Below are 72089 nucleotides of genomic sequence, written 5' to 3'. Positions count from 1 at the left end.
AATTGAACCAAATTTCACCGAAGCAATACATACCATCGCCGCGATTGTTCGTCCGGGCGAGCTTGAAGCTGACATAGCCGGCGTCCCCCAGCTGCTTCTCATACATATTGACGAGCTCGTCGTTCCCCAACCAAACCTCCTAAACCAATTCACGCCAACCCGGTCAGATTCACAAAATCCCTCGTCGAACAATTGATTCTGTTCTTAAATTGAACGGCATTGATCTCACCTGAAGGCAAATGATAGAGGAACGATCGCCCAATAGCCTGTCGATTATACTTTTGTTCCGGCTCAACCAATACGCTCTGTATTGACTTTCCCTGCAACTCTGATCCTGTCACCCACAATCACTCAGAAAACCCCAAGGGACAGAGATCGCACGCCCGAAAGAAATTCCCAAGCCGAGGCATCCCATCTCACCTCCTCACTGATCCGCTTATAGATGGGCGCAAGAATGTTGAAGGTGGTGCAGGTGACGCAGCGGTCCGAGCGCACCGTCGAGCTGTGCCCCATTCCTCTCCTCTTCTTCTTGATGCTGCTCGTCCTGTTCGCCCACCGGCCCCGCTTGCGCTTGTTGCCGCTGCCGGACTCATAGTTCCGTTCTTTCCTGCTCTGCATTCGATTCCAAACGCAACAACACTGATCAAGCAATCTATCAGAAGGAGATGGAAGAGCGATTCGATTCTTCGCACCATGTTAGACTTAGACCGAGGCGAAGGAGTTGGAGAGCGAGAGAGGCAAAACAAGAAGACGACTGTAACGGAATAAGACAACGGAACGGAAATAACAGTGGGGAACGCGATGGCGTTAACGATTCTTGACGTGATATATATCAAAAAATGGAACGATAGAGAGAGAGGAGGCGATTATATATACCACTGCCCTTTCGCAAGACGGACAAGCAATAGGAGGGTGACGTCCGTGAGCTCTGTGAGCCGATCGTTCCAGATCCAACGGCCGTAATTTTCTTAAATTATATAAACAAGTTTTACACGTGGCGCTGAAGTACTGGCGTTTCATTCGGCGACTACAGCTCGGTAGCCAACCCGGGCTTGTTAGTGAACGGCGCTGGGGTCCACGACGTGGAGATTATCCATCGACAGCCACGTGTTGAACGTGAAGGGGTCAGGTTGTCGTCATCGGGGTATCACATGACGGTGGGATATGCGCGTGGGGCCCTGGCGGTCGACGATGATGGGAGGATGATCGACGCGGGCATGACGCAGATCTGACGGACGAGAACTCGTGGGGAGAGTGTCCGTGGGACGTGTAGCGAGCGGTTCAACGATGACACGGATGGCGAATATAACGCTGAGCCAACACGAACACGGACGAGGATACCTCGCTCCAGTCTCATACCCAGTAAATAATTTTATCGTCTTATATGCAAATTACTGTCGATATATATATATATATATATATAATTTATTAGAAAATTATTTTAGTAATAAATATTTTACCATATGATACCCTCCGATTTAGTTTTTAATAGACAACATCCTTTTTAACTAAAATCCTAATAATGGTTTGAATCGGTTAGATGGATCTACAAATTGATTCGATCCGGATCTTGATTCAGATAGATTGATTTAATCGAATTTATCGATTTAAATGATAAAGAGGATTACACTCGTGAGTTACATTGAACGAGTGTAACCATGGTATAGCTGGCAATGAACTCCTATACTCTCCGATGATTTATACTCAATAATAATTTTATCGATAATGATTTTTGCAAGCACTAGCAACGTGTCGTGGAAGGCAAGTGTTCCCTTCCTCAACGAGTTCTATCCACAATCAACACCTTCAACCATTACCGAGCCCTCAAAGGTAAACTAAAACCTTCCACCTTTCCTTGCTCTACGAGGGCTATCTCTTGTCTCTCGTAACCCTCGACAACTATCACTGTATATAGTGTAGGTTTTAATATGTATACCAAATAAATATATTTATCAAATATAATTTAATTAATTTATTCATGCGTGTGCAATTCCTAATAGGATTAGATCACATATCCAAACATATTCTTTGCACTATGTTTTGTTATAAGAGTAAGGTTTTATCATCTCAATAGAAATTTAGATATCCATCACAATAGACATTTAGATATCAATATCAATACGTTAGCTTCCTAACTTTATCTGATTGAAAGCATATTAGACATTTTATGGATTAGATTTATGAATTACCTGAACGAAACATATCAGAATTGCTAACGCTGCCTTTGACTTCATCGAAGAAAAGGAACTTCTCAAGTCTATTGGATCAACTTCGTGATATGTCACATATACTTCATCCTAATGAGATGGAACAATTTCAAGAACAATCCTTGTATTATGTATTATGGATAAATGGATAGTGCTTTTCAAAGATCATTTTTCTTGTATTATGTCATGTTATCTCTAGGACAAATGGATAAGTTTTGGTTTTAATTTGTTCTCGAGAAAGCTTCAAGTTTAATTCCTTTAGCATTTTGCTTGATTAGAATGTAAGGATTATGAAGTCACATGTTTCAAGTAGTAATATGTATATTTTGAATTTCTCTTTTTTTTCCCTAAATATTGGATATAATGTCTCATATTTATAATGTTTACTTTTGTATATAAATAGAATAGCATTATTATATATATTTCTTAATATATTGCATTTCTTAATTATTTATAATAATCATTATTAAGTTATATATAGCTAATTAATTATTTTTATAGATGTGAAGTAGATGATGCCTATGTCACCCCCTCCTTCACCACCCCATACTTCATCAGCCATGATATCACCCTCTCCACATTATATAGTTAATAATCGTAGTTACATTGATCATTTTACATATATATATATATATATATATATATATATATATATATATATATATATATAACCAAGTGCTAGGAATTAAGGTCACATGATTCTCATTTCTCTTAGATAGTATCATGTATATGTGCTTGTTGGACATACAACACATATTTCTAACATTCATAAATATCGATATGTCATTTATAGTATTTTGAAACATTGGACTAAGGGATGCACTTTCAAGTTTGGTGGCGTCCCATTTGAGTTTAGCCCGACTAATATTATTTTAATTTTGAGGGTTCCAAACTATGAATAAGTGATGGATGTTGAAGCAATAACTTTGGATTATATGTTTAAAAAATACTTTAGAGATTAACTACTGAATAGACAAAATATAAAAGATATGATGTGTAAACTAGCTTCAAGTAATAATAGTGTCACATCATCAACTTTTGTCCATTGTATATTTTATATATTTATGTTTATATTTTATTTTATCAAATAAATTATATTTTACCTCTTATGTCATTAACCTTTATCAATAATTTGGATTGATTGACAAATTACAACTGGGCAATGATTGTTCATTCTTGCCTCACCTTTAATATTTCAACTATTGGTGCTTAGATAAAAAAAATTGAAGCTACATCATGATTGGATATCTCAAAAATATTGATTATAAGTTAAATCTCATTTTAACATATATATATATATATATATATATATATATATATATATAATAAGCCTAATATAAATTACTTTTAATCTTATGTTTACTAATATTTTGCCAGTTATGGCTATGCGAGCATATCGAATAAGAATGCACCAAGCATATAAAAAATATGAGAATGAAATCAAAAGATTACATAAGATACTTAAAGATTATGAATTTGACTATCTCGTGACCCTAGGCCTCAAGGAAGTTGATATCTTAAACGATGATCCATTGCCTTTCGCGTTTTGCTATACCTAACATTTGAAAGGATTGATGAAGGTTACTCTATCAAATGTTCATATGATGTATAGGATTAAAATATATCGAACCTTAAAACATAACAATATTTCTTTAGGAAGAGAAAGTTACCTAAAGGAATATATAACATTAGAGATAAGTAAAAGAAAGTTGAGGCATCTAATAATAAGGTAGAGAGTCGATTAGCCCTATAGTAGGTTGAAAGAGAAAAATAACAAAGGTGAAGACACTAATTGTATTTATAATATAATTACTTTGATTATATATACTAATATTTTTATTTTATAGATTTATAAGAAGATAGACAACAATGAAGAAGAGGCTACCAATTTAGCTTCAAAACTCAAGAATTTATAGTAAATTTTTTAGATAATTTGATTGTTGAATTAGATGTTCTATAACTGATTGAATTATCATTTGTTATTTGTAGAGTAAGTTGTTTAGCATTTTGGAAAGATGGCACATTTATGTGTAAATTTGGTCATTATTGAATGTGGGTGAGTATACTGACTAAGAGGTTCTAGATGCAACAAAAATTTTGGCCATCATTATTTTTGTGTAGTGGTTTTAAGGAAAGCGAATGTATATTTATATGTTAACCATTAATTTCTTTTAATTTTTGATGGATTGATTAATATTTTATTAATTTTCAATTATAATGTGCATATTGTTCATTTGGGATGAAGAATTACAATATCAGTTATAAAATGATCCTCAATGGCTCGATACAATATATTTTGTCCTACCTTTTAGCGACAACCATTTGCATCTGATGGTGATAGGCCTTTAGGAGAATATGTATTTTTATTATAACTCTTTCTCACAAAAATCACATTCCAATATATTTAGATTAATGGTAAGTATTCTAATATGATTAGTTATCTAATAATATATATTTTTTATATTAATTATTTATTTATTTTCAAACAAGTGTAGAATTTTAAGAAAATGTTTGTTATTGATTTTGTTGAATCTTAGATTTTGATGATGAAATCAATTGATGAGTTTATGATCCAATGAGTATTCGAGAAAAGTAATATAGGACTAACTTCGATCAAGAAAAAGGTAAATTAATTGAAGTAGGAGAATCAAACATTGGAACGAAGTGGATCGTGTCAAAAATCGAGTATCAAGCCAGAAGGATCGAGTATTGTGCCAACATCGGATGTTATGGAGGTCAGCATGCCGATGGATCAGGTAATACATTGAAGGAAAGGATGACGTACTGGAAGTTCGGATGAACTATCGGATAAACCAATACTATATTGAACAACATAGGATTAATGATTGTAATTGTTTATATCTTGATCGAAGTTGTTTAGAGTTTAATTGAGTTGGTTTTGAGTGTAACCATATCAACTTGATTAAGGGTCCATTGGGCCTAAGTAGGACTAAATTGAGCTTATTGGAAGGCCAATTCAGTGACCTAAAGTTGGATCAGGTGGTAGAACCACTTGTGAGCTGAAAAGTACTGAGTGTACATTTTCGAAAAACCCGACAGTGGTACTGCTAGTGTCAGGCGGTGATACCACTAGTGTCAGTACTAGCGATAGTACTATCAAAACATAGTCTTCTAGATTGTGTTAGGTGATGGTACCACCCAAGCATGTAGTGGTACCACTAGAGCCCGGTCTCCTAGGCTTTGTTAGGTGGAGATATCGCTAGTATCCAAAAAACTTGAGGGTAAGACGTTTTTGCTTCATTTTTGAAGCTATTTGTGGCATATAAATATCTCACTTATTCTTGCTTGAGATTGCAAGAAAATAGTGATTCTAAGTATATAAACTCTATTGAAAGTATTGAGTTCCTCTTCCTTAAGCTTATAAGTTCTAAGGGAGGTGTGAGGATTACTTATAAAAAAGAGTTATAAAGGTTCTCTCTTAAGCTTGTGAAAAGGAGAAAAGAGTTATAACAAGGTATTGATCTCCATCCATTGAAAAGAAGATTATTAGTGAAAGTCGATGGCCTCTTTTGAATCATAGATTTTGATGATAAAATCAATTGATGAGTTTATGATCTAATTAACGTTTGAGAAAAGTGATGTAAGACTAACTTCGATCCTGGGAAATCAAAACGATTGAAGTAGAAGAATCAGACGTTGAGCTGGACTTAGAGATAGGGCATCGAGCCAGAAGAATTGGATATTGCCCTAAGATTAGATGTTGTAAGAGTCAATATGCCAATGGATCAGGCAATACACCGAAGGAAAGCACAATGTGTCAGGAGTTTGGATGAACTAATGATATATCGGACAACGTAAGATTTATGTCTTGATCATCATAGTTTAGGTCTTAATTGAGTTAGTTTTAGGTGTAACCATGCTAGCTCAATTAGGGGCCCATTGGGCTTGAATCAGGGCTGATTTAGGCTAATTGGAAGGCTCATTCAATGACCCACAGTTGGGTCAGGTGGTGGCACTACTAGAATAGGTGATAAAACCGCTTATGAGTTAGAACGTACGAAGTGTACATTCCGAAAGACCTGACCATGGTACCGCTAATGTCAAGCGATGGTACCACCCAAACTAGCGATAATACCGCTAGTACATGGTCTTCTAGAGTGTCATACAGTAGTACTACCCAAATTAGGTGATGGTACCGCTAGTGCTTAGTGCTGCAGGTGATGGTATCGCCCAGCATTGGCGGTAGTACCGCCAGGACCCTGAAAACCCAAGGATGAAATTTTTTTGGCTCCATTTTTTGAAGTCATTTAAGGCCTATAAATACCTCGAAAACTTTAAATGACTCGACCAATTACGTTAAGCCCGTAAAGATAGGAAACTCTTGTCAATCACAACTCCTTGTGATTCTTGTCTTATTCGACCTTTGAACTACTATGGCCTCGAGTGACTCAACCAACCATGGTGTTTGGTTAAGTCATCACCATCGTTACAAAGTATGATTTGATAATATGCCCTTGAGTGATTCGACCAAACATACCATGTCCTCAAGTTACTAGTGATGTCTCTATGTCATATGCAAGATAGCAAATCGTGATATAGATGAGTCTCAAGTGACTCGAACAACTTAATATATATCGAGAATCAGTCCCTACCTATAACAATGGAGGGCCACGCTAGTCAATCTAATTGCCCTCATATTTACCGACTTAATATTATCGAAAGAGATGAATTTTGATTTGGTCTCCTAATGTGATGTATCTATCACACACACACACACACACACACACACACACACACATATATATATATAGTAGGTGTACAAGCAATCACAGCAATCTAACCAGATAATCATGGATCACATCCTAATGTGATCAGGCACGAGGAAGTGAGCTTAGTCACTCACATCAAAATATAGCGACACATCTCCATGCTCTGTGATCGTCCATCTCATCCTCGTCGGTTTCGTCTGCATCTCGGTGCATCTCCATGCATTGCGATCATTTGTCTCGGCCTCGTGAATCCCGCTATTGCCTCCATGCTCTCTTTGTGCATCCTTGTGTAATTATAACTTAATCACAAGCACACAAGTATGATAATAAATGATAAATAAAGTGGAGGCCCGTTGACCCCAATAATAATAATAATCACATCATATGGACACACATTACATGGTCCATGATCATCTGTCTACATCATACATCACATGTACACATCATTATATATGACTACTAGATAAATAATAATAGTTAATTAAAACTTTTAATTAACTAATATTTTTTAAAATTCAAGACATATAGGAATTTTTTTTAATTATGAGGGGTATTTTTGGTAATTTGGTTAGAAAGGACAAACTTTAAAATTTTTAAAATTCCGAGGGGCAAAATTATCTTTTGCCCAAAAAACCTAGTTCCCCTCCCTACCTTTCCTGTGCTATGGCCACTGCCACCCTACCAACGCGACCACTATGGGGGGTGGGGGCGTCGCGTTTGCCCGCGAGCGGGTGCCCATACGAGCACCAATATAGGCGATGGTCGCTCCTACGGGCGGTGTTCCCTTTTGCAAGCACTATGCCGCTTGCAAGCGGGCGTAGCACCTACGTGCATGCAGCCTGCTTATGGGCGGGCACAGCCCCTACGTGCAAGCAACTTGCATATAGGTGCCCTACCCACAAGCGCCACTACTGGGGCAGGTTGTCGGCTGCCTACATGCATATGGTAGCCAAGCTGCCATCAATAAGGGTAGCAATAGTTGCTGCATTTTCTCGCTTTCGTGTCAACAATTTTGACATATAAAGCTTTTCTAAAATACAACACACATAATTTAAACTAATCTTTCGCACGAACAACTTGGCTTTGATGGGTAACATCACATGCGCAATGGAAGAACAGAAAATAAAAACCTCAAGTTTTTCAAAAAGGTATTCGACGACATGTGAAGAATAGTGTACAAAAATCCATAAAATTTAAATCCACATGTGAGATAGTATTTTTTACCTAGGGAGATAATATATCCTTGAATTCTTGTAGATGTGTGAGATTGGATGAATGAGTTCAGGTGCCCTCCTCTCTAACGGTGATCCACACAACAAGGTTACGACGATGCTCCTCAAATCACTGCCCAAATCTCCATAGCTACTATCTAAAGAGAAGAAGAAGAGAGGAAAATAGGAGGTGGCAATCATGAAGCCCCAACTTATGAGCATTTGGTTCCCTCCTACTTATAGAGGCCTTCAATTAACGTAACCCTAATGGATCTTACCCTATTGGGTACTATATCTCCATCAAATTAGCCAAGTCTCTTAGATTAGCTCTTATCTATGGGATCCAATAATTTAGGGACTTATTGGATATCCAATAAGATAAAGACTCCGGCAGATATCTCATATCCGAGCCTCTACTCATCGCAATGCCTACCATATATGTATAACCCTCTAGGCCTAATATCGAGCTAGTTATGAGTCATACCTATCAGAACTCCTTATGACTTAGTGAATTATTATCTTCATAATAATTCACTTAATTTATCGACTACGGATGTACTAGGCCACTACGTCGCAGTCCCTAGATGATATAGAGGAATTCAATCCTTTGGACCTATATGTCCTTAGTTATCATATACCTATAGTCTCTTATCCATCTAATATCTCAAAGACTCTATACCCGGCATGGTGCTATCAAGCCCATACGATTTCTCCTCGAGTTTCACTCTAATCGGATTCTCCCGAAAAACTCTCTCTCTCAATCCGAATAACCTTGGCCAAGGATTTGTTTGAGCAAGAACACATAGGATATTTCTCTCATGATATCGAGAGCGGATGATCCTCTATCGATACTCAATAGCCCTCGTAAGGTTGGTTGTCACTCTCAATGACCAATTGTACTAGATTTAAAACTTCTAAATCTATAAGTCTGGTATCAAAGAGTGGAGTACTCATACAGGTCATCCTTGGTGTCTCAAGTCTAAGGACTAGGTACACTACTAGGATGAAGAAATCATTGTATGACAATAAAGTATCATCAATCATCCAACATTTTGTAAGCAGATTAATTAGTGAACTCATTTTCTAATGAGTACCTGCACTATATCCTAGTGTCCCCACACAAGCAGCTATGAGACTAGCCGCCTCCATCATATGGATAGGTATACAGTGCACTAGTTTGTCTGGTTATCTCAATGTCTCTCTCGAGTAACCTATGATCAGGATTATTTAAGGTCTATGTTTAAAGGTGAATTGGTCTCATTATCATGATCTCATCATGATCAAATTCACATTGCACAGATCTATGGATATTACAATATATATATATGCAACAAGAGATATAAAGTGAGAGAATGCCATAATAATAATAAGCAAAAAAATTGTATGTCATGTCACATATGTCATCACTCACGTGATTGGCTTATAGAGCACCAATGACTAGCAATATAATCTTGTAGTGTAATATCAAATCCTTCCAATATAATGGCTGAACCTAGAGCATAAAGTTCGATCACCAGTGCTAGTCATATGTGTCCTGTAAGCCAATCACGTGAATGATAACACATGTTACATGCTACACAATCTTTTTGCTTATTATTATTATTGGTATTTTCTCACATTATATTGTATGTTGCATATATTATGATGTTTATGGATCTGTGCAATGGAAATCGGATTGTGATGAGATCATGATAATGAGACCAATTCGTCTTTAAACACAAACCCTAAATAATTTCAGTCATAAGTTACTCGAGAGGGACATCGAGATAACTGAATAGATTGGTGTGTTGTATACACATCCATATGATGAAGGTGGCTGGTCTCATAGTTACTTGTGTGGGGATACCAGGGATACAATGCAAGTACTTATTAGAGAATGAGTTTACTGATTGATCAACTTATAGAATGCTGGATGGTTAATGATACCTTATTATTAGACAATAATTCTATTGTCCCAATTATGTATCTGGTCTTTAGACTTGAGATACCGATGATGTCCTATATGCGTGCTCCAGTCTTTAATACCAGATTCATAAGTTTGAAAGTTTCAGATCTAGTACAGTCGGTCATCGAGAGTGATAGCCAACCTTCATAGGGCAATTTAGTGTCGATAGATAATCATATGCTCTCGATGTCATGAGAGAAATATCCTATGTATTCTTACTCAGGCAAATCCCTAGTCAATGTCATTCAAATTGAGAGAGAAAGAGTTCTCTGAGAGAATCTGATTAGAGCGAGACTCAAGTAGATTTCGTTTGAGCCTGATAGCACCATGCCCAACATACAGTCTTTGGAATATTAGATGGATGAGATACTATAAATACATAATAATTAATAACATACATATCTAATGGACGAAATTTCTCTATATCGTATAGGGACTATGGCATAGTGTTCTAGTATATCCGTAGTCAATGAATCGAGTGAATTATTATGGAGATAATAATTCATTGAGTTAGGATGAGTTTTGATAAGTATGACTCACGACTAGCTCGATATTAGGCTTAGAAAATCACATACATATGATAGGTGTTACGACGAGTAGAGGTTCGGATATAAGATGTCCACCAGAACCCTTATCTTATTGTATATCTAATAAGCTCATGAATTATTTGATCATGTGAATGAGAGTCAATAAGAGCCAATAAAAGATTATTGGATAGAGATCCACTAATCCAAGATGCTTGGATAATTGGATAAATATCCAATACCCAATAGAGCAGGATCCATTATGATTAAGTGACAGGAACCTCTGTAAATAAGGGTGGCTAAAAGGTGGCATAGGCTAGTCTCCTCTTAGTTGCCCCTCCTATTCTCCTACCTCTCCTCTCATTTTCAGTCAAGAGCCCTAGTTTGGGACATGTGGACAGTAAGAAGGGTCGACCCCTTCTTGATCACAATGCAGTCTTCGTGGTGCGCGTGGAGAGGAAAATCATACCATGATTTGAGGAGAATCGTTGCCCCATCAGCCATGTGAATCATCACGAGAGAGGAGGACAATTGACTTCCTTCATCCTCTCCTATAGATCTAAGATTTTTCAGGGATATAAGATCTCCCTAGGTAACACAACTCATATAATATATATAGTTTTTTAAGTTTTACATTTTTACGTGCACCAATCGTTGCATGATGACAAGATATTTCTAGGAAACTTGGGATTTTATTTTTCTATTCTTCTATTGTGCATGTGATGCTTTGCCCAGATTTTTTAATAATCGACACCTTGATCAATCCTCCAGCTCGATGTTTAATTTTTAACGTAATAATTTTTTCGATACAACGTTCAACTCTCTTGCTTCGATAGTTGGACCTTCAATAGTTTGAGTCCATGATTGAGGTATTTTCTATATCAATTATCTCAAACTCATATTAGTCTAATAAACTCATTAATTTATTTCATGATCAAAAATCCAAAATTCAATAGGTTAGCCCCCAAGCGTTGTGATTAAGCAATGTTGTTCCTCTCGGCTCCCAAGATATGGCTCATGCTATCTTGAGAGCTCTTAGTCAATTGGGAGGGAGAGAGGGCATCCACACCCCTTTGACACAGGCTTGGTGGTAGTAGTGTAGGGTGTTTGCTAAGTTGTGCTGCAACTATCGTTGACTAGTCTCTATTATTGGTCATAGCATGGGTTGACACTCAAACTTTGGGGGGTCAAGGGGGACTCATCATTTCTTTTCCCCTTTGTTGTGGCCTCGATGTGTCGGGTCAGAGTTGGTCGACGAACCATGTAATTGCACTCATGACGCTAGGGTGCTTTAGTCACCTTAATGGCTTGAAAGACATTTGCATAAAGATCCATCTCTACAAAAAAGGTAAGGTTAGATTAGATTCAAGAAAAATGAAAGACAAAAAGATCATATTTGAATACCAACCCCGGGGTGCGAGATTGATCCCTACTTCCACAAGCTAGGTTTTGCTCATCTACAAAATCATTGTGGTCTTGAAAATAGCATTGGCCAATCAATAATGTTGTTCCCACTCCGACCCACTCAATCTTCGAACAGTATTCTAATACATTCGGGTGGACCATGTCAAGTTAACAGGCTACTCCCTCCATAAAGAAATAAAATAATACTGCTTCTTCTACCCTTTGTTGGAAGAAGGGGACCTTGATACTTTGCAACTAGGACATGCCTTAATGAAGTAGGTCGAATCTCTATAGCTCACATTAAAAAAAGCCTAAAGTAAGGTCGGTGATGGGGAAATGCTAAGCCTTCGGCATTTCCTGATAAAGGATGCCGAGTAATGCTAAGAGTTTGGTGCTACTCGGGTCGGAGTAATTTTTAAAGAATTCAAAGTTTCAATAAAGAAGGTATAGAGGGGGAATCTGAGTCCCATCTCTAAAGCATCAAGGAAAGTATAAAAGAAGCAATATGACATATAAGTTTGATCACTAGGCCAAGGAGTGATAAACACAAACTCGATCAGAATATTTAAAGTCTCCCTTATATGTTCAACGTCAACGGAGGAAATCTGAGAGTTGAAGCTATAGGATCTTGATATGATTTAGTGAGACCCCACTATGTATGAGACTTGCCTCTAAGGGATAGCCTCTCTCGACACAATGACTCTAGCCCCTTCACTAGAGGAGGAAGCTTCTTTTATTAACACTAAAAGCGAATATGGGATTGACAAACTATGTGACTCCCAATCAAAGAAGGGGGGGATCTAAATGAGGACATTTGAAACCTTTCTAAGTATTCTAAGTTGCCAAAGAGCCAAGGGCTCTAAAGATATAAATGCTTTGAATGCCCCAAAGAGTTTTGAAAGTGTGACAGAAATGGTGACAAATGGGTCTTTATAGCAACCAAGCAACCCTTCCACTAACCACCTCGTCGTCCATCGATTTGACAGGTTACGTGATAACACACCATTGCACGAAGTCGAACAAAGTAATAATTATGATCTTTCGAATCATTAATGGTTAAGAGAATCTATATGTGGACACATAGACGATAGACACATTAGCATTGTGATAAGCCATCATTATGAAAATCTAGAAGATCAAATCTCACTATATTTGATGGGCGTTGGAATCGATGTGGTCATCGGGGAATGGAGTGAAAGTGACATACATATGTAGACATGGTTGAGGTCTAGGAGGTGACATGATAACTTCCCTATAGTCGAAAGGTTTAATGTGCACATCAACGAGGCAAAAGGTCAAATGTGCATATCAATGATGTGTAGCCAAAAGGTCAAATGTGCATATCAATGATATGTAGCCAAAAGGCCAAATGCACATATCAATGATTCACAATTGAATGGGCAAACATGCATATCGACAATGAATAGCTAAAAGGCCAAATGTGCATATCGATGATGCACAACCGAAATGCCAAACGTATATATTGATGATACAATCGAAAAGCCAAATGTGTATATCAATAATGTGTAATCAAAAGGCCAAACATGTATGTCCACGATGCTCCGACCAAATACCAACTATCTCCAGTATATTACCCATAGTCTCAATCAAGGTTGCTTCTCAGCTCAATAACACTATACTCAGATGAGCCAAATGAGGGGGCTAGTTACAAGTGGCAAATGATATAGTTGACACTTCACCATCACATTATTGCACATAGTTAACACATTGACCGCTCAAAGTCACATCTATCATAAGTCACCGACAAGGTGATAGACAATTCAAGCACATACCACATGGCTATTGGAAAACCTTAGGTAGCATCACATATACAATGAAAGAACAAAAAATAAAATAAGTTCTCAAAAATTTAATATCGGATCGTCGTGCGAACATCGTAGCGTGAAAAATCGTAAAATCAAAAATCGGGTAATACGTATGAAATAATTTACCTAGGAGAGATCGTATATCCTTAAAATCATATATCTAAATCTGTAGATGAATGAGATCAAATGTCCTCCTCTCTAGTAGTGATCCACATAGCAAATGATGTGATGATGCTCCTCTTTCGTAGCCTGATTTTTTCTCTCCTTTATGCATTGTAAGATTGTGCCAAGATCAAGAAGAGGCCAACTCTTCTTGTTATTCATATGCCTCAAATACGACTATCGACTGAGGAGAGAGAGAGAGAAGAATATGAGGTGGTAACAAAAAAATGTCTAACATATGCTCCTTTAGTTTCCTTATATTTATAGAGGTCCCGATCAATTTAACCCTAATAGATCATTCTCTATTGGGTATTGAATCTTTATTCAACTACCTAAATTTTTTGGATTAATGGATCTCTATCCGATAATTACTATTTACTCTTATTGGATATAGATCCAATAATACATTAAAATTTTTCTCAAAAGAATTGTTTGATTAGTCCAACTAGGTCGAATCCAAAACTAACTTAACTATTAAAGAAATATTTATTGAAAATATCTCTGACTTAGTTTTACATATTCTCCCTTTTTAAGTGGTAACTTAGACTAAGATTGATACAGAAAGGATCTCGGTTGAATCTGAAATTATCTCTAGCTTGGACAACCACAATCCATAATAATGGTCATCTTACTTTCCATCATAGGATTTTGTATGTTTTCATTATTCTAGATCTCTTCTTTGCATTAACAATGAGTAGTTCAGAACTTTATGCAATGATTTGAACCTAATACGAGGCGTCAAGGCAAAGCTTCATGCTTCATTCATGGTTTGTATGGATATATGATGAAAAGAATAGGGCTATAAGGAGATTAAGCTTTCTTTTTTCAGAATACTTGAGCCAGAAGCAAATACAACTACTAGATTAAGCCAACTTCTTCTAATCATGGATGTCAATGAGATCTCATTCCCAAAGATCCAAATAAAAGAGCTTCCAAAATAACAAAATATGAATAGAAATAATATTAAATTAACTGTTTATGAAAACATTGTCATGGATTACTTTTGGTGGATTCATTTCGGTTCATCGGACTTGGTCAGATTTAGCCCATTGTTAGGGGAGAGGAAATGGTTTTGGCCATGTGGCAAGTCGTGGGATCAGAAGGGTTTAACATAAATAAAATCATAATTTTGGATTAATTATATATTATCTTCTGTAATTAGTTATCTTAGTCTTTACACTTTCATAAGTTACATTGGGATCCCTATACTTACAAAAGTGAAATATTTAATCATGTTTTCCTCACATCGTTGACTGCTAACGGAAATACTGCACATACTCATCAGTAAATCAAAGTGAGACAGAGTCGTTTTCCTCATATCGTTGACTGTTAACGGAAATACTACACATAGTCATTAGTAAATCAAAGTGAGACAGAGTCCGTATGTGCTTAGTGGTAAATCCTGTGATATTTTTATCAACAGAATAAACGATATGAGGAAAAATAGGATTAAATATTTCACTTTCACAAGTATAGTATAGGGATCTCAATATAACTTTTAAAGTATAAGGACTGAAATACTAAAGATAACTAATTATAAAAGGTAATATATAATTAGCCCCTTACGAAAGAAACACAAAGGAAGAAAAAGGTCATAAATTGAAGCTCACTGGAGTTTCACCCTTAATTTACTTTTTAGGCTGATTGGAGTGATTATTTTTGAAGCTAACAAGTATATTGATGATATTTGATATCGTATAAAATATCTAAAGAGATATATATATATATATATATATATATATATATATATATTATCATTGATTCTAATTAGTAGAAGAATATTAGTGATGTTTAGTTCTTCCTAATATAACTTTTTAAAATATAAGGATAGAAATAAATTGAAACTTACTGGTGTTTCCAGTTAATTTACTTTTTAGGCTAATTGGAGTGATTATTTTTTAAGCTAAGAATTATATTAATGATATTCTATATCCTATAAAATATCTAAAGAGAGCTATATATGATATCATTAATTCTAATTAGTAGAAGAATATTACTGATCTTTCGTCCTTCCCTACGTACTTACGGTTCTTTGTGTAAATATATTGTCTTATCACTTTGTTACTGTTTGAATAGATACAATTTCTTACAGCTTTACATTTGGTATTAATATTTATTCTGTTTGATTTAGACACACAGAGAACAGTCAATGCTTCGGCAGTGGTATCTGATTGGATCATAAAGCATAAACAGTTTGAGCTTAGGGTTGCGTGTCCACTTCATCAGCATGACTCCATAAAACTTTTCCAGTAATTTCATGCATGGGTTGTGTAAGAAAATTATCATGTACCTGCCACCCTCATTTCTTTCCTAACTAAAAGTTTGATGTTACACAATGCACAGTTGCATGCATTAAGGGTCATCTGTCCTATGTTTGCAGCCTTTTGCTACAAAGTTGGATTCCCCTATCTTCTTCACTTGTCAGCCATGTGAATCCCATGAAACCTCTCACACAGCCACGAAGTGCATCGACAACTAAAAGATCCAAGGACACATAAATAGCGTTTTCATATGGTGTCATCTCCTAATTCGAGTACCTTCAGCAGTTGCAAATAGCACATTAATTAGCATTCATAAGAGCATGCATCTTTACAGAATACGGTTCTTTTGTACAGCCTGCTCTAAGCCAACCAGCACTCGTGGGATGCACTCTACATCAGTAATGGATGATGATGGTTCATGGAGAGCAGCTCAGAGTATGCAACAGGCATTAGGGTTCTCATCGCTAAAGATTTGAGGTGGTGGAAGTGGCTGTTGGATCACGTAGACCGGCACCCAGTGCACCATTCTCTTGGCCATGTCTTCCCCACCGATGATGCCACCGTTCCAGTACATCATCATCCTCTTCATCATGTCTTCTTCGCTAATTATGCTTTTGCTTCCTCCGTCTTCTTCCTTGTTTGCCTCCTCACCACCTCCCTTCTCTTCCTTGCCACCACCAATATCACCACCTTCCTTGTTGCCCTCGGGCTTCTCTTCTTCTGAGGTTGCTTTCTGTTCTTCCTTCTTCTCCCTGCTCTCTTCTTTCTTCTCTTCGGCTGGCTTCTCCTCGGCCTTCTTCTCGTCCTCTTGCTTCTTCTCTTCCTCTTTGGGTGGCTGAGAGACGATGCTTGCGAACTTTAAAGTGCGTCGGTGAATGTGTTCCACCAGCGTTTCTGCTTTCATCGTCCCGGTCACTGTGATCTTTCCGGCGCCGAAATCGGTTTCTACGGTTTGCACCCCTGCATGAATGGCCTCCCACTGATCAAATTGTATTTATTTCCATAGAGGCAGATGGCGAGGTGGCCATTAGGAACATATCAATTGCACTTCCAAACCAGCATAAAGAGAGGAGGAAGAAGCGGAGATACATACCTCTCATCTTTAGTATCTTTCTCCTAAGCTGCTGTGCACAGGCCTCGCAGTGCATGTTCACAAGCAGCTCGACTGTTGTCATCTCACTCACCTATTTGAAGAAGACAACATAAATGGCACTCACAGACTTCAGAAAGTTACAGACATTGCTTTGTAATTCTCGGATACAACAACGAACCAAGCATGTACATAAATGTAGATATAGGGTGTGATACCTGCGGCGGAACAGCATCTGGTTTGTAGTCCCCTTCAGCTGGGGGAAGTGGAGCGAGAACCTTGGCTCTTCTGAGAGTTCTCTTCTGGATTCTGGAGCACACCACTTGAGGGTCCACTACGCCTTTGACTGTCACCTGGTTTTGCACCATGTCCATCTCAACCCCTTCAACACCTGATGTGGAGATGCACTAAGAGAAAAGGTTAACACGATCAAGTTCCCCAAGGTGTGAGTGAGTGAGCGAGTGAGTGACACCTCTGCATTTAAGTATGAGCTTCTCAATCTTCCTTGCACATCCAACGCAATGCAAGTCTAGAGACAACACGATGGGGGAAGGAGGGGAGGGCTTTGCCTCAGCTGCTTTCTTCTCGTCCACTTCTTCTTTCTTGATCCCTTCTTGCTTCTCTTTCTTATCTTCTTTCTTGTGGTCCACTTCTGGCTTGGGATCCGCTTTAGCTTCTTCCTGAAAATTTAGGATCGCAGTTCCTAAAAATGATGGCAAAACTCGTTTACAAACCTTCCTCTTCTGATCGAATGAGATTTACCTGCTGAGCCTCACCCATTCAGACCAGCAGCTGCATGCAATCACCTCTTCTTCAGACAGACGGGGACTCAGGAGGAAGAGAGAAGAGCTAAACTAAGCAACACAACTTACCGAAATCCCGCACAAAAGGAGGAACTGAGACTAGAAGATGATATGGTTTTCAGTAGAGAAGTTTATAGTAGTACCATTGAATGATTACTAGCATATGCATTCAAAGCCTTTTGATCAAGGTAGGTATGTGAAAGAATATTGGGGTCCTGCAGGTAAATGGAGAAGTGAAGGGTGCAAGGAGAGGAGCAGGAGATATATAGTGTGGTGCAAAGGAAAATTTTGGTAACAGGTACTGGTAGAATACCTAGAAAACAGAGTCTGATGATCAAAAGAGTCCAAATGTAATTCATGCTATAACTTTTATCTTCTCCTCGTCTTTTCATGTTCTCAAAGTTTTGGTGGAAAGGTGTAAGTGAGTAGAATTTAATGCCCAGGGTACATGCAATAAGAAGAAAAGGCAGGTCACATGGGTGGGGTTGGTGTGACTTTAGAGAGAGAGAGAGAGAGAGATTGCTTCATCTCCACTTTCTATCGTGGTGGAGTGTTACTTCTTACGGGGTTATATCAAAAGCTGAAGAAGAAATCTAGCTTTGGATCACTACTTGTTGGGATACTTGGACAAAATGGAGCAACCAAATTGTCACCTACCGAAGGATGCAGAAGGATTATTGCAGAAACCATTTGTTCTTCATCCATAGATGATGGAGAAATGTGTTGTCCAAGTTTTTGGATTTCCATGATCTTTCTGGGTACTTGGCTGAAAATTTTGGAGTCCATTACAGTGCAGTTGTTGATCCTAATATGGATGGAATATGTGTCTAGGAGTCAACTCTACCATCAATTTGCATAGTCTTTTAGCTGGGGCTCACAAGAAACATGGGCAAGTTTGATGCAAGCAAATTAAGCTCTCACCATTTCTGCTGAATTGGATTTCTCTTTACATCTAGCCTTTTTTTTTTATTATTACTATAATATTAAAGCACATTTTGATTGTCCATGGAGAATATTAGTTTGGAGTCATCTGAGACCAAGAGTTTGGTGTTGGACGAGGAATATATAAGACTGAGTCATACTGAACTCTGCTAAGCTCTACAAAATTAATTATGCCAAGGGTGTCCTAGACAAAAGCTCCTCTAAAATTTAAGTTGGTCTTTTAATTCGATAGATTCAAGTACCATAGGTACCGAGTCTATAAAACTAAAGTAATTTAATATCGAAAATAATAGACAGTCTAGTATGGAGAATGAGGATTTTTTTTTTTATAGTGAGATATATGATCATTATACTTAAGCTTATGATTTAATATCGAAAATAATTACATACATTCATCTATGATGGATAATATTGTGCAGTGTGATACATAATGTTCATAGAGTAATGATATGTCAGATGAGATATCCAAGACTATCATGTAGCGATAGAATATCAATCACATAGAGATAAAATATTGATAATCTTCCTCACATCATTATATCCATATCAGTTGATTTATCTGACCACTTAAATCATGTTTGGATACTCTGGACTGGAATTTACGATAAGTTCAAATATATATATTAAGTATCCGAGTGCTATTCAGGGTTGAAGTTTACCTATCATTGGTTACTATTATGGAAAATCCGATCCGTTTAACAATGTGGCACAGATGAAGGTCCATCTTTGCCTTCGACATGCCATGTCGTTGACCCCATGGACCATACTCTCACCGATACCTCATTGCACCTGTGCGCATTGTTCTTATATAGTATCTTTTTCTGGACAGTACACACTAGTCTCACCATCTTTCAGTGCTACATGCCAACATTTCGATAACTGTTTCCTTGAATGCCATTTGAACAGATCCGTGTGTATATATATATATATATATATATATATATATATATATACTTTTGACGGGTCGAGCATCCCTAGAATTTGACATGTTTTGCACCTCAAAGAAATACCATCCTTCGGTACATAACTTTTTCGACAGTTGAAATAAAAACTTGTAAAGATATTTTTGAAAAAATATTATTCATATAAAAAATATTTACATCATGTTTTGTACCTCAAAAAATACCATTCTTCGTTGTATAACTTTTTTACTAATTGAAATAAAAACTTGTAAAGATATTTTTAAAAAAATTATTCATAAAAAATATTTAGATTATCTTTCATAGTTCTTACATTCCAAAATTAACTTCCGGACTACAAAAGAAAAAAAAAAGATAAAATGAATAAGTTAACCTAATTACCATTCTAAGATTTTAACCATATAGATTAGATTTGGTGGACTTCTCTATTTTAAAAGGAAAAAGATAAAAAGATAAAAAGATAAAAAGATAAAAGAACAAGCTCCCTAAGTTACCCTTCTAAAATTTTAATAATATTATCCTCGAGGATTGAGTCTAGTGATCAGGGATGATCTCAATGATACTCAATTAGACCGACCAACCCTATTGAAGGGTCTTTTGAAGCCTCAAAGTTATATTTAGCCAAACAAAGCCTATATTATAATAATTCACTTATCTTAATATAAGTTCTACTATGACCAAGATTAAGATAAGTCTCACCCAAATAGAGATAGTCTTACAAAGAAAGTACTAGTTGTGTATGTCCTACAATGAAAGTCCTTAAACACTAACGACCTAGGGCACCCCTCACCCTATAATACAGGGGATGGTCCCAATCTAAAGGAAACCAAAGAAGTCCCCAACAAGAGCTCGGTCAACCTTATCTATTTTTAGCTCTAGAATAGAGAAGAGAAGAAAGAAAAAGAGAAAAGGAGATAATTCTATACGATGCATCCATCCTACAGTAGTCTACTTCCTCGAGTTCTCAAAGCTCTACATGAAAGCTTTATCTAGCTATTGTGAGAAGTCCTTAAAACCTGCTATCTAAACCTCAAGAGAATGTTCCAATACTGAGAGAGGAGACCAAAACCGGTAATGATACAAAGATTGTCCAAAGATAACATACAATGTTAAACATCTATAAGCATTCTATTATGCTTTTATCCCATTATTTCAAGTCTTGTAGTTAGTACTTTGACTTTACAAATAGTATAGATTGTTTTCTTTCAATTTTATGCTTAGTCTTTTTGTAAAAGTTCTCTCCTCCACCAAAACTTTCATCCAAAAGGTGGAATCGAGTCAATCGATCATCAAACTCGTACCCTATATGGATCGAGTGTTATCATAGCAACAATCCTTCGTTATGAATGGTAACCATGAGACAAGGATACAAAGAGTCTAGCAAAGACATGCAAGAGTTGGATTCTAAGTCATGCTCACTTAAAGGAAGAAACATCAATAGGATGATGGTTAACAACCCAACAAATGGAGATCGCGATGAGTTAGATGTAAGCCAAAACTAATCCTACAACAAAAGATGATCGAGCAAAGAATGTTACGATAAAGGAGAGAGAGAATCATTTTATGAGATGCACAACCGTGAAGAAGACGATATTAAACAAAATATCACATTGAGACTTATATCATCATATAATGATGAGGTATTATACTCGTGGATAAATTAACTTGATACTTATTTTGATCTATATGACTACAACTATAAGGATAGGGTGATGCTTATTTGACTTAAGTTGATTGGACATATGCTCTCATGATAGAAGATCTATCTTCGAACCAATAATGGTGATAATATGTTACGGACATATTTCAAAAGGCTTATACAAGATGAGTTCTACCCTATGAAATACCTCAATGAAAGATGGAAGAAGTGACACTATCTACACTAAGAGACCAATCCATGTAAGAGTACACTATCAAGTTTCAATGACAAGTAGTGGCACTTAAAATCTCACTCGATGATCACTCGATAATGATGAAATACACCTCAGGCCTCTATAAATATATTCATATATAATTGAGTCTCTTCAGAATATATTATATTTTAACCAATAGCAACATAGTGATGATAATCGAGAGAAAGAATCACACCGATAGTGAGAAGCCCATGAAGAAGGCTCAAGAGAATATTAGGAATGGTAAAACTTCTTCCTCAAAACAAAGTGATATTTTCTATAAATATTATAAAATTACATATCACTCTAGAGAGAAGTTTTAGAAAGATCACTCGGAACTCTTCCCAAAGAAGTGGTTAAAGAATAATCAAAGTTGGTAAACTATCGCCATAACTATGGGTGATGACTCAATCAAACTTTCATCGGTCTCACACCTCGCTCAAAGTCTATCATTGATGGATATGCCAAAGGTTATAGATTCAAATCTAACTCGTAGTCTAGAAAAGAGCTCTTTACCATAAAGGTCTAAGTGAAGCAAGAATTGTTGGTGCAATCTTCAACACCGAGAGCTAAAATAACCTCATCTCAATGAACTTAGTCAAGAAGCTTGGCCTAGAGATGACACCGCATCCACACTCATATCCACTTGGATGGCTTCATGATGATGTGGAGATGAATATTGACTAGCAATGCAAGATATGCTTTACCATCATAAAGAAATTTATCGATGAGGTAACCTACGATGTGCTTCCGCTTGATAAATGCCAAGTTATCAGATTGAGATGTTGTTTACTTTTGCTAATCCCAAAAAGTATTAACTTCAAAAGGATGCAAGAAATTCTTGTCACTAAAGATCCAATTAGTTTGATGGAACACTTGATATCTATTGGCTAAGCAGAGATGATAGTGAATGCATACCGAAAGGTCATGGCCCTCACTTCAACATATAAAAAACCAAAGCATTCATCCAACATGATGAAAGAGGAGGCAAATCAAAAAGGGTAGCAACAACCTCGAAGTTCCAAGAAGTTCATCAAACCCCTCAAGTCAACAATGATCAACAATGAGGAGAACCGAATCAAAACAATACGCATAGATGGCATAGTCGAGCATGACAATATCGACCATATCAACAAACCAAAATAAAACCTCCAATGTACAGATGGAGAGAGAAGAACCATCAAAACAAGATTCAACAAAATATGAATTGCCTAATTGGGAGAGCTGTGATCATAGATGATCTCAACAGCACTCAACTAGACTGGCTAACTCCTATTGAAGGGTTGCTTGATACCTTAAATCCTTATTTGGCCAAGCAAAGCTCATATCACAATAGTCCACCTACCTCAATCAAGTCCTACTAAGATTAAAATTAGGACAAGCCTTACCCAAATAAGAGAAACCTTACAAGGAATGTACTAACTATGCATGTCGTATAAGGAAAGTCCATAAATCTTAAGGATTTGGGGCATCCCTCACTCTATAAAATAAAAGGTGCATCCCCATCTAAAGAAAACAAAAGAATTCTTAGCAAAAGTTTAACTAACCTTAGCTATTCCAATCTTAGAATAGAGAAGACTTTTGCATGGTGCAACACATCCTTACCATCGTAGCCTTCTTCCTCGAGCTCCAACGGCTAAAGTTCCAAATCAAAGCTTCATCCAACTACTACAAGAAATCCCCAAAGCCTATTATATGCTATCCAAACATGAGGTTCTAATAATGAGAGAGGAGGAGATCGAAACTGGCAACAATACAAAACCTGCTGAAAGCACCCAAATGTTATCTAAAGACAACCTATGTTCTTACACATCTATAAGATTTCTATCATGGTTTTATTTCATTATTTCATATCTTATAGTTAGTACTTTAATTTTATAAATAATATAAGTTATTTTCTTTTGATTTTACTCTTTCTATAATGGTTCTCTCCGTCAAAACTTTCATTTGAAAAGTAATATCAAGTTGATAGATTATCAAGCCTGAACCCCATATGGATCATGTGGAGCCAAAGTCTCAACTAGCTAGATGGACTCCTCAATAATCAATGCTATGGCAATTATGATATCACCTCCTCCACTTTGAATGAAGCCCCTTCTATAGACTCCCTAACAACTGGTGCCCCCTTAACTTCATCATTGACCTCGACTATGCTATCCTTAGTGTAGATGGATGTCTCACTTCAATCATCAATGTTTCAATCATAATGACCTTGTTGTGGTGGGGCATGCGATAGTAGAGTTATTAAGGAAGAACTAAGGTGGAATGGTCATACCTATCTCGAGAGATCGTGAGTTCATAATCAATAAAAAAGGAGTTGTCTCCTAACCTAGTTAATCACTTCTTGAACCCCCAAGAGGCCTTGTACTTGGCCACCCTACATGATTTTAGCATAACTTTGCACTCCTTAACCTCATTCTATTATCGAATCAATATCTTATTGGCACATCATACTGGTTATAGGTGTCCTGTAAGCCAATTATATGAGTGATAGCACGTGTGACACGTTATACAATCTTTTTTTTTTATTATGATATTTTATTACTTTATATTAGATGTTGTATTCATATTGTGATGCCCTTGGATATGTGCAATATGAATTAGATCATAATAAGGTTATGATAATGAGACTAATTCGCTTATAAACGTAAACCCTAAATATTTCTAATCATAGGTTACTCGAGAGGGACATCAAGATAATCGGAAACACCGGTGTATTATATACACATCCATATAATGGAGGCAACTGGTCTTAAAGCTGATTGTGTAGGGATACTAAGGATATAGTGCAAGTGCTCATTAGAGAATGAGTTCACTGAATGATCCGCTTACGGAATATTGGTTGGTTAATGACACCTCATAATTAGACAATGATTTCGTAATCCTAATTATATTTCTAGTCCTCAGACTTAAGATATTAAAAATATCTTGTTTGAGTACTTCATTCTTTGATATTGGACTTATAGGTCTGAAAGTTCTAAATCTAGCACAACCGGTAATGAGGAGTACTAGCCAACCTTATAAAGACAATTGAGTGTCAATAAAGGATCATCTACTCTTAGTATCATTAAAGAAATATCTTGTGTATTCATACTTTGAAAAATTCCTAACTATGGTAGATCAGATCGTGATGAATCTGAAAAGCATGAGAATCAGATTAAGAAAAAAGGAGTTCTCTTGGAGAATCTAATTAGAGTGAGACTTGAATAGATATCGTATAGGCCTAATAGTATCATATTCGATATATAATTTTTGGGATATTAGATTAATGAGGGACTATAGGTATACAGTAACTAAAGGCAAATAAGTCCAATAGATTAGACCCCCTATATCGTTTGGGGACTATGGCATAGTATATACATAGTCGATGAATTGAGTGAATTATTATGGGGATAATAATTTATTGAGTTAGAAGGAGTTCTAACAAGTGTAACTTATGGCCAACTCAATATTAAGCCTAGAGAGTCACACACATATTGTGGACAACATGATGAATAGAAGATCAGATATAGGATATCCGATAAGTTACTATTTTAATATATTCTTAGATGAGACCTAATATAGCTTAGAGTGGTTATTGGATAGAGATCTAATACCCATTAAGATAGGATCTATTATGGTAAGCAAAAGAGCTCGCTATATATAGGAGTTGGGGCTTAAAGGATTATAGGCAAGACCTCTACTATCGCCACCTCCTATATATCCTCCCTGTCTCTTCCTCCAACCAAGTGCCCCCTCTCTTATGTGAGAGGACAACAAGAGGGATCGATCCCTCCTCGGTTGCTGTAGTGTGGTGGTGCGCGAATATGAGGAAAGAACGTGCTACATAAGAAGGTGCCTCATTGCCACGTCTACTATGTGGATCACCGCTAGAGAGGAATTTGTAAGAGCTTCTTCATCCATATACTGAGATCTATATATTAGGGGATATATAATCTCCCCTAGGTGAGAATGTTTCAACTACTATATACAATTACGTAGTTTTTATCACTTTTGAATTTTTCTCTCTCAATCTTTGCATGACAATGGGATAAATCTATTTTTAGTTAACCAACTTCTATTTATATTTTTTGCTGCACATGTGATGCTCTCTATGGTTTCCCAACATGTTGGAGGTTTCCAACCTCCATCTTCAGGGCTGATCCCTCTGTCTTAAGGTAATTGGTGTTGGCTTTAGCTTCCAAGTTCCTTTAGTACTTCTTCTCCCTTTCTATCTTTTCCACTTTAATCAATTGCCTCAAGGAGTCAAATTGCCTTTATAGCACATTGACCCCTAGCCTCTTTAGTCAACTCCTTTTCAACCAAAGCCATATGCTCCAATTTAAAGGAACCAACTTCTTTTTAGTTGAAGCCTTGCACTCCAACTCATTGATCTGAGCTTGGAGCTGGCATGACTTGTCCTTCTACCAAGATCTCTTAGCTACCATATTATTTCACTCCTTTTTTAGAGCTTTAACTTCTTAGAGAAGATTACTAAGGGTAGCCAAGGAATCTCAAGCTCAATCAAGGATCAACACCATAAGCTACTAGAGGGAGAGAAAATTGTTGGGAAACCTGGGAGAGTATCATATGTGTAGCGAAAAAGTAAAATAGAAGTCAATTTTCTAAAATTAGATTTATATCGAATCACATGTGACGATTGAGAGCAAAAAACTCATGAAATCAAAAATTACATCAGACGTGAGATAATCTCACCTAAGGGAACTCGTATATCCCTGATCTATATATTCCTATCTATGGATAAAGGAGGTCTCATGTTCTCCTCTCTAGTGGTGATTCATACAACATATGAAGTAGCGATGCACCTCCTCTCACTACACATTCTTTCCTTAGTTTTGCGCACCACCACCATGTAGTAGGGGTAGTCCTTCTTGCTACCTTCTCACACCAGAGAGGGGCAATCAGTTGAGGAAGAAGCAAGGAGAGAATGATATGTTACAGCGGCTAAGGGATCAAGCCTTATAACCCTTTTAATTGCACATCCCTTTTATAGAGAGTCCTCTTTGCTAACCTTAATGGATCCTGCTCTCTTAGGTATTAGATCTTCATCCAATTATCATAGCATATTAGATACTGGATCTCTATCTAATTATCCACTCTAATCTCTTATTGGATCTCACCTAATGGATCCAATAAAATAGGGGCTTATTAGATATCATATATCCAATCATCTATTCATCGCGTCATTCATCATATATATGTGACCCTCTAAGCCCAATATTGAGATAGTCATGAGTTACACTTATCAGAACTCCTTCTAACTCAGTGAATTATTATCCCGTAATAATTTACTTAACTTATCGATTATCGACGTACTATGCCACTATGTCATAGTCCCTAGATGATACAAGGGGATCTAATTCATTGGACTTGTCTATCCTAAGTTATCATATATCTATAGTCCCTCATCCATCTAATATCCCAAAAACTATATACTGGGCATGGTACTGTGAGGCCCATACAAAATCTTTTCGAGTATCATTTTAATCGGATTTTCCTAAAGAACTCCTCTCTCAATATGAATGACACTAGCCAGGAATTTGCTTGAGTAAGAACACACATGAGATTCCTCTCATGACACTGAGAACATATGATCATCTATTGACACTCAATTGTCCTCGTAAGGTTGGCTACCACTCTTGATAACTGACTATGCTAGATTTGAAACTTCCAGACCTATAAGTCTAGTATTAAAGAGTAGAGTACTCATACAAGGTATCCTTAGTGTCTTAAGTCTAAAGACCAAATACACAATTGGGACTACAAAATCATTATCTAACGATGAGGTATCATTAATCATCTAACATTCTATGGATAGATTATTTAGTGAACTAATTCTTTAATAAGCACATGTACTATATCCCTAGTGTCCTCACACAAGTAGTTACGAGACCAGCTACCTCCATCATATAGATGAGTATATACTATAATGATCTCTCTAGCTATCTCGATGTCTTTCTCGAGTAACCTATAATCGGGAATATTTAAGGTTTGTGTTTACAAGTCAATTGGTCTCATTATTATGATCTAATTCTCATTGCATAGTTTTATGAACATCACAATATATCAATCAGACAATATAAATTAAAACAATACCATAATAATAAAACTAAAAAGATTATGTAGCATGTCACACGTTTCATCACTTACATGATTGACTTATAGAGCACTTGTAACCAGCAGAAATATGTTCACCTAAACCATCATTTGTTACTATGTTAGGACTAGATGGCTACGTCTAGTAGGCACTAGTTGGAAAGTAGTTATAGTTGATCTTTGTACCCCTATTATTATGCGGAGTGCATAATAAGCAGGTGTAATGGTTTTGGTGGGTAGGTGTAACTGCTTAGTACTAGTGGATGATGGTTATGATGAGTTCCATGCTCTCATTACTATCGTAATGAACAAGCTTAATGGTCTTAAACACCCACTATAAAAGAGGGCATATAAGTACATTTCTACATATAAGATAATTTTAGTCCAATTTGACCAACTAGATTACTAACTTAACATCATATGAACCTTATTGGGAATGCCTCTAACGTAGTTTTGTAGAATTTGAACGTCTTGAAGAGTTTCACTTTAAAACCAGCTCAGACAAAAACAATGTTGAATCGGAGTCAACTTCCAACTTGGACAATCAAAATCTTGTCTAATCGTATCATTATTCTTGGATAATCAAAGCTAAATTTGTAGAGGCTAATCAGTATCATATCATATAAAAAGACTAAAAAACTCACTAGACATATTACGTCAGTATAGTACCAAAGAAAAATATTCTTTTATTAAATTAATATTAATAATATTTATATTATATAAGACAATCTCTCTATGTATGTATTCATTCTGGATTTTTCAAACTAAAATTGAGTTCTTAAACCGTTTAAAGGCAACAATCACCTACAACCAACAAACCAAAATTGACTTAGCCTTTAGATGAATTTTGCCAGATATAGTATGATCTTTAATTGGAACAAACTTAAACAAGATGTAATATACGAGAAATAAATTTATTTCTTCCAAAAAAAAAATCCCCTTATCCTAATGTATCTCCTTTGGGTCAATTTTATAACGTCAGATTGACCAGTAAAATTGACTTGATCAATATAATTCTTTGAAAAGATAATATAATATTATAAATCAAGGTGATAGAATATATTCAAATGTGTATTAATTTCTCGTATGCCAGTTGAGTTAATCTTCGTATCAGTTATTACTTCGCTGAAGGGTAAGAGAGACGGGCAAGCAATAATCGGGTAGGAGCGATTCCTCCCATCACATATATAGTGTTGGAAATATTAAGCTAAATCTTGTGTAAAATGTTTCTCTTGTTGTGAAACTTTTGTAAGTTGGTACGTGTTTTAGTAAAGTTGATATATAATATGTATATGTATGTATATGTATGTATGTATGTGTATGTATGTGTATGTATGTGTATGTATGTGTATGTATGTGTGTGTATGTGTGTGTATGTATGTATGTGTATGTATGTATACGTATGTATAATATATATATATATATGTATAATACGTATATGTATGTATGTATGTGTATGTATGTGTATGTATGTATACGTATGTATGTATACGTATGTATGTATATATATGTATATATATATATATATATATATATATATATATATATATATAACACGGGTCCGATGTGGGATAGACTACTACACGTGAGACGGGCCAAACAACATCTAGAATCGAGCTGCCCAAGTGTTTGTTTATATTTGTTTGCTGTTGCTCTCTTTGACATATTTGTGGCCTGCATGAAGTTGGCACTCAAAGATTAGCATCTGATATCCTTTCTTTAAACTTCGAGTTGCTTGACTTTGAACCACCATGGATGATGTTGATGATAATAATAGGTTGCTTTCGCTCTTCTTCTATAAATGTGGAATCCTCGTTACGTCGATAGGGATGTGTAGTGACGCTGCAAGTGTACCTTCCGTTAATGAAGCTAATCGAAGTCCATAAGCATCCGTCTCTGCCATTTTAGCACCCTGGAGATCTGTTTGAGCTTGGTGCCAGAAGAAGAAGAAGAAGAAGAAGAAGGCAAACTGTGAAGTTGTGGCCACGTCGATGTGAGTCGGCAGTGGGGGCAAAAGGAGAGTAGCCCAACCCCTACTGTCTTGGGTGCGACAACCAACATCACATCGAAAAACCATAAAGGGTAAGATTTCTCCTCCTTTATACTGTGTCATCGATTCGATGTCGGAAAACTCAGTAGCAACATGAAGACAACTCACTGTGATTTCCACTCCAGTGGGCGGTGGAGGTTGGACTCGGTTTGGGAGAGCAAAAGAGGCCTTCAAAGTATCTCGTCTTGTTCAGCTACCCATGAGAAGATTGACGTCGTCGTTGTCGTCGTCGTCAAACCTGTTACTAGCTGTGCCGGCAGTAGTTGCAGCTGCTAGGGTGAGATGTTGGGCCTCAACCATGGTACCAATTGTGTGTAGATGGTCCGGTCCACTAACTTAATTAGTAGGATTCGAGATCGTTACTCTTCTCGGAGAATGGTGGACAACTAACTTTTAAAAATATTAAAAGTTATATATGATATAAATATATAGCTTAAAAATAAAAAGTTTTGTAAATAATTATTGGGAAATATTTGTCATGCCAGAAGAAGATGGATCTATTGGGAAATATTCATGCGTAAGCTATAGATTGAAAGAGAAAAATAGTCCGACAGCAAGAAAGATTAGAAGAATAGGTATTGATAAAGTATATATTATTGATCAATTATCATTTGACATATGACTATGACAATCAAATTAGTATATGGGGACAAGACCTACCCCTTAGTCTATCTGCATGACTATAAGCCAAAAGTAGACGAGTGATTCTCCTTTTTCACCATCTAGGTAGACAAGGTTCAAAAAGAACGGTTAGAGACTGTTAGGAATTGTCCTCTTATGTAATATTCTTTAAAATGTTCTATTTTCTTTTTATTCGATATAAAAATCTATCTCAATCGAGGTCAAATCTTTTTTTTTTACCATTTTCACCTCGTTTTAAAACTTAGACGTCGAAAAGATTAAATCAAGAAACGCACTCTTAGCTTAGATCTTTATGCATGCAGTTGTTGGAGCACCTAAGTGCACGTCATACCAACTTCAACGATACCTCCAAAGTCACCTTAGTGACACCTCATCGTTTCTACACGTGTAGACAAATCACGTCGACCAACGATAATAATATTTTCCACTAATAATAAACAATATATGTAGGATTTGGCTTAAAACTTAATAAGTTAAAACTTTTAGATTGAATTAACAAGAACTCATAGAAATATGAAATATTATAATAAAATACTTTAAGAGTTTTAACTAAATATGATTTTATAAATAAATTTAATAGGGATAATATTAGTACCCTCACTCCCTTGGCCACATGGACTAAAAGATAATAAAGGCATGAAAACAAGTAACCTTGTCACCCTTGATTGATATCTCATTAATACCTCTCCATTAATGACTGACAGTAAGTCATCCTCATTAATGCCTCTATTATTTAGAATATAAGTAGTCTAAATTAAACGAATGTTTGGATCGCTAAGAGCCCAAGTATAAAAACCACGCTCCTAGTTAAGCACCAAAGGGGGCTACATAGGTAATAGCCTCTCTACTCTCTCGTTTACACTGCTCATACTGATGTCCTTCTCCCCCTCCACCATATACTGACTTAAGTATCGGAGGGGTCAAACCGAAAAGCTCTAGGCGCAAACCTATTGTGCAAAACTATCGACAGTTAGGAGACAATCCCGTAACCAGAAGATGATCCCACAGTAAGGGAGACCCGCATTCCTTTACTTGGCCTCTCTATTCCAAGGCCAGATTACCCCCGATAAATCATCCCCCATCGGACCTCCCTCGTCGGTCTACCACGTTAGCACCCCAAATCAACGAGGAGAAGACAAGAATGATGACCTTGTATCTTTGAATCAACCGGACCGATTAACAGTTGGCGGTATTCATGACACTATCAGAATTAAAATCCTACCAATACTATTTTGAATAATTCAAACCTCAGATATCTAGATCACAAAAATTAACTTTATACTTGCAAATACGATCTTATGTAATGGTAGGCCATATGATATCTTCTTTCTTCTTCCATTAATAATATATTCATTTCTATAAAAAAAAAAAACCTTCCTTTCTGTCTCTTTCATATCCTACTATGAGGTTCAATTTGTGCTTGCTTGATCCAAATATGTCAAGATAACATGAGTATGTAAGACTTAATCCATCAAGTTCTGAGGTCGGGTATGGATCTTAAATTCATACATACGAAATCGAAATCAACCCCAGTGGTTGTCAGATATGAGCTTGTGATTGGATCCGGTTCCTATACTTACAAATTTAAGGTTAAGATATAACTTTCTTAGGTTTGTAGATTGCAGGAGTGAGAAGTTAACTTATTATTCACTTTCTTTAAATCCTATGATTCGTCCTAACTTATTGTGAAGTGGATAAGTAAGCCGATTGGTGTTGGTCCCTCTACCAAAAATAATTAAGAACCCCACGAGTCAACTACGTTAAGGACCATACAAATCTTGGTGTCTTGCTTGAGTTGGCCAATGTCGTGTTCTTCTTATATTGTTCCTCTTAGACAAATGCAAGCCCAAACACAGATCAACAAGTGAAGAGGCCCATCAATACGCAACACCATGCAACTATATATGCAGTCAGGTACTCACAGCTCACAGTGGTGTCAGGCATCCACCCCATTCCATCGAAGAGTTTTCACAGCATTAATGTTACGTGACTTCTCTGGCTGAATCCCTGTATAAATAAATGATTATTATAATCACTGGTTAGCTGGTCTCCTTTAACTCCTTTTTACGTCGTTGTTTTATGAGTCCGTACGTGTGAAGGCACACTGCCCTAGCTAATGGCAGTCATGATCATTGGTCACACGTAGTATCACTAATCTGAGAGGAATAGGAAAGAATTTATTCTGTCTTGTCTTACTTCACTTTACCTTGAGACAGGCACATACAGCGTTATCAACCTTCGTACGAGGCAGGCATTTGGCTGATCCCGTCGAGTAGTAGCCTTACATTAAGTGACGCCCATTGGCATCGGCTTGGAGACAGCTGGTGTTCTCAGTACTCCTTTTCCAGGTAGCAAGCAGCAGCAGATGTCGCAGGACCAGCTGGTGCAGCTTTCTGCGACTTCCCTTCCACTGCATGCCTAACAAGACACATGAGATGATGTGATCCACGCACAGAATAGACTCTCCATCGGCCTTTCTCTCTGTCTCTCTCTCTATATCTCTCTCTCCCCTCTCTGAGAGCATATATGGGGTGATTGATCTCATCTGATGAGGTCAGAAAGCGACCTAACAGCGAAGGCTCAACGGTATTACGCAGGGCTGCAGACCCATCTGGGATTCTTCATACGGGAAGGAATCTTTTGGGGTTCTCCACCGGCCAGCTTTCCTTCTTCCTCCGCACACGCGCCCATGCCTTCGTATTGTTCCTGCACGGTGGATCCTTTTGCTTCTGATCGATGTTGTTCATTCCGATCTGCATATCTAGGCGTGGCAGTGCCGAATGAGTCATGCAGACTTCGGCACAGTCATTTCACATGGAGGCAGCTACAAACGTGACTTCGTCTGTAGGTGAAAGCGAAGGGTCATTCCATTGTCAGCGTGCAAGCAGAAGCAAAGGCTATACATCGCAGTGGTGTCGTGAAGACAATAGGATAACCAGAACGCATGGTTTCCTTGAGGAGCATCATCTTGAGGCTATCTACTGTTCTACGATTGGATTAAATGGACAAGATAACACAACTTAGTACGCAGGCATACACCGACTTTGCTACACACAAGACCGGTCTTCTCTTCTGAATAAATGTTGGTAGAGGGATGGAGAAAAGGGAGGAGGGACTGAACTAACTTGAGAGGTCCCCCATGAGCTACCCTTTGTCTTCTTGAGGCCATTGCCCACCAGTCCATAGGACCACTGCAGAAGAAAATGTTGCTTCTTTCGCAAGGATAACATGAAGCTTGTGGAGGTAAGACAAGACGACTGTTTGGGAGTCCACATCTTGTGCAGGTGAGACGCCCACATGATACTCCTTAAAAGTGGCATTTCCCAGCTAGTTTGATGTGGAAGATTTAGACTCTAGCTATAATTGGTGGTCCAAACTTTAAAGTCTTTGCCATATGACCACATATTCGTGTACTCGATCCACATAGGACATGTACAATATATCAGTAGAGTAACAGTGAGCGATGGTTTTAGATGACAAGGTTTGCACTACCATTTGTCACATTCCCAAAGGGTCCCCTCCATTAATTACTTGGTAGCTCTTATGAAACGTATGGAGGGCTTTATATATACCTATGGAAAACATCACGAGGATCTCAAAAACAAAGAAGATAAAAAGGTATATATTGTCCACTAAAATTTGGAAGAATATTTTACCTTTTATTTTGTTGATTAAATTTAATATTAGTGGAGTGTTAATGAACAAATATAAATTTTGTCATTGTCAAAATGACTATTCATTGCAAGTACATTCAAGATTTTTATGAGGGATGTGAGAGAATCAGTGGTGATTCTGTATAAAATAGTTAAAACATTTATGAATCTAAAGTTCTGTCTAATGCATATTAATTCTTTTTTTTTAAGATCAGTTTTTACAACACTAATAATCCATATGATGGAAATTGCTGTTACAATAAAAAATCTAATTTATACTGAATCCAAATATCAAGTAACATTTTATATTGGTTTGAAATTTAACAAAAATCAAGCCAATCGTGTTAACTAATAAAAACATTATAATTGTAAATAAATAGAAAAAATGCAATGAACATAATCTAACCTAATATCAAAATCAAATTCAGTAACTCATTCACAGAAGTTGTGTCTTTATCTCTAATTTGTGGTATGGTTTAAAGTAAGAGATCTGTGTGCGCGCGAGACTTTAGGAGTATCAGATTGGTAGTTCAAGGAGATACAAGTTAAGAAAAACTAGGAGATATATTTAAGATAAAAAAGAACAAAAACTATCTACAAATATAATTAGGAAATTAGAGGTTCTATATATCCTATTATATCAGCTTTGAATTGTCCGACTGCTGTTCCCATTTTAAGAGTCTGCTTCCTTCATTAAGGACAACATGTAACTATCTCTCTCCACTACGAGATGCGCATAAGCGTCTCAGGATCTCTGCCGTAATATGTTATTTGTATTCTTGTCGATGCTGTTCATCATCCGTATAGTATTTATTATCCTATTTGAAATGGTGAAATGGTGATTGATACAATCAAAACATTCTCATCCTGGCTAGATGAAATCGATTTGACCTGATCGTGACTGAATAATATAGACTTTGGATAATAAAGTCAGTATATGTTTTTCATACAAGTATAAAAATCTCATCAATATTTCAATATTCATTTAACAAGTTCGAAATGAATAAAAACCAATAGGGGTCTGTAATCACCGATTTGACTAGGTAATATTCTTTTTAGGTGTGATATAACATAACCAATATGATCTTTTAGGTGTTGATTGGACTCATATGTTGAGTCCTGATTGATGAAAAATAATATTATATATGTATGTATGTATGTATATATACGATAGCTTGTTCTCGTAAGCTTGGCAAAGAGAGAAGTCTCTGGCTTTACAAAACCCAAAATAGTGATCGACGGCAGCAAGATGTGAATTTGGTTCCCTACAACATCACTGCACTTTCGCAATTTTGATTCTTTCATGTAGGCGTCTAATTTGATCTGTGAAATAGCATAGTATTTCTTAGTTGTCAGGAATCTTAAAATCTGATTAAATTTTTTTTTAAAAATTTAATTTACTTGTGATCCTTCATCACCAATATAGTATCAGTATAAAACTTCTAATGACCTTAGTACATTTTGAATCTAAAAGTATTTTCCTAGTTACATATGGCTCATACATATACATATATATACATTCATGAAAATTTCTAGAAAAATGCTTAATGTTACATCCTTTTGTGACCTATAGTCATCTAATCTTCCTGAATTTTTTTTGCTCTCATATCATTAAACAGATATGTGGCATGTTTCCTATTGGTTTTAATTTGGAATTACATACACTAATATTAAGGGTAAAAGTTAGTTTTCTTGAGTTCTATAAATGATAGAATCTTGTTATGTTAATATTAGAGATGAGAAATCCATGAAGAAGGTATTTGGTACTATTATCACTAAAATAATTTGAAGAGTTCTTCATCAAGAAAAAAAAAATGTTTATCAACATTCTCCATACCATTTCCTTCTTTCTATCTCTCAGCATCAAGAATTAAATTTAAGAGATCAATGAGTGTTTCTAAAAAAAAAAAGAATAAAATATTTCCTCACTTTTTTAGGTGAAGGTTGAGTGATTTAGCAATCAATTTATTATAATATAATAGAACAATACAATAAGAAAAAAAACATGAAAATTGAAATTAAAGTACACAGTATGACAATTAAAGAACCACTTTTCTTATCCATTTTATGTAGCACACACAATCTTAAAATAGTCATAATTGGTTGGATGGTATATGAAAGGAAGTTTATCCATATCAATGACATTATGTTCAGAAAAAAAAGAAAAAAAGAAAGAACACAATTGAAAGAATGGTCTTTTGACCAGATCTTTGAAAAAGTGGGAACAAAAAATTTGTAGCATTCTGATCAGAACATTACAAATTTGTGGGAACTTTTGATATTAAAATAGTTTTTACACTGGAGAAGAGAAAATGAAGGGGTCATCTCCAAGCTTAGAACATTTTGAGCCATGCTGCTACTTTTCTCTAAAGTTTACCAGAGTTATATATTGATCATTTGACGTTGCTTTATAATTCATCAACCACACATCATGTGTACATTCTGTACAAACTATATTATCTATGTGAGTGATATGATGATGATAGTCATATGCTGCTTTGATCTCATTCTCTTGAATGAGGAGAAAGAGAGATATGGGCGACACATGTGTACTTTCTTAATGGCCAAAGCTGGTCTTTCCTTCTGCCAATTTCCATTGATCAGATCATTGGCCATTGTTACACACTCAAACCCATCGTTCTGGTGACAGCTAACAATGACAGTAGATCAAAAACTCAAGACAAAGATGCACATTAATTGACCACAAGGAAACTAATGACACGTCCCTTAATACTAATCGAGTCTTAGAAAACCATCTTTGCTTGCAATAAGAGAAATGTAGCAACTAACCGATCATGCCTCTTTGGAAACCCTAATAGGTCAGCAGTAGAATCTAGCTTCCTTGGAATGCGACCTATACTTGTGCGATCAAACTACTGTCCCAATTCTATATTGATACCGCAAAAGTTTAACCTATATGTATATTGTTGAAACATCGATCTAATCCTCATGTCACACAGCTGGCATCACGTTCGTTGAATGAGTCAAATTGTCATTAAATATTCTCTAGTAGTTAGAAATGCATGCAAAAGGGTGGTCACTTCTTGTCCGTCTTTAAACTATATGCAAGCTTCACATCTGAGATCTTTAGCTTGGAAAATTACTACCTGGTTCATGTTTGAGGGAAACTGAAACTTGAAGCAGTAAAAGAGCTCAGAATATTAGCTCTCCCTAAACCACTACATATTTTGATGTTCGAAAACCTTTGTGTCCTTTGTCTGTACTCATGGATTAATTCTTATGTTATCACCATCCAATAGCTCATGTCTCTCGTGAAACATCAGCACAGACGCTCACATCTTTCCTCTTAAAGCAAAAGCAGTAACTCAAAGCCAATAAATTTGCAGACAACAAGGAGCAATATTGATTGTATGTGCAACAAGGTACAAATAATTTTGCAGCACTTTTAGGGAGGCGTGAGACAAGCGGTGGACATGATGAAGCCACAGACAGCTTCGTTTCATGTATTAAACGCTATATGATATCATCTGGTCTCCTAAACTAATCCCACTTCTCCAGCCTTTTGATCTGTTCCATAAACCTAACGTAAGGCCTCTTCGGGCAGCTGACGTCCTTTTTCTGGGTATTGGCTAATGTGGATACCTTTGTTTATGGTGGATTCATCCAATGAGGGCAAGAACTTCTCCCTTCCTCAGAATAAACAAATGTGACAAGACTTTGATCAGTTCCATGAATCCAATCGTTTGAACAGGAGAGATGTATCTGGGGTTCTCCTCAGGAGGGTAATATAATGCCATAGAGAGAAGAGAGGTGATAGAATAATGAGTTCAGACTGATGGAGGTCAGTGGGCACTGATGTGGCTCATTCTGGGATGCAAGTTCCAATGGCAGACGTGCACAGACGCTGCATATTGGAACGGGGGTTAGCAACTGTATATGTAACCCTAGGGAATAGTTTTGTGATGGGAACTTAGGTCTTCTGTACATGTGTTTGTGACCGAGTCCAGATAAACAAATGGAGAGAGCTTGCAATCGCGGCATCTCATCGATGGGTGTCCCCATATATGTTCTCTTGGACTGGACTCGGTCAGCGTCAGCCAACACTTGATTCCAGGTTGCCGTCGGATCAGACATGGCTGAGAACAACAGTGAAAGTGCTGGTTTATCCGCAGAAAAGATCTGCGTCGCGAGGAGAAAGTTTTAACTGAGAAGAATCCAAGAAGATGTCGGAGGTCATCACTGCTGTGATGGAAACTGCTCATCTAACGAATGGTGATTGTACTTGGTCACCACGTGATAATTATTCTGAGAGGTTGACAGATTGAAGAATGCTTCTTGTCATCCAAAGTTTGCCATGTCACAACGTCTCATCAACCATGTGTCTTGTGTTTACTAGTGTTTGTCTTAAAGCTGGTGCTTCATCTGCTGTGAAGGAAGAGTGCAGCATCGGTGAAGGGAATTGCTTCACAAGTGCGGTGTTCTGTGGCCAAAGGCAGTGAAAGCACCATGAGCAGCCATAGGCACATGAAGCCGGATGCTGGACAAGGAAACAAGAAGGGATTCCTCGCTATGGAGAACCTTATATTTCTTTTACTTGGCTTCCGCACCTGATACTGAGACTTCAGAAGATGTAGCTGTGGTACGTAAGGGACCACAGAGCACTCCCTATTGTGAGATCTCATCTCAAACCATGCGGTGAGATTTGATCCGACCACATCGGAAATGCTTAATTTAGGTGCCTCAGATGATCAAGCCTTCATTCATGCTGATCGGGTTAGAGATTGATCCCAAGGATATGTGGCGATTTGAGATCATCCACTGATTTCTGCTCACAAGTTTCCTGATTAAAACATGTCAACATTGCTTTTGGTTGAGTGCTCTTATCCCGTGAATCATAATCAGTGGATATCCAACACAAGTAAAGACGAGACACACAAGGGATATGATGAGGTTGTTTCTAACACGAACCCTTGACGCTCAAGTTACGTTAAGTGGCAATTCAGAAGATTGAAACGTCTCGTTCTCTGATAACAGAGTCAACCTTCATACCCTATAGAGTTTCGTATATACAACGGAGTCTGTTTAACCCTAGAGGAGTTGGTTGACCAATTCTTGAAAGAACCACTTCCGCATGGTTCGAAGATCGTCCATCATAGATCGACGACATGTCAACCCATGTATATCAAACCTATGACTGGTTTTAGATGACAACATTCATGTAGATAATGAACCGTTCACTCAAAATAACCAATTTAAACAGATTGCTAGTGTGTCTACGTAAAAAGTAAGTTTTCATTTTAAAGAATAAGAAATTAATATATTACAAAAAAAAAATAGAGTATAAATTATTCTTTTAAAGGAAAACTAGTTTTATTGGTATTATATAAGTTTGAAAAAGGCATAATAATTTTTTTTTCCTATCCTTAATGAGGTCTTAGAGTTATCGGGATCATCTTCATTGCCATCATCAACATTAACTTTCATCATCATCATCATCATCATCATCATCATCATTATTATTATGGTGATAGTTGTCATAATATTATTACTATTTTTAATCAATATCAAATTATGTTATAACCTTTATGATTGTTAATTATTTCGTTATTATCATTGCTTTTCCGATAATCTATGTGATCATTAGAATCATTATTATCGACATGACCATCATTTTATTATCGCTTACACCGTTATGTTATAGTGTTGGTACACTATTCTTATCATTAGTGTTATTATCATTATTACTATTACTATCATCATAATTATTATATAAATTATTATCATTATCAACATTATAAATTAATAACATATTATTTTATCAAAATAAACCTAATTTTCTCACTTGTATGAAGAAATAAATTGAAGGACAAATATAAAATAAAAGAGATGCAAAGTAAACATGCCTTGTAAACTATCATTTGACAAACAAATACATGTTAGCATGATCTAAGCATGAACTGAAGTTATTACATCATCTTATTTGATGCAATTACTTCATACATGAGATTTTATTTAATCTTCCATCCCCCGAATTGCATAATGATAACCCCAAATATGATATAAAATATTAACGCTTTTATAATCCCAAATAGAAAGGAAAACGAATAGAAATACTTGAATAGTGCCCATTTTTTAGGAATATTTGGTCACAGTTGTCTCGATTAACTGCTCAGTCAGTAAAAGAAGAGAATGATTGGGAAATGGTATTTTTTAATACAAAATAAATAATTAAAAAGGAACATTTAATTCTATAGTTATTAGTCTCGTCTGACATCATTGATGACAGGAACAACCAATGTAGAAGAAACAAAAAGGAGATAGACTTTGGTGGTGGTATTGTCCAATCCAAATGTGATCACAAACAAAGGATGGAGATGGAGGTACGCACACATGGGTGTTTAACACTCTGTTCTCCCTTTCACTAAAGATCATTGTCAAAAGCCTGCAAATCTTGGTGACACCTTAAAGCTCACATCCTCAGATTACATCACAACTTTGCACGCAAATCCCATCATCTTCCATGGTTTTTATGACGGTAGAGAAGAAGGAAGTCGTGTGGATACGAGAGATACGACTGCTGTAATGCTGTTGTTGTCCCCATTAGTACCAGGAAGTCAAATCTTGCTAGCTCAGACCAAGCCAAGTCTTCTTCTTCTTCTTCTTCTTCTTCCTCACAACCAGTATTCTACCGGCTCAAATGTTATCAAACAGTAATGTCCAAATCAATGGATAAACAAACGATGAAGATGTGATATCAAATACATAAAGTGTATAAGATATGATACATGTGTGATTTATTTATGGTACACATTGGAAGATCAGGCTCGGCCATTCTGTTGTTTACAGCAACTTGCTCCGGTGGTGCTCATCACAAGTCATATCTCTGGTGCATGGATCCCCCCGTGTGATGAAAGGGACAAGACCACATGAATCCAGCCAGATAATTCATGCCTCCCACCCTCGCCTTTATAGACCTAGTGTTACTGTTCTATGTTTACTGCTGTGCTTCTCTCTTAAATGACAGCAGATAAAATACCTCCACCCTCCTTCTGGGAACCTTCCGAGGCAGTCGTTTGGAAGGACAAAGAAGAAGCCAAGACACCTAGGCTGATGTACTACTGCACAACCAAAATCTCACCCTCTTTCTGCAAGGGGTCGATGGGATCCCTCCTAATCGTCATCCCTTCCTTCTCTAGCTAAAACTGAAGCCATCTCCCTTCCACCCCTTGTATTCATTCTTTAGATTGCACAGGATAAGAGAAGAACAGAAGGAAAGCATACATTACGTGCTGCTGGTTTTTCAGTTTGGGTATCTTAAGGGAATCTTAGGGACTTGAAGATGGCGTTCGCCCATGGAAGAGATATGTTTGACTTTACGGAGCAAGAAGAGGCCTGGAAGCATGCTCCTTTTTTGCTTTCCTCCTCTTCCACCTCGTCCCCGTCGTCGTCCTCTGCTCCTTTCAGGTGGAACGACGGCTCGTCGAGCAGTAGCCGCCGTGGCGATGATTCCTTTATCGAAAAGGAGCACATGTTCGACAAGGTGGTAACACCGAGCGACGTCGGCAAGCTCAACCGACTGGTGATCCCGAAGCAGCACGCCGAGAAGTACTTCCCGCTGGATGCGGAGGCCCACGGGAAAGGGCTGCTGCTCAGCTTCGAGGACCGCAACGGCGAGTCGTGGCGCTTCCGGTATTCATACTGGAGCAGCAGCCAGAGCTACGTGATGACCAAGGGATGGAGCCGCTTCGTCAAGGAGAAGCGGCTCGTCTCCGGGGACACCGTCTCCTTCGGTCGTGGCGTCGGCGAGTCCGGTCGCGACCTCCTTTACATCGACTGGAAGCGGAGGCCTGAGAACCATGGCGCAACCCGGGCGTCTCGGATCTCTTTCCATGGAGCATCCTTTGCGCAATCTGCAGGACTGTGGGGTGGTCACCTCTTCATGCCTCGTCCTCCTCCTCCTCCTCCGGCGACGGTATACGACCACCACCGCCTGGGGTATGGATACAATGTTGTGAGTGCGAGTGCTCTTGGGGGGCAGTATCTTTTCTACCAATCTCCGGTGACGGGGCCATCACCGGTCCAGTTGCAACCTGGTGGCGGTGGTGGCTCGCCCATGGCTCATGATTCGGTGTCCGTCGTCGACAGCCAGGCTACGGCCAAGAACGTAAGGCTGTTTGGAGTAAACCTCGTCTGCACCGGAACGGAAAGCAAAGCCAATGGCAGTAACCAAGGCGCATCATTTAGTTGTCTAAGGTCGCAAGAGGCATCTGCTCTCCCTCTCCTCCAATTTCAGCATAGCAGCGCCGAATCCTCGCTGGTTTCGTCTTCGTCGACGAGCAAGGAGCAGCATTCATCGTTGGATCTTGACCTATGAAGAAGACGAAAGCAAAAAAGCGAGGACATTGCCATCTTCTTCCGGATCATTTGGGACGGACGCTGAACAAAACTGGCGAAAGCTTTGGAGGTTCTTTCTGTAATTTTCTGCTTCTTTCATTCGTCTTCATAATCTTCTCTTCAAGTTGTAAATACATGGAAAGATATGAAGGTTCGTAATATGAATTCTAATATGAATGAACCTTTCTCTGGCCCAATGTTCTCCTTGCTTAAATTAATCTCTTCTAATTAATCCATGTTATCTCAGAATAATCTTTCTCAGATAGTTCCAAAGTAGTCAACTCGACATTCCTTAAAATGGAGGACAGACATACAGTTCTGAAGCAATAGAGGTCAGATCTGAACCCCGCCCTCCATAAGTCTTTTTATCTTGCATTTATCTGGATCTCATTTTTGTCTGCTATGCCAGTGTTGGTATGTTATCATCCATGCATAATGTGTAAGCATGTCAAAAGTTAATGCAAGTATTTGTTTTCCCTTGCTTTATTCTCAGAAACAAAAATCTAGCAGATGGAGCTTGTTTGGACTCTAATGTTAAACCATATTAAAGAACATCTGTGAGAGCTTTACCTTCCTGCACTCTATTTAAAGCCTGTTAAAGCTGGATGAGCTGTGCTTTTACTGCAAATTAATTGAGGTTTAGGGATGCACTGCATTTGTCAGTCCTACTAAGACAGTATAGGTTGTCACTGATCTCCTGTCATCTCTCAGTTCTACAAGAAATTGTTTGGGTCATTTCTGCATCAAGTTCCTCCATTAAAATCTGTCACTGGTATATCTGTCAGTGCCTTCTTTTTCTTCATTGCTCATGCCTCAATGTATCATCTGTTCTTTACATTGTTGCTTCTTTAGGGAATGTGTCAGTACATTACTTCACAACATTTCTATCTTTGTTTAGAAATAAGATGAAAGGCCGCCTACAGAAAGTTTTTCATATCTTTTCACTGCACAATCTAGGCTTTGGAATTAAGTCTAAGAACTTCTACTGGTAAAAGTACAGTTCATTAAATACATAGTCGGCATAACATCTTCAACTATGACCAAGAATTAACATGGAGATGCTGAAATGTACAACGAAAAGCCAATGATCAACTGTTCTGTAATAAAATTAAGAGTGTTCATAATCAAAATTTGATGATCTAATGTATATCTGGATCTCTTAACAAATCACAGCCATCATGTCCTTGTTCTTGTAGTTATATTTTAATTTATTATGATTTTTGGACTAATTACGACCGGTCGAGTATATTATGATGATTGTGCCCATGACGATCCTCCAATTCAGTCATTTTTCTCAACATAAATTGTTGGTTTTGCATGGTTGTATACATCTACATGCAAAGTTGTAATTTTTTTTTTCAAAAACAAAGAACATTACTAAGTTTAACTTGGAAAATTGTGTGTTATTTGTTCTATGACGTTTCTACATTAGATAATTCCTCAAATGTCAGTTAGTTTGTCTAGTATATATACTGATATATATGTTCATGTCATGTTTCCTTCTTCACATTGTCAACATTGTTGACAAGGATATGCACTTGCATTTTGATGGGAAGTTGGAATGTTTTGTTTGGAGTATAGGCATATCATATAGATTAGAAGTTTAAGTTAGGGAATGTTTGCACATGTAGAGAAATCCACACTCAGGTACCCATGCTTTATCTGACATGATAGCTTCATAGTAATTAAGATGGATTACTTGCCTATCACAATCATGATTTCTTAACTGAATGTTCTGTACATTGAGAAAGATTCTTTCTTGATTAGATATTCAGGATAATGGTCTAGTGGGGACAAAATGTCATTATTGCTGTTTTATACATCAGGATCAAGGCATTGGATCAAAGCCTTCTTTTCTTAATTTCTTGATTACATGATCATTAAAGATCACTATGTAGATTGCGAAAAATATATATATATGGTTTTAGATGAAGAATTATAGATGGAATCTGGATTGATATAAACTGTTTCATAGACCTGATGGATAGTTGGATGTTTACACTGATCCTACATTATAACATGCTGGTTAATCAGCTGAGAGTTCTTGGACAACCAAAGACCACCCACATTGTTAAGCAGCTAATCCCTGTGTGTAGTAGTCTTAAATAATCATTTTTTTGCTGTTAGTACGTCAAGAATAGAATCTTACATTGTAAAATAATTTTAGAGCTGTGATTAATTCAAAAGGATCTCTTGTGCATCCTATTCTTGATACAAACTATACAATCCATCTATTAAACTGATAACTAGGCTAAGCATAAGATTATTTTGATGCATATTAAGATATATGTACGGTTTCAAGCATGGGATGATTAATATAAATCGATTCATGCTGAACACACTGGATAAGAAGCAACAAAACCAAAGAGAAAGGAATTACTCTAATCTAAAAGAAACTTAACAGTTTATGTGCCGGCGATCTACGCACAGTCGCCTCTTCATTGACATTTCTTTTCATGCACATGTTGTACTGAAAATGGGATTGATGATGAGCTTTACAATGTACGTTCCATTACGAGTCTAAGCTAATTTAATTTTAAGGTGCAAGCACTACACACATAAATTTTAGCCATGCAGCTATCGTACAAATTCCAGTCATCAGGTTGACTTAATAGTCATTACCGAAATAAATTATGATGATTAGGTCACCTTTCCAATGTTTATAAATGGCATTGATGCCTAAAGTTTCCAATTTGTTTGTGGTTTTTGTTACATTATCTTATACATTTCTCTACCATGACTCCTTCAGGAATTGATTTTTTGAAGTACTTGAAGAAAAATTTCCAACAAACTAAGCAAAATATTAGCGAAAACTTTTTAGAGTGAACGTATTTGATATGTAGATGCAATACTATCAGTTCTCAAGAAGCGATATTGATATAAGTTAATGACACAAATACCTCTTAATAGTTCGAGTAGATTAAGCTTGACAGACACAGTACTTCTTTTTAATTTTTGATATGCGCACATTGATTCCATAATTGTATAGTTTAGTTGAAGCCCGAAGTCGATATAATGATTTACGTTCCCTGCATTTAAATAATAATTATTTGTTTTTTCTCAGGGTTTTCGGTGTCTTTAAACAAAATTTAGGAGTGACTGGTGATTACTCTATGCATTTCTGCAATGAAGAACATTCCCTTGGAAGGTATGTTTCTTACAGGGACGAGATACAAGGAGTTCTCTAAGCATGAATGTCATATTATTTAGCATAAAGAAGCATATGTAGAGACATGGGAAATTAGGTTCCCCATTCTTGGGATGAACGTATTGGATGTATTTATATTATCATATATTGTGATGGGTAAGTTACATCAACTCTTTTGCAATTTCTCAGAAGCTGTACTCAAACATCATCACATCATGCTAGACTTGACTGCAACTGAGAATAACTGCGGAAGAACCCATGAGGAAGTCATTTCAATAATTAGGGAATGATACAGAACATGAAAAAGGAATCCAAGGATGCTTTTCTTGTTCAAAACATAGCAAAATTAATGTGCAGTTCTCAGTTTCTCTTGATTCCAGTCATTGGTGTTACAGATTTCCAAGTAGAACATAATTTCATGAAGTCTGGAAGGGTAGATGCATATTTAACTTTCAGTGACAGGAACTATGCAATATCACCTTGTTTTAATAGTTTCATTTTAGTGATATTGGGTCAATTCTAGAGCGTTTACATGTACTAAGTTCATAGCTAGAAGTTCAAATCAATGAATGAACGAATGAATGATGTAAAAGAAAACCAAGGAATTCCCTATTGATATTCCTAAAATTTATGCCTTGGCCTATTTGTTCACCTTTGATCAAGAATTCTTTTTCATTAATTTAGAAGAAACATCTTGTGTTAACAACTTTTTCACTAAGTTAGGAGAGTAATCGATATGGCCTTTTTTCTTCTGTCAACTTCTTTACTTACCTTTACTGACAGTACTGTCGAATAAAGTTGGTAATAACCTTGTCAAAATCAACAGCTCCTGTGTTCTCGTTGTCCGATGGCTTTGTGTTTCCAAAATGATCTACACTGTATTCTTTTCCGGATGATATGGAGCTCTTGATCATTGTGTCTTGAAAGTTTCATGCATAATGATTCTTTATCTGACAGAACTCTGCAGCTCAAGCGTGAACAACTGAGATGGAATATCAAGTCAAGTGCCTTGTTAAGCCTCATCTGCATGTTGTCTTCTTCAAGACCACTCAGGCCAACAAATCTTACAGAGTTTGGTTCACAGTCTAAGCGAACGATCTCATTACACAATCAGGCAACAGAAAAATCGGTTCTTCTACAGGCAAGAGCATGGCAACATAACTCTCCATCATTAGCTCGAAGTGGCAAGTAGAATAGAGGCGAAGACACACAGACGGCCGTCCTGGATTCGTCTGCGACGCACCGCAGATGGGACGCATGACAGACTGCATCATCCGTGGAAGCTCCTCGCTGAGGAACAAGGCCAAGTGTGCATCTGAGCCTGCTCTGCCATCTTCATCTTCATCCTTAGGTGGTCCAAATGCTGCTAAACCATTATATATGGCGAGTTCACAGTCTTCTTGCAGTCCGTAGCAGGACTCGTATCTCCAGATGCCAAAAGGTTAGGTCGACCGCCATCCCTCTTTGATGCCTATTGCCTCTCCCTTTCGGCTGAGCCCACCACCTCCACCACCACCACTACCCCATGTTCTTGAGGACAACCTCTCTTCGGCAATAAAACTTATCAAACCATCCTACCCATGTCAATCAACTCCTTTGGATATTGTATTATTGCCTTTGCCACAGCTAGTTTTAAAATGTTCATCACTGTTGTATCAGAGTCCACGTACATACTTCTTCATGATTACAGGCGAGCTGTTGGTACATGGCACACAGTGAAAGAGAGAGGAGTGGTGCAGTGCATATTTCTTGATTAGTACCCATCGGCATTAATATCTTAATTATAGGCTCTATACGACCAAGGAGGTTTGCATGGGACCACGTTGATCTCCCCTATGCGATAGGGTTACGTGTGCTCTACCAACAAGCAACAGAGTCCCACAGGGCCCGGAGAACCAGTCGCGACTTGATTCGCGTCTGACTGATGGAGTCCTGTGTCTCGATGCCGTCCGTCCATTGTCCGTGAACTGTGCTTTAAATAGCGCGCGTTTTGCTGAGAGGCAGTACGCTGGGGAGCGTGCAGTGGTATGATTAGATCGGGCCGGCAGGGATCAAGGCGCATCAATTTACGTGCGCCAGGATGATGGCAGTGGCGAGGCCGACGTCGCTGCTTCCCATGTACTGATCGGCTGGCTGGAAGCTCTGAGCTGAGCTCGGACATGGTTGTATTGCTCCTTTCAACGGTCAGCTACGTCCGGTTGGTCCTCTCTCATGCACAGAAAAGGACAAGGTTTGTACTGCTCCTGAGTCTGTGTGTATACGTATATACAACGATCATCCTGAGTCCAATGTGCACATGAAATCATGTGGACATATTAGATGATGCGGAGACATAAGGTCTCCTTATCAAGTGTTACGGCGGTATTCATGATCTCTTCACAAACGTAGACACAAACAAAGCCTGTAGGTGGGTAAGCGGCCCGATCGCAGAAGGCTGCTTGATATCTCTATGTTGGTCAGATCTTGAAACGAATTGACCGTGAGCTTAGGGCCCAAAAACATACAAGGCATGCATGACATGACAATTGATGAGCGAAGTTGGGCGAATTTATACTCTCGATGAGGCGGCATATGGAGTTTGAAATAATGGTTGAACTCAGTTCATTATCTTATATATATATACAGATTCAAGCTTGATGAGGTCATGGTAGAATACAGCTGATATATGAGTAGTCCACTTCAAGTGAGTAACTAAGTTGGCATAATAAATTCTCTAAAGCCAGATGTTCATAAAGAATATTTTTAGATTGAGATAGTGTAGGACAGCTCAATCACACATGGTTCAGAAATCAACTCAGTTTATTGATGTTAAGTAAGTTTAATTTATAAATTTTTTTATTAATATTAATTAGCTAAGATAAGCTATAATGTTTGTTCACAAAAGATAAAAATATATATATGAAAATAAAAAATTGTACAAGCAAAAAAATTTAGTTGTACAATATCACTTAATTATTAAAAAAAGATTCTACATTGTTTTGATGAGTATGTAATGAAAGATGTCAAAGAGATTTGATGGGACTTATTTTTTGGACGATAAGATTTAATTCTTTATCATAGCATATAATAACAAAATTCTGACGTTTATCATTTATCAAACACTCAATGAATATATGTATATATGTATATATGTATATATTCATCATCTTTGACAAGTTCAGTTAGTTATCTAAAATAAGGAAGTCGAAGGCATACAATTCAGTAAACTTGAACACAACATGGCAATTGAACTATGAAATCTGATTTAGTCCTTAATAGAGCCAGTAGCCCTGAATTATACAAAAGAACTTTTACCAACGAACTACCCTGTTTGTGCTATTATCATGAATTAGCAAGACAAGGATTAGCGTGAATTATAGAAAAAAATAGATACCTTTTGTTTTTTGTGTTATTATCATGAATTAGCAAGACAAGGAAAAGTCAAACTAATAAATGTTCATGAAAAAGATAAGGACAAGTCAAAATAATAAATGGTAAGCCATAACACAGACGGATTCATGAAATTGGAACATAAGTTTCCAAGTTTTACTTTTACATACACAAGGAATAGGCATATTGGACTAAATTTAGACTGACATGTATCATGTACATTGTATCTCTAATTGAAGGAGTATGAGATTGATACTTCAGAATGTGATTAGATGCAACACAACAATGCATTGAGTATGCAACTGAAACAAAAACCACAAAAAGTTGATACGATTTTGTCTGTTGATGTTCCAAAATCCATTGATAATTTATAAACTAGCTTAAAAGAGACATAAAACACTGGCTCATAAGCACTATGAGTAATAATTTCTTATAATATTATGGTAAGTGCAAAATGATATCTATAATTTACTTGTGTCTAAAATAATTTATATATTTAAAAAAATATAGTATATGAGTCCATTTCATCAAGTTTAAGTTTATAGATGTTAAAGTTTATTTATATGACATGTTGACTCATAATAAATTATTAATATAATGATACGTATAATTTATGATTAAGATATATTTTAGCCCCTATGGTTTTGTTCATGGACCTATTAAGCCCATATGGTTAATCCGTATCTAAAATAAAAACATAACATATAAACTCTTATCGTAAAGTCTAATTTAATAAATATTATAATTACATATTAACTCATAATAAATTATTAATATAATGACATATGTAATTTAAGTTTTAAGAAAAAAATGAAACCTCCATCGGTAGAAAGGCATCGTTGGGAAAGCGATCACTAGCAACAGCACCGAGTCGTTGTTACCTAGCAGAATGTTGTATGCATGTAGTCCTCCTATGTTGATGATGAGCTCAGTTTATTGTGAGTCAACATGTCATATAAGCATACTCTAACATCTATTAACTTAAACTTGATGGGAGAGACATATATGTTACGTGTTTGAAAATGTATGAGTTATTTTAGATATGAATAAACCATAAGAGCTTAAGAGACCATGACTAAAATCACAAGAGCTAAAGTGGATCTTAATATTAAATTATATGTGTCATTATATTAATGATTTATTATAAGTCAGTATACTACAACTATATATGTTAACTTAGATTTAATGAGAGAAACTTATATGTTACATGTTTAAAAATATATGAGTTATTTTAAACACGAGTGAACCATAAGACTTAAGATATCCATGACCAAAACTATAGGGGTTAAAATAGATCTTACCCATAAATTACATATATCATTATATTAATAATATATTATGAGTCAACATGTCACGTAAGCAGAATCTAACGTTTGTTAACTCGACTTAATGAGAAGAGATTATATACTATGTTTTAAAAAATATATAGATTATTTTAGATATAAATAAATCATAAAAATTTAAGAGATGAATGATCAAAATAATTAAAATAACATGAATAAAAATAATTAAAACTAAAAGGCACTTACATTTACCAGAAAAGAAAAAGATCATGATGCTACGGGATGTACTAATGGCCAACTAATAGGTTTCTATAATGGATTAACTATGTAAATGGAAGATACAAAATTCTTAGAAACATCAAACTACTAAGCAATCTGCCATATCAAATGCAATGCAAGGTATTTAAGCTTCATATTAAAACGTATAAAAAGAATATATCGCGTTAGTATATGTGTGTACCAAGTGCAGACCAACTGTAGAGAGGACACAAGGGAAGGCTCTCTCTAGCTATACTATCAAAGAATACTTGACAATGGTTTTTGTTGTTCCTATATGAAGACATACAGGAGGTGAGTAGCTCCTAGAAACCACCATCTCAAAATTACCCTATTATTGTGACAATGCTTCAGACCACACCCAATTTTATCGGATGTCTCGACATAAAACATAATACAAACACGTCAAGAAAATAGACCCTTCACAGATAAAATATTTTTTTTATTTCTCGAACAAAAGCTTCCAACATGCCAGAGAACAAAAGTATGACCAAATCAAGCTTTTATACATCAAGGCAAAGGAAAGAAAAAAAAAAAGGCAAAATGCAGAAGCATACGTGTCATAGTTCACCATGGATCAACAAATCTCTCATACATGTCAAACTTTGCTCTTTCCAAAATAAAACCTCATAGCAACAGAAGAACAAATGAAAATTAAGTGTGATTTTGGAGTATAACCAGAATCTTGATAATACTTGGCAAAAACAAGTGTTACTTTTGGTGTAGAATGTAAATGTTCAACAAAGTCCACGACATTTACTTTTTTTTTATCATTCTTCACTATTCGTTCCAAATCAAAGCCAAAACAATGAACAAATTATTTTGCCAAGCGATTAATCACAACGCTTCCATACGGATACATCTTTCTCATGATGAGGACCAAAAGATACAACTTTCCATATCAAAGACGAGCTCTAAGGTGTTCCCAGAACAAGAACAGAACTATAATCAATCAAGATTTTCTTCACACTTTGGGCAAAGATATTAGGCAAAAAAATGTAAGCACTTTTGCAATTAGGCAAAGAAGGTAAGCACTTTTGCTCTCGAAGAAAAGAAACAAAATGCGACAACAAACGAACCGAAGAAGCCGATAAAAGAGAACAAAACCAATAACAGAGAAATTTCCTCGGATAACATATAGATTTCCTCAACTGCATAGCAGATGAGATTTCCTTAACGAGACAATCTCTCTGAAATCTTATCTTTCACCATATATAAATAGACTTCATATGATACTAATTGAAGTTTGCTTTTCTTCATTCTCTCATTTTTTCATGATATCAGAGTGGAAATTGTGAGGAGCCATCACTGCTGCATCAAGAAAAATTCTTGTTGTCCGACATCACATTGTTGCCAAATTTCTCCTTGTATGCGGCAATCCCCCCTCTCTAGATCCTAGGCGGAGCTGCCCCCCCACTTGCTACCAACAATCGGTTGTTCGATAGCAACTTCCCTGCTTCTAGTCTCGACCATAGCTACCGCACAAAGTTCCAAGCTTACGGTGCAGCGCCAAGCATTTGTTGGGTCCAGTCAATGCATTTGGTGACTTTGCATCGTAGGGAGCACGCACTCTTGGTTCCTCCTTACCGTAAAATTTTTTTTAAATTCTTCCTCCTTCCTTACTGCATAAAAGTACCAACACTTCTTACTTTTTCTTCCTCTTTACTGTAGAACTTGTTCATTCTTCCTGGCTTCTTACTGCAGAAGTACCAACACTTCTTCCTTTTTATTTTTCTTTTGATCCTTGTTATTGCTACATATTTCTACTTGCTCCCATATAGTAGTCCATATCTTTCATGTCTTCATCATCTACCTCTGTTACTCCACTTATTGTTCTAACAGGGAATCATAATACTTTTCCACGTACAAATCTTATCTCCATAAATACAGCAACCCTCATCCGCATCCTAGCCAGGATCGTCTCATTATTCAAGTAATTCAAGCTTCGGTCACTGGATCCCTCGCCCCACTCATATTTTTGTGTGATACTACTGCCGAAACCTGGTGCAAGTTGCAAACCATCCTGGCAAATCGTTCACGAACTCGCATGCTTATAATTTTTACACTCGATGATGCTTTGTGTGCACCTTACATTAAACGCAATCTTATTTCAGTTTCTTAATTTTACAAACAAAATAATATCTCTATTGAATTCTTTCCTAACTCTTTTCTTGTTTAAGGATTTGAACATGGGAGCATCCTTGCTCCAAGGTCAGAGTAAGAACAATGTTTATGAATGATCGTCCATTCCAAAAATCAAACAACCCACTACTTACTCCTCGGTGGTAGCTCCAATCAATGTGTGGCATCGTCTCCGTAAAGCCATGTGTGAAATTGGCTGCATCAACTCCAAGCCTGATACCTCTTTATTCCTACGACAACAACATGGAAATACAATATATCTTTAGTATATGTAGATGATATTATTGTTACAGACAATTATTTTTTGAAGATTTAGATATTTTTAAAGCAATTGGTTGATCGATTCTCCCTCAAATATTTAGGACCCTTGAGCTACTTTCTGGGAATGGAAGTAACATTTATATCCTCAAGTCTTCTCCTCTCACAGAAAAAGAAGTTGCCACTTTTCTCTACTCCGATTGAAATGAAAGTATTTTGATCAAGCAATTTAACAAAACAAGATTGAAATTGAGAAAAAGATTTAGAAAAATTCAGAGGCGCAAAACTTTATCCTAAGACATATTCATAACATTCTTGTAGGTTTGATTAGGAAAATCATCCCAAGAAACAACTAAATATGAGTTTTTGTGGAATCACAAACGTGGAGTATTCTTGAAAACACTTTATATCGATAAAGTCAAAGAAGAATAAAGAAGAAAAAGACGATTAGTATCGAATCAAAAAGCATCATCCTCTCAGGAAACTCTTTAAGAAAAAAATAACCTTTTAGACTCTTTCAACCGATGGTTTGTCACCATGTTACCCCAAGAATCGATCTTGGGAAATGTGCATGTTGTAACAAGCGATGCTTCTTAAGTGGTGCATCCCAATAATACCATCGTATCCAAACTCTTAAAAGTGTAAATTTCTAAAGAAAGAATATAAATAAAATAAAAATAGATAGATTACAATTTTATATTTTCATTAAATATTCTAACAAAAAGGAGGTGGTAGTGGTACTAGCAATTGTTGGGAAAGGAAGAAGAGAAGAGGAAAAGACACAATAGTTATTCAAAAAGACTGAAAGAAAGAAAGAGAGAGAGAGAGAGAGAAGATGTTGTCTATTGTCGATCGTCCAATGTCAATCGTCAATCACCAACTATTATCGATCATATTTGAGGAGAGAGTCACTTGTTTCTTTGTGCAATTGATTCGTCTATTTGAATTTATAGATTTGATTATTGACCAGAGAGTTATCCATCATCGAAGAACAGAGGTTTCTTTATATGATTGATTCCTCCATTAGGGTTTAGATCGAAAGGTTTAATATTAGTCATAAGATTTAACAATGTACAACTCATTTATAATCTACAATGAAGATCACAATCTATATAATTTAATATATAATCATATATATATATATCTAAATTAGTGACAGAATATACGTGGTCAATAATATAGACTTTGGTTACTACAGTACAAATTATTGTCAACTAAGATATTATTTGTCATAATATAAATTTTTTTTATCATAAATTAAAATATTTTGCGACAACATTGTTTATAATATCATCACTATATCCAAAATTTAAAGATTTAATGATAAATTAAGATTAATAATCATTCAAAATTTATTTCATGACAAATCTAAATATTTGTGGTAATATTTTTGTGACCAATGGAATATTTTCTTGTATTAACTCTTCTATCCCGACTCCTCCATCCCTATTTCCCTCTATAGAATCTGCAATTTCTCTTTACTATGATGACTCCGATTATACTTCTTTGTCATGTGTCATTTCTATTTTAGGGAGCCTCAGGAGACTAAGGTTACACCGATAGGACTAAGGTCAGTAGAGGGAGACACATTCATTGGATTTCCAATCCCTTACACGCTGAGTACTGAACTGTATGGGATGGACTTATGCTCATTTTGTGTTAAGGTTGATGCATTTGAGCCAAACAATGATGTCTTGTAGAGAAGCAAGGGAGGTCAATGTCCAAGGTAGGATTCATACTCCAAGGAGAACTTTATTTTCTGACCCATACAATCGCTATTGAATAAATAGTATATATTTTATTAGCAGAATGCTTGGAAAGACTAAAGACAAAAGAACCCAATGAGTCAACAGCACAAGAAGATTTAGTACCAACAATAAATACTTGTCGAATATCAAAATTAAGAAAGAAATATGCCAACTCACAAATCAAAGGAACGTCAAATTAGATCTACACATCACATGTAGTCAATGTTTTGACATCAGAAGGAATGACAGTTATTCATGGTTACAACTCGAACCTCATGTAATATAAGAAAAATTAGGTGAAGGGTTCTTTTCTTAAGATAGTCATGTTCTAAATTCGATGTACTACATAAAGTAAAGATGTTTTATGAAGCGCATAATTAGGTAAGGGGTCCTTGCCTTGGTAAGCAACAGCATCAGAGTTTACCTTGAGCTTCCCAATTATTAGATCAAGATGCCATCTGATTCATTATAGGAACCAATTGAGTCCGTGAAAATTTAGGCGCAAGTTGTGGACACATGATCGATTTTGATGAGACCTGGGTTCGATCAGACCAGTTCATGTGGGTTATTTTTGCCTGCTGTTGCGGTTCTTGATGTAGGTGTTGCATCGAGCCATGTGAAATCTAGTGACTCGGCTGTGAGTTCTTGCGAGGAAGTCGTCAGAATTAGGTTTGTCGAACGCCATGATTGATGGGAATCAAATTATTAATGTCAGGGACGCAAACACCGTGAGTCAATTGATTTGACGTTGAAAATACTAAATGTGCTTTCAAGCTTCTTTAACTATTTCTCATCATTCCTTTCCCCACCCTTTGAATATGATTTTTTCATATAAAAATTAAGATTGTTATCTCCCTCCTTTGAATATGATTTTTAAGATTCTCGAGTCCGTGATTGTCGAGAAACGTATACTGCTATGTAATTTTACTAAATTATAATTTTGGTTCTGCATCTTGTTTTCTTTTTTTAGGTGGTTTGGTTATATGAATGCGAACCACAATACAATTACTTTTTTATTTTGATACAAATATTAGCGTTTTAATTTGGCAGTGATATCCATATATTGGTTTTATCATTATTATTCCAAGATAGTGGAATGTACAGTACAGAGGTTTCCAATACGAGCCTCGAATATATATATATATATATATATATTCGATTCATTAGTAGATTGACGATATCTTTTATTGAATAATACCACAAGTCTCACTCACATAAGTAACACTGGCATGTGGCCTTTAATGGTACACAATTACTTTGGGAAGAGAGAAGAAACACGGGAGATCTCGTTTGCTAAGTCAGTTGACCACCCTGCAATTGCCACGTATCTCTCCTGCCCTCCCGGTGAGGACTCCAATACCGCCCATCTTCACCATGGCCGCTGCAAACTCGCTCTTGAAGACCACAGAGTTGCTCGCCAGCAGAGTCACCTTCGCCGCCGAGGAGGCCGTCGACACCAGCGTTTGGTCAGAAGAGAACAGACCACGGTGTTTCAAGATGCCTTGGTAGTAGCTGGTGTCGAAGACGAGGGGGCTAGGCGGATCCATGTTCACCTCGTTGTTGCTCCCCGGAGGGCACTCCTCCTTCAGCTCGGCGGCGTAGCTCGCGTCCAGCGTCGGGTCACTGCTCGAACTCCGGCTGAAGTTGTACAGCCTGTTGGAGAACGCGGGGCAGTGCGCAACGCCAATGGTATGTGCTCCTACATATGAAGAAGGCACACATGCATGCAGTCAGCAAGGAGGGCCATCTGATCACTCAGCTGCAACCCTAATTCCCATTAGTCCTTTAGGATCCAGCTTGAGCTTCGAAGAAATTACCTGATAGTATGATCATCTCATTTTGGCTCAACCCTTTCCTGGCGAAGGAATTGGTGAGCCTGGCGAGATTGAGATCCGGAGTAGGGAGATCGGCGGTGTCAACTGATCTGGAGATCCTTCCATCTCTCCTTCCCGCGGGGACTTGGTAGAAGATTCCTCCATACTGCGTAACACAAGATTCTACGTTATAAATAAAGCGCGTGAACTATGAATAAGTTTGTCTCATCTCCCTTTTGCTCTGTTTACTACTCAAGTTCACTTGTAGCCTCGTTGTTGTCGTTTCTTTCTTTGCTCTAATCTTTGTACGAGTAAGGAATCAGAGAGCGTTACATGTGCAACACTGTCCCTGGCAACGAATGCAAGAATGTCGGCACATGAGACTACTCCTTTGCAGACAGCCTCCAATTTCTTCTTGGCCTTGTCGATGACTTGGAACGCTTCATCTTCGATGGTCTGGTTGATTTCTGCGTCCTTCTCGGCGGTGTTGCCATTGGTGGAGTCGATAAGAACTGACCCATCACACCCCTGATATGGTCAAAGCACAGTGTCAGTCTCACTCGCTCCGGGAACCAGCTGCTGCTCAGTAAGTGTCGATGAAGAGAGTGAAGGAACTAACCCTTACGAAGCAGTCATGGAAATGCATCCTGAGGAGGTCAGCGCCGATGCCAGAGTCCTCCTCGAGAGCGTCGTTGAGCGCCTCCTTGACGATGGCCTCAGCTTGAGGGCAGCTATAGGAATAGAAACCGACATTGAGAACTCCGGCTTCTGTGATGGCGGCGCTCAGGTACAGAGCCGCCATTAGGGCAAGCAACATCTCTCCTCTCCCCCAACCCATCTCTCTTCCTCTTCCCACAGCTGATCACTTCTCCAACTCTTAATAATGAGCCCGCGATGAGTGCGATGGTGCACCAAGGTCCATTACACCGTTACAGCTTTGGGACGCAAGACACGTACCTCGTGTTCTCTTTATTTCTTTGCAGCCAATTCCCCAAGCACAAAAGCTGGAAGTGATGTGCGACGGACAACCGCTACCTTCCAAAGTTATCATGACATTAAATCTATACATGAACCAGTCAGTCTTCGATAAGTGATGACCCGTTCCACCAGATTAAACTCGTGCAATCCTTTTTCGCGAACTGTGTCGGTGTGCACGTTTTTCTGTAAGTGATGCTTCTTTCGTGGTACATAACGACGGTAAACAAATAGGGAAATCAAGTATCTGCTATTCCATGACGTAAAACATGTCTATGTCGGGGAGGGTAGTAAACTTTGGCGTCTACCTAACAAAGCCATGGAGGACAAGTCAAAGACATAAGGTAACGTGTACTTATCCAAATATTTAGGGTTGACAGTGTCAAATATATGCTATAAAGTGTGAACCAAAGTGAGTGAAAGGAGTAGGATTGACGTCGATATCATGACACAGACATGGATGGAGATGGTTGACGCAGTAGAGGTAATGGACAAGGAGGGGTCTCGACCTAGTTGCCCACGTCAATGGAGGACATGTCGACGCGATGTAGATAAAGCTTGGAAGAAAGAGAAGTCCGTAAGCAACCGATGCTTTTAGTTGGTCCAGTAACGGGTCTCCAGTTGCACTCACAGATTAATCTATTCTCTCAATCCCATACATTGTCCTCGGTTGGAAGACTAGGGAAAAGCTGCAACGACACGGAATCCTGGTCTAAACTTGTGTGCGTTCTATTCCACACATGTTTCATTCAAATAGCGAATATAGATCCTTTCGAAGTTTGTGCAGACCTGAAACTTTGTGAAGGATGCATGCATCAGTTCTTAGGTTTACGTCTTATCGCTGTCTTTTAGTCTTTTCTCGTGCCTGCTTGCTCGTCATGTCACTTGGCAACTCGTGCATTTTGTGACAACACTTGTCGTGAAACTTCGGTCTATCATTTGTGCGGTTAAATTACTAGTGATAATATTAGGCTTGCAGGAAATTAAAAGTTCATCTGTACTTTCAGATATTTCATGGCTTTTAGTCTTCATCCATGAATAGGGTTTTGCTGTCATGTTGTTTCTCTCAGAATGCATGAACTTCTTTTTACAGTAGATGACTCGTTCGTCTCTCTTTTTCTCTTCTGTTTTCTTATCTTTCTTATATTCCTATGGGAGAGGACGGATATAAAGAGGATGGATCACATTGCAAATCACATTCCAGTTGATTTAGTACTTGGTGTAAGTGAAGTACATTTCTTAGGAGAGTTCAGAGTCGAATCTAAATGAGCACAATTTTCTTATTCAAGTGGGATCTCTTTCGGTCCCTTCTTCTTCTGTTCAATGGTGCCCATCTCCACCTACCCATACTTAATGAGTCGGAGCCCCTTTTACTAATCATAATAATTAAACCCTACAATGATGATTTTAAGTAAAGAATATAAATAAATTGAGAGGAAAATATTTAAATGAAGAAAACGTGAGAACACCAAACGATGAAAATCATGTTTATCTAACACTAATTTTTTTTAAAATAGATTGAAATAAAATTTTGTTATATTTAATGATATGCATGATGTTTATCAACTGTGGAACAATGCACTGATTAATCAAATGTCTCAATAGAGATACCTAACATTAGTTAATAAAATAAAGTTCTTAATTTTAGTCATGAAGACCAAGTCATCTCAATTACAACAACAACAATGATAATATTTAAAAATAAAAAAAAAGAGTGGAGAGGAAAATTTTCTAACAGCAAAAAACAAAGTGAGGATGCCAAAATGGGAAAAAAAAAATCATGTTTGTAGTAATTTCCAAATGAAATAAAGCATGTAATTATGTTCCTCTGAAGTTTGTGATTTCATATTTAATTAACCCTCTAAATTTAATTAGTATATATCTTTTAAATAGAATAAATCATTGTAATTAGTATTCATCAACTCACCATCAGTATAATAATATTGAATCTCCTCCAATTGACATCCTTTTAAAATATCAGAAAAGAATGAGTCAAATAATAAGTGAAACCGATAGTAACCAAGATTCATTAAATGAATGCTAAAAATTGTGATGTATACGAAGAATTTAAATATTTGACGAATAGATAGATATGCAAAATCATCTAAGAACAACGACACCATGGGTATCTATAACTATTGTCGATTAGTTTTTGAGCTTGTTCTTATCTACAAGTTTATTAGATAGATTCATTTATTTATTTGATAAAAGATATTTCTTTCTCGGCATTTAATTCCATGTCACGAAGCGTTGATGAGACTCTATATGCATTAATTATAAATGCTCTTCAACTCACCTAATCCAAACATGGATCTTTAATTAGGATCCATTAACCATAAATGTGTCTAACAAATGTTATACCGGGTAACGTGTATAAATCTGATACCCAACCCGATATATAGTATATGGATCGTCATTTCTGGATCCGCAGGTTTATTGGTTCGGGCCCAGATAATCAAACCCGATAACATCCCCGCATACAAATCCACGTTCTCTTTATCCAAAGCCATTGTGCGGACGGCGAGAGAGCCGCGGGAGCGAAGATGCCCGGACCGGTAGTCCACGGCGAAGAAGAGCAGCTCCTCTCCGCCCAAGAGAAACAGGAGGAGGAGGAGGAGGAGCAGCAGCTGCAAGAACAACAACAGGGAGAGCGAAAGGTCCGTTGACTCACATTGCCCTTTCACTTCGAATTACCGTTGTTCGTTTCTACATTGTGGAAGCATAATGAGGGTCTTTGCAGGAGGACGACGCTCCCATCGTCGAGGACGTCAAGGAGGATGACAGCGACAACGAGGACGCCGACGACGACGATGATGACGGCGGCGGCACCGAAGGTGAACTTGCACACACTCTCTCTCGTACTCCATCCTCTCCTTTATGTCACATTTTTCCAGAGATTTTGGACCTCAATTTGGACGGCATCGATTTGGCTGTTGCAGAAATGGGTCTCTTTTAGGGTTTTGTAATTGCTCGAGTGGTTCGAATTCTAGTGGTTGTTCAGATGAACTTGTTAGAGATGCAAGAGAGCAAGGGGAAGTTGGAATCGCACCTTGATTAGGAAACATAGATGTGTTGAGCTTTTGCTCACATCTCTATAAAAAAAAAATTAAAGATATTTATCTCTGTTTGGATACTCTCTCATAAGGGAGATAAAAGTGGAGAAGAGCCATCCAAGAAGAAAGGGAAAAATCGATACCTCTACCAGTTAGGACATGGGAGTGAGAGATGATGATTTCTTTAATACTTTAATACCTCTGCTTTCGATTCAAAAAGAAGAGGGAGGGGTCCGAGAAATTGGATTGTGGATTCCTCTGTTAATATTTGCTGCTCTCTGTTTCAGTCCTGGGTATGGTCGTAACTGTTTATATACAAACCGTGGTGATGCTAATGGACTTCAACACGTTTCATGCCAAAGACAAAATTAACAAGGCTAGTTACACCAGTGTAAGTAGCCTTTTTCATTAAAATCTTAGCCATAATCTGTATCGCATGTCCTAACTATTAGACATGCCAAGTTTGACTAAAGCATTCACTTTTACTAGCAACCTCTTTAGTTCTTCCTGCATTCGGCCACATTGTTTTTGGCCCATGCCCTGACAGTATCCTTGACATTCTTGATCTTCTTTAGCCAGAGTATTTGCAGAGTAATCAACCAAATGTAAAGCAGCATTCCATGTTCCATCGGTGAGGATGGGAAGGAAGTTTCATAGGAGAACCACAATCTCTGATATAAACTAGATTAATGTGGCTCAACCTATTTTCTTGATATAGAGTCCACTATAATTTTTAACTTGGCAAATCATGCTGCTGCTTTGTATGATAATGCAGCTTAAGTTTGTCAAAGGTTTAATTTGTGTCACTTAGGTGACATAACCAATTTGTCTACTCTTTATTTTTAATCCACAAATTGCTGCTACTCGAGTTCATTATGAGAAGGCATAATCTGTGTTTAAAAATTGTTACGAGGGTTATATGGTTTGACCTATTTAATGAGCCTGTAGGATTTTCTTTTGTTTTCTTTACTCAATAGGTGACCATGGAGCAAGTGGAAATGACACCACCACTAAGCAGAGCAGGAGCGAGAAAAAGAGCCGCAAGGCGATGTTGAAGCTAGGGATGAAACCTGTCACAGGAGTCAGCAGAGTTACTATAAAGAGAAACAAAAATGTAAGTATGCTAAAAATTCCAGAAAGATGGATCTAACATCAAAAAACATTCTACCAACATAATTACTATAATTATCTTCTGGTCTAGGTGAAGGTACAGTAATTCAATATTCAAAGCTCATGGTGATAATAATCATTGAAGTTCTTCTTGGACTAAATCACATTGATCACAAGTAAAAATGATGAATCTCCAGCCATCACAAACCTTACCTGTAGCTTGCTAAATGCTCCAGCTTGCTTGGCATGTAAAAGAATTGTGTGAAGTTGACAATTTGATGAGAAGCTTCTACAAACTATATTTCTATGATATGGAGTCAGTTATCTTCTAGGTTTAGTTAGCACTTATGGAAATTAATATTACAAGTTTTACCGTAACAGTTGTTTTCATTGTAAATTCTCATTGCCACTACATTTATTCCTTTTTTCTGTCAACTAGATATTGTTTGTCATCTCAAAACCTGATGTCTTCAAGAGCCCCAATTCTGATACATATGTCATCTTCGGAGAGGCAAAAATAGAGGACCTGAGCTCCCAGCTGCAAACCCAAGCTGCTCAACAATTCAGGATTCCGGACCTCAGCAACAAGATGGCTAAGGTGGACGTATCTTCTAGTGCAACGACTGGGGGGGAAGTAGAGGAAGTTGATGAGAGTGGACTGGAACCTCGGGACATTGATCTTGTCATGACACAGGCTGGTGTGTCCAGAGCAAAGGCTGTCAAAGCTCTAAAGACAAACAATGGAGATATTGTCAGTGCTATTATGGAGCTCACTGCCTAGTAAGAATCATCAATTTAGATAGATTGCGAGCATTATTTTGGATACTGCAGTTGGGAGTTTATTGAGTTGTTTGGAATATGGATTTTTCAAATTTGCATCTGCCACTTCGTATCTTATGGAAGTAATATGGTCTCGTCTCAAACTCATTATCTTATTTGAGAGACCAATCCTTTTGGTTTTCTGAGAGATGTTCATTTCTTTGTCATGCTCAAATTGATCTATTTCTTTTGTTATGCTACGGAACATTTTACTGACAATATGCCTGTGAATTTCGAGCAATCCTTTTTGGTTTTGAACTATCTAAAGAAATTAAAGCTCTTTTTCTTTTCACAAAGCATCTGTTGGATTTGGATGATTGCCAACTAAAGTTATTATTTGCACTGATGCTCGTAATTAAGTCAAAACAAAATATTAATTTAACCGTTTGGCATTTGACATTTTTCATTGAACGCTTTCTTTGTTTGTAGTACATTTCCAGCTTTGGTTCTTGTGGTAGGTCAAAACGGAGTGAGTCGGTCATTATTAGCCAAAAGATGATGGAACAACAATATAAATCAAAATAATTTTCTGTGTACAGTAACAAAGGATGATGTATCATACAAAATAAGAAATAAAAATGATGATGTATGATAAGAAATAAAAATTATCATACAAAAAATTTATATCATAATTGAAATCAAACATCGTATATCAGAAAAAAGTGATGCATATATTTTAAACACAATAATCAATAGAGTACTTTGGACATAGTGTAGTATCTTCTTGTGATTTGCACTGTATATTCTCATCATGATATTGCACATATTGTGAATCTATACAAGAAAAAACTATACTTTGTTTTCCTAGGACTAAGATTATTGATGGATTAAAGACTAGAAAAAGAGACCAAGCAATAACAAAGGACTTAGAAAAAAATAATTATGAGAGTTCCATCAAAATTGTTTCTTAATGTTTCATGAACTTTTTTTTCTATTGAGTAGTATCTTAATTAGAATCTAATTAAAATTTTAATATATTGTAATCAATTAAATAAAGTTATATAATTTCATATTCTCTCACTTAACCCATTAACTGATAATATATCAAACAAAGGGTTTAAAAATCAAAATAATTAAATTAAAATTTAATTAAAATAGGCTAATTTTAAAAAATATTTTACACATATACATAAACATAATAATACTATATTAAGTCTAACAATCAATATGAGTTATAGCAATTGTATGTTATCAATGTCATAATCTTTTCTATATACTATAACATTATCAGTTTTCTCTAAGAAAGTTCAAAATGACTTTTGTAATTTGTTTTATCAAGATAATCCTAGTATCATATTCAGTCATAATATATATACATAAATATAAACTAAAAGTAAAAAACTTTAATTATATAAGTAAAAAATTATTTTTCTAAACTATTTTTTAAACATCTAGTACTTTATGTTAATATGTTTAGAACAACTAGAATACTCGTCATCTTAAAAAACAATACTAATAAAATATCTTAAGTGACTTAACAATTAAGTCTGATCACACCAAGTCCTATGATAAAATTTCACTATCGTAAAACTTGATTAGTAGACTCAAAGCATGCAAAAAAATAATTTATATTATTTAATAATATAATAATATATTATTTTTATATTTTTTAATTATCCTTTCAATTAATATAAATATAAATATAAAAGTAGATTTCGTACTTTTGAGATAATTTACAAAAATAACATATAAAAAATAATCATTTCAAGCTTATTTTGTCTCATGTATATGAGCATATAGCCATTTATCCTTTGTAAATATTTTATTATTTTCTTTACACATTTTAATATTTTATTTTTAGGTAACTCTAATATCTACTCGGTACTTCAATTATAAAAGTAATATATAGTCTAATATAACCTTAAGTATATAATAGATTTTTAATTGCCTATGCTAAGAAATATTTTTTTCTTTTTCAGATCATTTTAAAAACAATGGTTTTGGTTGAAATTTTTATTTTGACATTTGTTAAATAAAATTACTGGACTCGATCAATTACATACTAACTCTAATATCTACTCACTATTCAGTGGTCAAAATCTTAATTGAGGTCAAAATTGAGATCTGGATCAAAATCTCAATTCGGAGCAGATTTGGTCAAAATTGATTTTGACCAAAGTCAAAATCACATCTGCGATAACTTTGTGACCTCCAGCATCTTGTTAACGGTAGCCCGGCGACGTCCAAAACCACTACGCACGGCCAACTCCCCATGGGCTCCTTTCATGGCGATCTCTTCGCAGCCAATGGCACGTCAACGATGTGGTACAATCCAAGTTCAAAGATGAAACATAATTGGATGGCATGATGGAGCGATCATATGATCAGAACAAAAATAATATTATAATATAAATTAAATAGATCTAATACATAAATATATCTAAAACCTTTTGAACACGATATCATAATATAAGGACTAGACTTTCCTTCCCTTTCTATTATTAATAGAGTAGAAGAAAAGTCATATAGATCTCAGACCTATATATATATATATATATATATATATATATATATGAGAACAGGAGTAGTAGAAAAAGATAATTAGGAGAGTTATAACGATTAAAATCATCTCCTAAGATTTTATAATATAAATAAATTTATTTCTATTGATCAATAATCTTAATTAAAAATTAATTAAAGCTTTAATATAACTTAATCAATTAAATAGAACGATATAATCTTGACCGCAAATACTCCAATTGTTATCTGTGTGAACTAAAGAGACGACGAACCACAGTGGAAAGGCTTTTTTGACGGGCTTACGTTACATACAGGTATCTCTGGCTGCGGTCGGTGTGATTTGGAGCTTTGATTCTTGCTGCAACAAAGTTCACCAACAACAGTTTCCTCTTCCTAAAGCTGCCATCTAACTCTGTGGTTAGTTCATCAATGCCGTACCCTTTTTTGGCTATACTTGAATCTAGAATTAAGGTAAGGTATGGGAAAGAGAGAAGGCAAAAGACTGACCCCACAAAGAGTGAGAGAGAGAGAGAGAGAGAGGAACCTACGTCTGTGGCCGGGTTCTGTCGCCGCTGCTGGACAAATCTGCCACCAAAGCAACAATGCACGGCCTCTAAATCACCACATCTGTAGCCCCCCCTAAACACTGCTCTGTGTCCCATAGCTCCTCTCTATCTAGTTAGTATAGGACGAGTTATAAATCACCCCTTCCCTTCTCACACCAAATCAAATCCCTCATTTCTTCTTTCACCACCTCAGGTTCGTTTAGTCGTGCAGCTTAGTAGCTATCTTAGATTGTGCACTGTAGCTCTTTGTCCACATTTCAGCCTCCATGTTGCTCCCTGGCCTCGCTGCTTCTTCCTTCAACCAGCATTTATTTAGTATCCTGAACACACGCAAGGAAGGAATGAGCAGAGTTCGTGATGAGTATTATACTTTCTGTGCATGCATTTAGTGTAGCAGGCGGAAGATAAGCCCGATCTAAGTTTTGACTGTGAAGGCGAGAAGTGGGAGGAGGAAAGCGCCATTTGAGGAATTAAGGACAGGTTCAGTCAAAGGAACCGCTGCAGCTGCCGGTAGGAGGAACGGGAGCGGCCAAATCCTCATCCGTGGCTGCTGCATCTGCTGCTCTTTCTATGGTGCAGCTCTGAGGACTCGTTAATGACTCCTTTGTACGACTCCCAAGTATTCCGACCTCTTCTTTCGTTCAATATTTTCCTGTCTCTTTCTATCTCACTCAATCTGCTCGAAGAAGACTGACTTGTGGATGGAAGAGAGATGGATAATGACTCCCACTTTGAGACATTCCATTCAATGCGCTGCAAGTGTTTTTTTTCTCTCCATATCTTTTTATTTCTTTGTTTCTGAAGCAGCTGTTTGGGGATGAGTTGAGCTCGAAGGGCAAGGAAGCAAGGGTAGCTCGCGCAAGATTTCCCGATCACTTTGAAATGAGCTGTGGGGGCCTGTTCTCGCGTCAAATGCCTTTCCTCCAACTCCTCCAAGGAGCCATGCAAGCAGAGGAAGAAATGGTGGGAAAGGAAGCCCAGCTTCATTTACAACAGTATCAGCAACGGAGCTTGTCCACCTCCTACCCACAGGAAACCAACTTCCAGCTCCACCAGATGCGGACCCAAAGCTTGAAGCAACAGCGGACGACCGAGATGGACTCATCCCCCGCGGCGGAGCAACTGGAGAGTTGCATCACTCACTTATCTGAATCGGAGACGAGAACCGTGGTGCACGAGCTCCCAACGATGGCGGCCACGACGGGTCTCATCGTGACATCCGCCGCGGCAACCTGCTCCGGCGAAAGGAAGAAGAGGATGCGCCGGCGGCCGGCGTCGGCGTCGAAGAGCGCGGAAAAGGAGGAAAGTCAAAGGATGACTCACATAGCAGTCGAGCGCAACCGCCGGCGGGTCATGAACTATCACCTTGCTACCCTCCGCTCCCTGATGCCCCATTCCTTCGTCCAACGCGTACGCACTGTAGTTCTCACTCCTAACACAACCCTCCCGTACGTTTCTCCCATCGAAAGACTTCGACTCCATGTAGCTGCTTTTGCTGAGTGCAGGGCGACCAGGCATCCATCGTCGGTGGAGCCATCGAGTTCGTAAAGGAGCTCGAGCAGCACCTCATCTCGCTCCGGGCACAGAAGCGGCTCCAAGCATCGGTGTCCGTTTCATCGAGGTCCGACGACAACGACAAGTGCAGTGCGCCTGCTCTGCACGACGGTTTCTTCACCTCGTCACAGTACAGCGGTTACTTGGAGTCTCAGGAGGAGGATGCGACAGCGGTGGACGTGGAAGCGACGTTAGTGCAAGGGCAAGTGAACCTTAAGGTGGCCGCGCAGCGGCGCCGGGGGCAGCTGGTGCGAGCCATGGCTGCCATAGAGGAGCTCCGGCTCTCCATCCTGCACCTCAACATCACCACCCTCGAACCCCCTTCCATCCTTTACTCCATCAACCTCAAGGTTCGTTCGTCGGCCGCTCCCTGTTTCATTAATAAATCATAAGCAGTCATCCCACGATTGGCTTAAGCGACGGTGGTGGTGCAGATGGAGGAAGACTGCAAACTGGGGACAGCGGATGAGGTTGCGACGGCGGTGCACCAGATCTTTAGCTACATCAACACCAGTTAATGACATGACACTGGAATTGTCGGGACGCACGAGAGAAACAGGGAAAGAGTGGGGAGGGACGGCTCGAGGGTGGACCCCGGCCACTATTGCTCAACTGTGCGGAAGAGCGCAGCAGCAGCAGCTTTCTTTCATCCTTATACATGAAGCGATGGGAACTTGTACTCTTTGGACTGCTTTTTGCCAGCTTTCTTCTCTCTTCGTCTTCAATTATCCGAGTTCCATTCCGGAACGGATGCTGAACTTTTTCTTGGGTGTCCGAAATCGTGTTTTTCTTAGAATCATGATTACAGAAGCAGCTGGCCGAGCTTACCATGCTATCTTATCTAATAGCGTGCGTTATCATTCAACTATGTTCTGAGAAGTTTGTGCATCTCTTGTGCGTCTCTTCCACTTTTTAGTCGGTGGATGCCATACTTATCGACGATCATACAACCTTTTGGATGTGTTGGGTGTCTACAAATGATAGAGAGAAGAGAAGAACTACAAAGGATAATATCGTAGTAGAACTTACCATCTATCATATCCGAATCTCTGTGCCTCTTTTAATTATATCATCTCATCTACTATTGTATTTACGACATTCCTTTTGCACTTTATTTATAAAGGATTAATTCAGATTTTGATTTCAAGTATGATAAAGACTTCTATTTAAGTAAAACTCTTAAAATAAAATTTTATATAATCATAAAGTTTAAGTTAATATTCCAACCTCCTTTCTTAAATTACATTTTATAAAAGAAATTATGAAAAACATTGAAAATTGATGCTATCTCATTTGATGTTGTTGTTACATGTAATGTTTTTTTGGAATCTATAAATTTTGAGCCATATAATCCATGATATCATGTGCTCAATCTATCATATCCATCTTAATCAATTATATAATTCTGATTTGTCTCGAACCATCAAATTAGATTTATGAATTGATCTTTAAATATAAAATCAATATGTTGATTAAGAAAATTGATCAATTTTTACAACTCTTGAATCTTGAATACAAATGTCAATATAAACATCATCTTATTTTGGATATTTAATGATTAAATTTATAAATATTTATTTTTTAGTAAGATAAATATACTTTTATGCTTCTGATGAATATAAAATTATCTACTCCAACAAAATAATCTATTCTTATCGTAATCTAATCAATCTTGCTTTTGTACTATCTTGATCTTTTCAATCTCCATATTTTATATGGGAATCTATCATACATAATGAGGTTTCTTCTTTATTTGATAAAACTTTCTTTTTGGTTTATATCATGCTCTTCTTCTAATTTATCTTCTAATAGTATAGGAGGATATATACCTATTTTATAAATACTTTCTAAGATTTACTAGGCTTCTGTTTCAATCTTTGCTCCAAATTTGTATTAAAAACACATTATTTATTATTGTTTGAGATATTAGCTTTAGAGTTCTTTTTATCTTATCCGTTAAAAACCAAATCTTCTTTATGTTCTTCAGGAGAGTAATACAATTTTTTTTATCATTTGTCATATCTTTGAAATCATCTTTTAAACCTTCATATTTGAAAAAAATTATATCATAATATTCAATCTCCAATAATTTTTTTTCATCAAAAGTCAGTAAAAAAGAGATCCAAAATAACTTCTAAAACCATCATCCATATCTTTAATATTTTCTTTTAAAAGCAATCAAACTTTCAATCTGTTGATTTTTCATCATCCATATCTTTGATTTTTTCATCAAACTGTCATATCTTTGATTTTTCTCTATCAACTCGTCAATGTCGTGGTGATCTCTTTTGTCAATTTACTTTCTCCTATATGCTATCTAATGTGTTAACTGTGTTTTTACCTTCGTATCTCCTTTGATAGTTGTCAACTTAAAATATGATCTTTATCGATGTCAAGATTAATTCTTCATGACACTGACTCCAGATCTCTCGCTTTGGTTTCTCTCTCAGGGATTTTATCTTTCCTTGATTTTTCTCTAGTAGTTTCTCTCCTTGATTTATTCCATAGTCATTCCTCTCTGGTTGATTTTTTCTCTATAGGTTTTCTCTTCTATAGTTTCTCTCTCATTGATTTTCTTTTTCCTATTTCTCTCTTTAATAGAATTTTTTTCTCCTTTATTTCTTTTAAAAGAGAACCTCTAACTAGGCTCCTACTGAAATAAGATAAACACAGTATCTATTTCTTTCTTAAAACTTGTTGATTCCAACCCTCTCTCCTAGGGCAGATTGCTCCCTCTCTTTATGTATCTATTCAAGATATAACTTGAGCTTGAGGATCAAACTTGTAAGATCAAACTCACTCTGATATAATGTTGGAAAATTTCTCGGAAAGGTAATGGACATTAACAAATGATAGAGAATAAAGTAGAAGAATAGAGAAACTAAAAACTCTTATTAATCATAATAACTTACAATCTATTAGACTTTGAATTTTAAAATCTCTTTTAGCTTTAATTAATCTCTCCTACTATTATATCTAAAGAATTATATTAGTCTTCTATTTATAAAGGATCAACTCAAGACCTTTGTTTCAACTATGATTAGGACTCATGTCTTAGCTAATACTCTTAAATTAAAATTCCAAGTTTAAATTAATATTTTTGGATAGTTTATCATAAAACCTAAAGTAATGGGCTTTTATCAAATGATGCCATTTTATTTGACTTTTACAAAGGGACATCACATTTTAAAAAAATTCTGATAATACCTTTGTACAGGGCTATTTTAAGCCTAATCGATCTGTGGACTTGTTTAGTTTGAATCAGGTTGATTCGGGTCATATCCCTTCGGATCAGGTTGAGTCGAATCTATTATGTTCAAGTTACACTCAAATTATACTTATTTATAAAATATATTAAAATATAATTATTTTTTGTATAAATTTATTCTAAATTTATCATAAAAGTAAAAATTAATAATTTTTTTTGTTAGAATCATATTATGTAATATAGAATTCTCAAAGTTTTGATAATTATTTATCCAAAAAATATCTTAAAAAATTATTAATAATAAAATAGGTTAGGTAATTGAATTTAACTAATTTTAATTTTGATTATATCTAAGTCAATATAGGAAATTAGAAATAGGAAATGTAGGATTTTGTGATTAGTTTTATGATGAATTTAAGATAATTTTATATAAAAATTAATATATTTTTAAGGATAAATCAAGTTTTTTAGTCTTAAGATAAATTTATAATAATTATATATATAAGTTGAATATGATATTTATAGACATATGTTACTTTTTATTTTATTTTATTTTATATTTTTGTCAATTTTTTTAGCATTTGAACAGTATGTATTTTTTCTTTTTTCTCCTTAGTTTTCTTATTTTTAACAAATTATAATGCATCCTATCATATGATATTTATAGACATATGTTAATATTTTTTATTTTAATTTTTTTGATATTTTTTTATCAATTTTTTAGCATTCGTATAGAATGTCTTTTTTCTATCTTCTCCTTAGTTTTTATATTTTTAATAAATTATAGTACATCTAATCAATATATTTTTTACATTTGAGCATCTAAAGAAGTCAACAATATATATAAAAAATTTGGGCTAAACAAATTCCTTAATAGGTGTTGCCTATTTTAGAGAATTTTTTAGTATTTTTATATATTTTGAGCATCTCAACATGTGTGCCATTTTTTATTTTCTATTTATTTTTTCTAAAAATATAACACATCCATGTAATATTATTTCACATTTAAGCTTCTAAATAGGTCTTCAAAATATATATATAATTATATATGTACTATATATATAATTATAATTTGGTCTAGAAAAAAATATTTCCTAATAGGTGATGTATTGTTTTTGACAAAAAAAAAAAAGTACATTGCATAGATGCACTATTCAAAATAATCTCAAATTATTAGAAAAGCTTTGAATTGGATACTTGTGGATATATGTTACTAGTTTTTTATTTTAGAAATTTTAATTATTTTTATGGATTTTTTAGCATATGAACAATATGTCAGTTTTTATTTTCTATTTTTTAAATATTTCTAACAAATTATAATGCATTCATGCAATGTTTTTTCATATTAGAGCTTCTAATAGGTCAACAATATATTAAAAAAATTGGTGTAGAATTTTTCTTTTCTTATAGGTGATATATTATTATCGAGGAAAATTGAAAAATAGTGCTTCAATGTGATGCACTTTTCAAAATGATCTAAATTTTTTAGAAAAGCTTTGAATAGGATACTTATAAATATATGTCCATGGGCTTTCGTTTAAAAAATATTAATATTTTTATGAATTTTTTAATATCTAAACATTGTATCATTAT

General features: G+C 36.5%; 6 protein-coding genes across 11 annotated transcripts in view; 3 read left to right on the top strand and 3 right to left on the bottom strand.

Annotated features, from left to right (window-relative positions):
* Positions 1 to 817, bottom strand: part of LOC135584500 (uncharacterized calcium-binding protein At1g02270-like) — a 4527-nt gene extending 3710 nt beyond the window's left edge. Inside the window, exons 1-4 of one of the 5 annotated variants that reach the window (XM_065184066.1) lie at positions 693 to 817; positions 421 to 612; positions 230 to 334; positions 34 to 139 (exon numbers count right to left, since the gene is read on the bottom strand). In XM_065184066.1, the coding sequence (XP_065040138.1) occupies positions 34 to 139; positions 230 to 334; positions 421 to 612; positions 693 to 695 (406 nt within the window). In that variant the 5' untranslated portion in view covers positions 696 to 817. Of the gene's footprint in view, positions 1 to 33; positions 140 to 229; positions 335 to 420 lie in introns of all 5 variants that reach the window. The other 4 variants (XM_065184069.1, XM_065184068.1, XM_065184067.1 and 1 more) reach the window with 4 other exon arrangements.
* Positions 818 to 16547: 15730 nt separating this feature from the next.
* LOC135675103 (heavy metal-associated isoprenylated plant protein 9-like) lies at positions 16548 to 18380 on the bottom strand. 2 transcript variants are annotated; one of them, XM_065185376.1, is made up of 6 exons: positions 18233 to 18380; positions 18123 to 18152; positions 17833 to 18040; positions 17579 to 17751; positions 17364 to 17454; positions 16548 to 17230 (listed from the first exon to the last, which is right to left on the bottom strand). In XM_065185376.1, exons 2-6 carry the CDS (start codon positions 18138 to 18140, stop codon positions 16701 to 16703), a joined length of 1020 nt encoding a protein of 339 aa, XP_065041448.1. In that variant the 5' UTR covers positions 18141 to 18152; positions 18233 to 18380; the 3' UTR covers positions 16548 to 16700. The 2 variants fall into 2 exon arrangements, with proteins under 2 accessions (XP_065041448.1, XP_065041447.1); XM_065185375.1 differs by having other exon boundaries at positions 18123 to 18380.
* Positions 18381 to 41382: 23002 nt separating this feature from the next.
* Positions 41383 to 47519, top strand: LOC135674323 (B3 domain-containing protein Os02g0683500-like). The gene is made up of 2 exons (XM_065184064.1): positions 41383 to 45861; positions 46819 to 47519. Exon 1 carries the CDS (start codon positions 41659 to 41661, stop codon positions 42691 to 42693), a length of 1035 nt encoding a protein of 344 aa, XP_065040136.1. The 5' UTR covers positions 41383 to 41658; the 3' UTR covers positions 42694 to 45861; positions 46819 to 47519.
* Positions 47520 to 56100: 8581 nt separating this feature from the next.
* Positions 56101 to 57682, bottom strand: LOC135674322 (peroxidase 5-like). Its single transcript, XM_065184063.1, has 4 exons — positions 57371 to 57682; positions 57085 to 57279; positions 56755 to 56917; positions 56101 to 56636 (listed from the first exon to the last, which is right to left on the bottom strand). Exons 1-4 carry the CDS (start codon positions 57587 to 57589, stop codon positions 56236 to 56238), a joined length of 978 nt encoding a protein of 325 aa, XP_065040135.1. The 5' UTR covers positions 57590 to 57682; the 3' UTR covers positions 56101 to 56235.
* A 2554-nt stretch (positions 57683 to 60236) lies between these two features.
* On the top strand, positions 60237 to 62903 carry LOC135675102 (nascent polypeptide-associated complex subunit alpha-like protein 1). Its single transcript, XM_065185374.1, has 4 exons — positions 60237 to 60383; positions 60467 to 60560; positions 61757 to 61893; positions 62329 to 62903. Exons 1-4 carry the CDS (start codon positions 60270 to 60272, stop codon positions 62668 to 62670), a joined length of 687 nt encoding a protein of 228 aa, XP_065041446.1. The 5' UTR covers positions 60237 to 60269; the 3' UTR covers positions 62671 to 62903.
* Positions 62904 to 66176: 3273 nt separating this feature from the next.
* Positions 66177 to 67949, top strand: LOC135675101 (transcription factor bHLH57-like). The gene is made up of 3 exons (XM_065185373.1): positions 66177 to 67144; positions 67240 to 67638; positions 67723 to 67949. Exons 1-3 carry the CDS (start codon positions 66617 to 66619, stop codon positions 67804 to 67806), a joined length of 1011 nt encoding a protein of 336 aa, XP_065041445.1. The 5' UTR covers positions 66177 to 66616; the 3' UTR covers positions 67807 to 67949.
* The last annotated feature ends 4140 nt before the right edge of the window (positions 67950 to 72089 follow it).

Source organism: Musa acuminata, chromosome BXJ1-5 (genome assembly GCF_036884655.1).
Source record: "Musa acuminata AAA Group cultivar baxijiao chromosome BXJ1-5, Cavendish_Baxijiao_AAA, whole genome shotgun sequence".
Taxonomy (NCBI): domain Eukaryota; kingdom Viridiplantae; phylum Streptophyta; class Magnoliopsida; order Zingiberales; family Musaceae; genus Musa; species Musa acuminata.
This window is presented reverse-complemented; position numbering and strand designations above follow the sequence as displayed.

What these genes read in the sequence shown, in the direction of transcription:
- LOC135675103 (XM_065185375.1), bottom strand. An exon ending in CAGATGCTGTTCCGCCGCAG is followed by an intron (nt 17,455 to 17,578) that starts GTATCACACCCT and finishes TTCTTCAAATAG; the next exon opens with GTGAGTGAGATGACAACAGT. An exon ending in AAAGATACTAAAGATGAGAG is followed by an intron (nt 17,231 to 17,363) that starts GTATGTATCTCC and finishes CCATTCATGCAG; the next exon opens with GGGTGCAAACCGTAGAAACC.
- LOC135674323 (XM_065184064.1), top strand. Translation starts at nt 41,659, where the DNA reads ATGGCGTTCGCCCATGGAAGAGATATGTTTGACTTTACGGAGCAAGAA.
- LOC135674322 (XM_065184063.1), bottom strand. Translation starts at nt 57,589, where the DNA reads ATGGGTTGGGGGAGAGGAGAGATGTTGCTTGCCCTAATGGCGGCTCTG. An exon ending in CCAGGGACAGTGTTGCACAT is followed by an intron (nt 56,918 to 57,084) that starts GTAACGCTCTCT and finishes TGTGTTACGCAG; the next exon opens with TATGGAGGAATCTTCTACCA. An exon ending in TGAGATGATCATACTATCAG is followed by an intron (nt 56,637 to 56,754) that starts GTAATTTCTTCG and finishes CTTCATATGTAG; the next exon opens with GAGCACATACCATTGGCGTT.
- LOC135675102 (XM_065185374.1), top strand. Translation starts at nt 60,270, where the DNA reads ATGCCCGGACCGGTAGTCCACGGCGAAGAAGAGCAGCTCCTCTCCGCC. An exon ending in TGACGGCGGCGGCACCGAAG is followed by an intron (nt 60,561 to 61,756) that starts GTGAACTTGCAC and finishes TTTACTCAATAG; the next exon opens with GTGACCATGGAGCAAGTGGA. An exon ending in CTATAAAGAGAAACAAAAAT is followed by an intron (nt 61,894 to 62,328) that starts GTAAGTATGCTA and finishes TCTGTCAACTAG; the next exon opens with ATATTGTTTGTCATCTCAAA.
- LOC135675101 (XM_065185373.1), top strand. Translation starts at nt 66,617, where the DNA reads ATGAGCTGTGGGGGCCTGTTCTCGCGTCAAATGCCTTTCCTCCAACTC. An exon ending in CCCATTCCTTCGTCCAACGC is followed by an intron (nt 67,145 to 67,239) that starts GTACGCACTGTA and finishes TGCTGAGTGCAG; the next exon opens with GGCGACCAGGCATCCATCGT. An exon ending in TTTACTCCATCAACCTCAAG is followed by an intron (nt 67,639 to 67,722) that starts GTTCGTTCGTCG and finishes GTGGTGGTGCAG; the next exon opens with ATGGAGGAAGACTGCAAACT.